Source organism: Gossypium arboreum, chromosome 12 (genome assembly GCF_025698485.1).
Source record: "Gossypium arboreum isolate Shixiya-1 chromosome 12, ASM2569848v2, whole genome shotgun sequence".
NCBI classification, from domain to species: Eukaryota; Viridiplantae; Streptophyta; class Magnoliopsida; order Malvales; family Malvaceae; genus Gossypium; species Gossypium arboreum.
The window spans coordinates 801,953-854,825 of record NC_069081.1 but is presented as its reverse complement, the minus strand read 5'-3'; the positions used below and the strand labels follow the sequence as shown (position 1 = coordinate 854,825).

The 52,873-nt window shown below is 34.0% G+C and overlaps 5 protein-coding genes and 1 long non-coding RNA gene across 10 annotated transcripts; 2 read left to right on the top strand and 4 right to left on the bottom strand.

The window, feature by feature from the left end:
• Nucleotides 1–6,942: 6,942 nt before the first annotated feature.
• LOC108476729 (LEC14B protein-like) lies at nucleotides 6,943–11,315 on the top strand. Of its 2 annotated transcripts, none has more exons than XM_017779019.2 (10): nucleotides 6,943–7,121; nucleotides 7,715–8,130; nucleotides 8,243–8,362; nucleotides 8,657–8,734; nucleotides 8,891–9,064; nucleotides 9,590–9,667; nucleotides 9,825–10,000; nucleotides 10,241–10,399; nucleotides 10,530–10,590; nucleotides 10,869–11,315. In XM_017779019.2, the coding sequence occupies exons 2-10, from the start codon at nucleotides 7,738–7,740 to the stop codon at nucleotides 11,058–11,060; spliced, it is 1,431 nt and encodes a 476-aa protein (XP_017634508.1). In that variant the 5' UTR covers nucleotides 6,943–7,121; nucleotides 7,715–7,737; the 3' UTR covers nucleotides 11,061–11,315. The 2 variants fall into 2 exon arrangements, with proteins under 2 accessions (XP_017634508.1, XP_017634507.1); XM_017779018.2 differs by having other exon boundaries at nucleotides 7,593–8,130.
• A 920-nt stretch (nucleotides 11,316–12,235) lies between these two features.
• LOC128285615 (uncharacterized) lies at nucleotides 12,236–23,780 on the top strand. Of its 2 annotated transcripts, XR_008276125.1 has the most exons (6): nucleotides 12,236–12,509; nucleotides 12,700–12,916; nucleotides 13,066–13,123; nucleotides 13,206–13,568; nucleotides 13,666–13,791; nucleotides 23,437–23,780. It is a non-coding gene; the product is annotated as an uncharacterized LOC128285615 (long non-coding RNA). The 2 variants fall into 2 exon arrangements; XR_008276126.1 differs by lacking the exon at nucleotides 13,066–13,123 and having other exon boundaries at nucleotides 13,169–13,568.
• Nucleotides 23,781–29,044: 5,264 nt separating this feature from the next.
• On the bottom strand, nucleotides 29,045–31,154 carry LOC108479329 (LRR receptor-like serine/threonine-protein kinase SIK1). Its single transcript, XM_017781867.2, has one exon. It carries the CDS (start codon nucleotides 30,459–30,461, stop codon nucleotides 29,283–29,285), a length of 1,179 nt encoding a protein of 392 aa, XP_017637356.1. The 5' UTR covers nucleotides 30,462–31,154; the 3' UTR covers nucleotides 29,045–29,282.
• A 947-nt stretch (nucleotides 31,155–32,101) lies between these two features.
• Nucleotides 32,102–33,515, bottom strand: LOC108479331 (histidine-containing phosphotransfer protein 5-like). Its single transcript, XM_017781868.2, has 6 exons — nucleotides 33,435–33,515; nucleotides 32,886–33,016; nucleotides 32,729–32,800; nucleotides 32,564–32,635; nucleotides 32,423–32,495; nucleotides 32,102–32,326 (listed from the first exon to the last, which is right to left on the bottom strand). Exons 1-6 carry the CDS (start codon nucleotides 33,495–33,497, stop codon nucleotides 32,276–32,278), a joined length of 462 nt encoding a protein of 153 aa, XP_017637357.1. The 5' UTR covers nucleotides 33,498–33,515; the 3' UTR covers nucleotides 32,102–32,275.
• Nucleotides 33,516–39,488: 5,973 nt separating this feature from the next.
• LOC108479328 (autophagy-related protein 18g-like) lies at nucleotides 39,489–46,979 on the bottom strand. The gene is made up of 9 exons (XM_017781866.2): nucleotides 46,308–46,979; nucleotides 44,579–45,043; nucleotides 43,736–44,173; nucleotides 42,872–43,117; nucleotides 41,921–42,757; nucleotides 41,686–41,843; nucleotides 40,740–40,873; nucleotides 40,064–40,642; nucleotides 39,489–39,932 (listed from the first exon to the last, which is right to left on the bottom strand). Exons 1-9 carry the CDS (start codon nucleotides 46,479–46,481, stop codon nucleotides 39,928–39,930), a joined length of 3,036 nt encoding a protein of 1,011 aa, XP_017637355.1. The 5' UTR covers nucleotides 46,482–46,979; the 3' UTR covers nucleotides 39,489–39,927.
• Nucleotides 46,980–49,838: 2,859 nt separating this feature from the next.
• LOC108478290 (receptor-like cytosolic serine/threonine-protein kinase RBK2) lies at nucleotides 49,839–52,562 on the bottom strand. Of its 3 annotated transcripts, none has more exons than XM_053022635.1 (7): nucleotides 51,735–52,562; nucleotides 51,398–51,649; nucleotides 51,150–51,304; nucleotides 50,998–51,077; nucleotides 50,769–50,904; nucleotides 50,500–50,653; nucleotides 49,839–50,385 (listed from the first exon to the last, which is right to left on the bottom strand). In XM_053022635.1, exons 1-7 carry the CDS (start codon nucleotides 52,072–52,074, stop codon nucleotides 50,303–50,305), a joined length of 1,200 nt encoding a protein of 399 aa, XP_052878595.1. In that variant the 5' UTR covers nucleotides 52,075–52,562; the 3' UTR covers nucleotides 49,839–50,302. The 3 variants fall into 3 exon arrangements, with proteins under 3 accessions (XP_052878595.1, XP_052878594.1, XP_052878593.1); XM_053022634.1 differs by having other exon boundaries at nucleotides 50,998–51,304; nucleotides 51,735–52,198; nucleotides 52,291–52,562; XM_053022633.1 differs by having other exon boundaries at nucleotides 50,998–51,304.
• Nucleotides 52,563–52,873: the final 311 nt, after the last annotated feature.

Below are 52,873 nucleotides of genomic sequence, written 5' to 3'. Positions count from 1 at the left end.
GAATTCATTTCATGAATTTACAAGGTTATACGAGTTGATTTTAGATTTAAGACTTGAATTCAAACTCAAATGTTCAAATTTAAAGTTATGTCTTAAGATAGGTCATAAATTATTTTAGAATTTTTGGCTTCAAAGTTAACATGTCTCGAGACATTACATGTTATGTATCGAGGCAAGGTCTTTTATGTCTCGAGACTAGGTCTCAAGACCAACCTTCATGTTGTCCTATTTTTGCTTTGATGTTTGAATGTCTCGAGACAAGTGCTTCATGTCTCAAGACCTAGAGCAGGGTAAATTTTGTTTAGTTTCAATATTCTTTTGTCTCGAGACAAAGGTCATTTGTCTCAAGACTATACAAGTCTGTTTCAAGACCTCAAACTATAGAATAAAAAGTTTAAGTGAAATTTGTTCTTCCTACTGACCAAATGGTCAAAATCCTGCATTTTTAAGTGTTCAAAACCTTAAACAATTGAACTCAAACACACCTAAAATGTACCACAAATCATATTCATCCAATTGACCTATCTAAACACATTCAAACAATACCAAATTTTAACCTTCAATACATCATAACTAAATCAACCAATTAACACATTCAAACTCACATAATTAAACCTAAGTAACTATTGATCAAAAGATGAAATTCAATTAAACTAATATTATAGGTCGACTACCAAAAGTGCCATAACTAAGTTAAGTTATAAGTCAACCAACTTAGGTACATGTCATATGATTTTAAAACATATAAATAAATGCAAAATAAGATTGCAATAACTTCCAAGTTGAGCTTGAGGCTTGGATGCTTGACCACAAGATTTCTTAAGCTTTATCCAAGATCTGCACATGAAAACAAACAAATTCGTATGATGAGTAAAGTATACTTAGTGATGCTAACATAACACGAATTCAATTATAAACATAACTAAGTTTAAATAACATAAATAGCATATTAACCCAAGCTAACCAACTAGCCATTTCACCCTAATATCAAAGATATGTATATATTAATGATTCATTTATCATTTCAACTAGTTCTCATCTATGCTTTACTCGATAATTCGATATAATTTCCAATGCACCCCAGGGTATTTGCATCTGATTTAACATAACAAGATCATGCTCATTAAAATCAATGTCTAGTATCAATTCAATACATATTCAAGATATCAATTTTACATTTTAACCCCTATTAATCAAATCAGATATAATAATGAATACTTGGATTAATCCACTATCATACCAAATATGCACTAAAGTGCTAATCGGGCATAAATACACTGATCCCACCAACCACACTAGAATGTGTTCATACCTTAGGGTATTTGAGCTGGTGATACATTCTCGACCCCTAGGGTATTAGAAAACTATCACAATATATATATGCGCATAGCGTTAAATCTCCCACCTATCAATATGGACCTTATGACATGCCAACTATACTCGTTACTCTATCGACAACGTTAATGGGGAAAATATCATCATTATTAATCGTATCGTATCATCAAACATACATACATATATATATCAAGTCTATACGTTAATATCGAACACATTTTTTTGATAATTAACCATTCTCGAACATATATCGGATCAAATATATATATTTAATTAATTATTGAGCTCTAGTTATGGAAGTACAAACCAAAATATTTATTTGTTGACGGCTTTGGATTTCCTTTTATCCTAGGATGGTCTTGTGTTGTCTTTAACTACGAAATTGAATCCGAATACAAAAAATTCATTAATCATACAACTCTATTACAATTCAATACATTATACATATGGATGCATTTTATTCGATTTAGTCCTTAAATTTAATATCTAGAACATTTTTTTTCTCACAATTTACCCTATAACACCTCTTGCCTGACCCGATCACTGAATTCGAGCTACAAAATGCTATAGTCGTTTCCAGAGCAACTACTATCAAATAGAAAGTACATAATTCATTCAATCATGCATTCATGTCATAAACACATTTACATTACGATAAACATTGTTCCGAGTCTCAATCGAGCTTACGAAAGCTCTTTTGTTGACTTGAATACAAAATATTACCAAATTGTAAAGTTTCAAAATTTCTGGTCGACGTAGTGACGTCACGTCCTCCATGCCGTGACATTGTAAAATAGTTTATCACGTCATGACCTCAGGTCACTCGACATTGTGATGTGACTCATTGTCTGCCGACGTTGCGATGAGGAAGATTGCTCATCGGGATATGAACTCTGTTTTTAGTAAAATTTGAGTTATTTGATACCCATTTCAAGACTGCCATATAACCTTCACATATTAAGCACAATTAACGAGTTTTCTTGAATTAAAAAATTCTATACACATAACTAAACAAGTACAGATAACCATATTCATCCTCACATCAACTAATAACATCTAAACAACCTTTAGACATTTCATTCATTTATCAAGGTATATATGTCAAACCATTAACTGAATAGCATATGCATATTTATCAATATCAATTCACATCCAAAAAATACCATTTCAAATACAATATATACAACTCATACCATTTACCAAAAGCATACCATCTCGACAAGCATTACCATTATGCAAAGTTATGCAAGTTATGTCATCATTCAAGGTTAACAGATACATACCACCTATATACATGCCACAAAACCGAACTTTTAAATGATTGAAAAACTACTAAATTAGAAACGAGATAGTGTGAGCTTCTTGTTGATCTACTTGACACGTTCAGCAAGTTGACAATCTATAAGAAAAGGGAGGTAACAGAGTAAGCATATTAAATGCTTACTTAACTTACCTTGACATTTCAACAAACTAACATTTAAAACACATTGGTATTTAACATGACATCATTTGACATATTTTGTAACATCATATGCAAACCATCATATACAACTAATGGTTTTCAATTTACATATTAAGAACTTATAACATAAATCATATAAAATAATTCAATTTGGTGCTAATTAATAATCTATTAAAAAGAATTAATAATCTATTAAAAGCATATATAGTTTAATTCATATTCAATCCATTTCAATAATTCTATTTCCACTAAGTTACATTTTCATCCGAAAGAACCTTAGTAAATCAAACTCGAATACACGGGACAATAGCGCTCACAGAAGCTGACAATGATCAGGGTTGCTCACACAAGCTGACATTTATGGATTTGCTTACACAAGCTGACATTGTATCGAGGTTACCAATCTAGACTAAATCAATGATACATATAAACTGAGAATCTAGAACAATTGTTGGGTCTCATATAACCATGTAAATTCCTAATCGATTCCATATTAGACTCTAATGTCATGTCATATGTATCCTAATCTTTTACTAAGTTCACACGAGCATTATTACGTAATCATATCATTTCAATCCTCTGTAACAACATATACATGTCATACCAATTTTGTAAAAATTCAATTTCCATTTTTGTACCTTGTACCTATTCATAAATATCACATTTTTCATACTTTATAATTTAGTCTAATTGATGCCAAAATCACCAAATTCACATTTATATAAACTAATAAGCAAAATAATTAAAATTCAATTATAACATGAACAAAAAAAAATAAGTTTCATATGATCTTACCTGGCAAAACAACAACAAACAAGTCTTTAAGGGCTAATCAACAATTTTATTTTTTCCCTGATTATCTTCGGTTTTGGTTTAATGCCCGATCTATACAATAATTTGGTTCAATTTATCAATTCCAAACCTTTTATAACACCGTATTATAAATCAATCCAATTTTATTTTTTGAAGGCCCCTAAAATTTTATATTTTATTCAATTTAGTCCCAAACTGAAATAACAATAATTTTCAATTTTGAGCTTCGATTTTGAAAGCAATCTCAATCACATCTTCCTATGGCCCTCTATTATCAATAGTTACAGAAATTTCACATCAATTTCAAAATTTATAGGTGCTCATGGGTTGGGTCAGGCCAGGCCCAACCAAAAGTTTAGACCTGTTCGTTAGGCCCAGCCAAAAAATGAGCCTAAAATTTTTTCCAAGTCTGACTCGGATAAAAACGCTAAAACTCGAGCCCAAGCTGGCTCGCTCGTATTAATTTTTTATATAATTTTTAAAATATATATAATTCATCAAAAATAGTAAAACTATAAAATAAATGTCTCCCAAAAATTTAAAATAAATTAAATAAATATGTATACTAAAATAACACTAAGATAAATGCAACTTAACAACCAAATGCCTCTACAATAGTAACAAAATTAATAATAAAACAAGAGTTATATAATAACAACAAAATAGTAGCAACATAATAGTGAAATGATAGCAAAATAGTAAAACAAAAAAAATAAGAAAATAACAATAAAACAGTAAAAAAATAGTAGTTTTTTTTTTTGCATATTCGGGTTAGATCGAGCCGAGCTCGAGCTAAAAAAGCCTTACTCGAGGCCCGACCTGTTTTCTAAACTGGCCTTATTTTTTTCCCAAGCCCATTTTTCGGACTTATATTTTTACTCAAACCCTCAAACTTTTTGGGCGGGCCAGCCCATGAGCAGGTCTATTTTGGACAAAACTAACAACTTAAACTTTACAATTTAGTCCTTTTTCACATCTAAGTTTAAAATCTATCAATTCAACATCAATTTCTTTAAGAAATAATCAATGGCAGCTTTCAAAAACTTTAATAGTTTTACAAATTGGTAATAGACTAATTAAATCAAACTTTCATGATTTCAAAAACATAAAATTTATAAGAAAAAGACTTAAAAACTTACTAATTTGAGGGACCGAATGTTTAAAGCTCAAAACGTTTTTCTTTTTCTTTGTTTTAAGCTCACCAACGGTGGACTTATGCCAATTCTCCACCATTTCATCTTTTATACCATAATTAATACCTTAATTACTTAATTAAATTAACTTAATCTTTCGTTAACAACTATAAGTGGATTCTATGGTCATATTCCACTATCTATTAAAAAGAATTGGTTTAATTACCAATTTGGTCCTTTATCCAATTAAAATCTATAATGATAAAATTTTTACAATTTAATCTATGTACATTAATTAATTAATTAAGGAGTTGACAAAATTACTAGACCAAACTTTAATAAACTTTTATACTAGCATTCATAAAGATTAAATCTCGAATTACAAAAACGAGATTTCAAAACTACTATTTTCGACACTACTAAAAATTAAGTTGTTACATACCGATCCGACTTAATAAATATAGTACAAGGACCTCCTACAATCATTATTTATTCTTAAACCTTATAATATTTATCATTTACAATTTAGTCCTTAACAATCAAATAATTCAAACTAAATTCTTTAATTCCTATTACATTTCTGACATATTTTTCCGTTCCTTAACTAAACTATATTGATGCATGAATTCAAGCTATTTCTATCAAGATTTGAAGACTTTCTAACAATGAAAACCTAACTCAAACTTATTAATTTCATAGATTTATGGCATGGGCTTCTAAAATTAATCAACAATTTTACAAAAATCAAAGAAAAGAACTCACCTATTCTCCTAATTGAAGCTACTGTAATGGAGGAATGAAAAGGATATTTTGTTTTCTTTCTTTCTTTCTTTGAGGAACGGTGAAAGAGATGAAGGATAACGATGCTTTACTTTTTAAATTCTCTCTCCCTCCACTTAAAATCATTATATATAGCATAATTAATTATCTAACCTAATCACTTCTTATATTTTAAGGTTAATTTAGTGGACAACGATGACAAAATTCACCACTTAAGCATTATCATCTATTTCAAATGGTTTAATTGCTAATATAACCTTAACTTAATTGCAATTTAAGGGACTTGCCATATTAAAAATCAGTTTCCTTTCATTTAAGTCATCACCAATCAATTTAGCCCATGTACTAGTTTTATTAACTGTTTTAATTCAATCACACTCACAGTCTGAAATTTAAGTTTACGACACTATTGAAAATCGGGTCGTTACAAAGAACTCATTATTTTTACCAAGTAACAAATATTAATACAATGGTATTTTTGTATTTTCAAGTTTTTTTAATCATTTCGACCAAAACCTCACTTGGTTTTAACATAAAAGCTTTATAAATATATTGTAGTTGATGAAATTTTTGGATCAATTAAAAAGCATCACATGTCAAGTCGAGATTATTGTGGATAAAGTCGGGTTATGGGTAAAATTGATAACATCATATCAATATCATAATTATATTTTTAATTAATTTAAATTAATTAAGAGATAAATATTAAAAGTTATATTAATACTAATTAAAAATAAAATAATTAAGTGATAATATTAAATGATTATTTTATCTCTAATGAATTGAATTAATAAGAGACAAATAATAAATAAAAGAGCTTAAATTCTTGTATAACAATGAAATGAAATAATTAAATTCTACTAAAACTTCTTTTATTCAAGTACCCAGAGTTATTCTACTCATAAAAAAGTTTAAGAATTTGAAAGATCTCTACAGAAATCTCTGAAGAAATTAAAGAATTTAAATAAATTCTAACAAACACTATACTCATTCTGAAGAAAAGTTGCATTCCAATCCAATTCAACTAAGAATAGGAAGGCAAAAGATGTTTATAAAAAAAATCGTCTTTCAATCCAATTCAACTGAAGAAAGGAGGTCCAAACCTGTTTAAAGAACAAATCACCACGATATCTGAAGCTTGAAACTCAATTAAAGAAAAGAATGAAATGAAAATTATTTTTGTATTCAAGAATCATCCATACTTGAAAAATACATTACTTGCTCTATAAAATATATGGTATAAGTAAGTGGGTAAGATGCAGATTTCGAAGGTCTAAATGAAAGGATTATGGCAGTTATTTTCACCCAAAAATTATACCATTCAACTAAAGTCAACTCTTACTAATTACAGTTGAGATGAAGAGGGGAATGACGTACAAAAGAACAAGTTTAAGTTCAACATATCAAAAGGACACGTGTCAGGAACTGAATCAATCAGGTCCATCTTATTGCACCCATTCCAATCATCAACAATCCCCATACTCAGTTCATACCCCCAGAAAAAACAAAATTATAGTTTTCCCCAAAAACAATTGTTGGCAAAGGGAAACTCCTAATCTGTCTGAATCTCAGCAGCAGCATCTAAAGAACCAAAATAGGTAAAGCTTCATTTGTGTCTTATCCACTTTTAAGCTCTTTAAGCCTTTTTTTCTTTTTAATCAGTATTCGGTTGTCTTGTTTGTTGTTGTGTTCAAGTAGGTTTGGGTTTTGTTTTTGTTTGATGATCGAATCTTTGTTTTTATAAATCTTGTGTCATGTGCAAACGGTTCGACTTTGTGGTAAAACTTCACACTTTGCCTTGTTTCAAGAGCTGGGTTTGGTTTAAATTTCATGGTGGTAGGCTATACAAGCATGTGAAATTTATTTAATTAAAGAGCAAAAAAACTTGTCATTTTTTTGGGGTTTCTTACACCTTTTCTGGGTATGGATGGAAGTGACCTTATATTTGGTCAGACTCTGACAAAAGTTCATTCTCTTGACCGTTGATCATGTGAATGTTTGTTTATTACAAATTCATTATCTTTTTAAAACTCTGCATATACCCAATTTGTATTTGGTTTTTTTTTCAGGTTTGACCTGTTAAGAACCCAAAAAATTGTACTTTGGCATGAACGGTTAGCAGATATGTGTGTGCATTAGTGATAAGAACATATTGGCAGTTGCTTTTATATTGAAAGAATGTTTGTTACAGCCAGTGGGGTTGACATTGATGAAATGGGGTACGCCATGAGTAGGCTAGAGATAGAATCTGAGCTGTTCGATGGCGGTAATACCGTCCATGAAGCCAGTAGCAGTACTAGGCCCGGAAAACCATTTCCTAAAGTAGATGACGAGATTTCCCAGCTTACAAACCTGAGATCAGGGCCTAATGATCGACTCCATCAACTTGTGCCCGGAAAGCAGCAATTACCTGTTTCGCCGGTGAGGATGTTGGCAGGTCGAGAAGGTAATTATTCAGGAAAGGGAAGGTTCTCGTCAGCGGATCGTTGTCACATGCTTAGCAGGTATTTGCCTGTAAATGGTCCTTGGCTTGTGGACCAGACGACCAGTCGGGCCTATGTTTCTCAATTTTCAGCTGATGGTTCTCTATTTGTTGCCGGGTTTCAGGTATTTTTGCTCGGTGTCTTATTTCCAAATGAAACTGACTTGATATTGAATTGATTGGATTATAGTAAGTAATGTGTTTCGATTTAATTTGATTGTAAATGTTTGGTTTCAGGGAAGCAATATTAGGATATACAATGTGGATAGAGGTTGGAAAGTTCAAAAGAACATTCTTGCTAAAAGTTTGCGTTGGACAGTTACCGACACGTCCCTTTCTCCGGATCAGCGCTACCTTGTGAGTTTGCACCGGATACTGTTACATTGAAATGCAACCATCATTATTTGAGCAAAATCATTTTGTAACAATTTATAAGATACGAAACTAAGGCATTAACTTGGATTAGTTTCTTTCCAACTCTAAATACAGAATGAATGTCTTAATACATGTTGGTTTTTCATTTTCTCATCACACTATATTGTCTCCATTTGATGAGTCGAAGATTTGTTTTTCGATAGCTTTAAATGTTTTTTTCTTTTTTTTTTTTTTTTTTGCAGATATCTAAATGAAATTTCTATTCCTTTATTTCAGGTTTATACCAGCATGTCGCCTGTAGTTCACATTGTTAATGTTGGGTCTTCTACCACGGAATCCTTGGCAAATATCACGGTAGAATGCTTGTAATTTTGGGGGTAGCATTTGTGGTTTAAAGTTGAACAACATGAAATATTTTGATTCGGGGATGTGTTTTTGTATTCATCCTAGCATTGTTTATGTCGACAATAACCTTTTCAGTTACACATTTGGAGTTCTAATGTTTTTCAGGAGATCCACGAAGGATTGGACTTTTCTTCTAATGATCGAAGGTATTCTTTTGGAATATTCTCCGTGAAATTTTCAACTGATGGACGAGAACTTGTGGCTGGAAGCAGTGATGACTCGATATATGTTTATGATCTGGAAGCAAACAAGCTTTCCCTTCGAATTATGGCACACACGGTTGGTTCACTGGCCCTGTATTCTCGATATGATAAACTTCTTGTTTTATGATCATTTTATTGCTTGGATATTGTTGATTTATCATAACTATCATTTTATCCCCCATCAGTTTTAAAGATTATATTTGCTGCTATGCTTATACTTTGTCTTTGTGACTGACAAACTCGAATGTGTGACTAGTAATAAAATGTGTGGAAGTTGCCTCTGCTGACTTGTGATTGTATTTAAGTTTATATGGACATGACTTAGAGTCTTAACTCTTGCCTTTGTAATATATGGGCATTGAAGCGCACAAGTGTTGCATGAACAAGAGAATTAAGGGAATGAGTATCCTCAGAACATATGTATTTTTTCAAGATCCATTCAATAAGTATAATGCTTTATTTTGGATTGTTTTCGTTTAATTTGCATTGGCATACTTCCCACTCTAATGTCGGAAGATTACATGTAATGCGGTGACCATTTTCCCTATTTGGATCTATAATTTCTGGGGACCTAAAAGTTGATTTGTGTTTTGTCTTGCAGGCTGATGTTAACACGGTAACCTTTGCCGATGAAAGCGGCAATTTGATATATTCTGGGAGTGATGATAATCTCTGCAAGGTACGTCTTCCAATCCATGGAACGCATAGATATTATTATCCTTTTCTCTTACGTACCAAAATTATATTCTGTTTATTATGCATTTCTCCGTATGTACAATATTTTTCCAAGGGCACTGCTAATCTTTCACTGACACTAATATTTTGATTTTGTTTAGGTGTGGGATAGGCGTTGCTTTGGAGCAAAAGATAAGCCGGCAGGAGTTTTGGTGGGACACTTGGAAGGTATTACATTCCTCGACAGTCGTGGGGATGGTCGTTACTTCATATCAAACGGTAAAGATCAGACTATCAAGCTTTGGGATATCCGGAAAATGTCCTCCGATACCTCTTGGTATGCTTCTTTTTTGGCTTCCGATATGCATGGTTTAGATTTTCTCCACGAGTATGTCCTGTTAATGCTCTACTAAAGAGAATTTATTTTTTTTATCGATTTGAATTCCAGCAATAGTTTGATCATAAAAATATTTCGGATTTTGAATTCAATTTACTAGATTACTTTCAGTTAAAGCAACATCCGGTTCATGCAACGGATTGAGTTTACGGGAGTCGACATTTTTATATGTTATTGCAGCAATTTAGGGTATCGGAATTTCGAATGGGATTACAGATGGATGGACTACCCTCCACAGGCTAGAGATTTGAAACACCCAAGTGACGGATCAGTGGCTACTTATAAAGGTCACTCGGTGTTGCGTACTCTTATTCGCTGTTATTTTTCACCTGAATACAGGTGAGTTCTTTTACTCTTCCTTTGCTCGATATTAGTCAAATTAACAATATAGTTTTCTTTATCTAGCCGTTGGTTCCAGATTACTGTATTGATTAACATTTCATCAATTTCTCGAAATTATTTATCGCAGCACGGGCCAAAAGTACATTTACACCGGATCTCACGATTCTCGGGTTTATATTTATGATGTGGTAAGTAACTACATGTGATATGCTTTTCCTATAGGGTGCCTTCAGAGTCGTCGCTGTTGCATACAGTATTGACATATTCTGTCGATATTAAGACTAGAATGCTCTTTGTCCGATTCGATTTGTTATCGGTTTCATATATTACGAAAAATGTCTATTGCCATCTGATATTAGATGCCATGCATGAGTGATTATGCTGACAAAATGACGGCAACATAATGTTACCATCCATGGCATGAATACCAAATACAAGAGAGTAATAACATGGTTATACCGTACAGGTCACCGGAGCCCAAGTTGCGGTACTGAAGCACCATACATCACCAGTAAGAGACTGTAGTTGGCACCCGCATTACCCTGTGTTGGTCAGCTCCTCTTGGGACGGGGACGTGGTTAAGTGGGAATTCCCTGGTAAAGGAGAAGCGCCGGTCCTTGCGAACGAGAGGAGAGTCAGGAGGCAATATCACGATTGAAGGCGGCGATCCGTAAGCTATAAGCATACTACGTATACGGTATTTGATAACTGTATCTACATGTTTTTTTAAGTAGCAGCTCCGGTATATCTTACATTATTTTATCCAATAAGGTGTAATCATTTAACGAAATGATTACACATCCATGTATAAAAATTTTAGCTGCATAGTGCATAAAATAAACCATACAACTCCCTTGTTTTGCTAAAGAATTTTGTAATATTTAAATTATCTTCATGGATAAATTATAAAATATTATATGGTTTTATAATACTAAATTGAAAAAATCATTGGTATTAGAATAATTAGTAAAATAACTAAAGAAATAAGGTGGAGTGGCAAATATTTCCTTACTAAAATTTGGGTTTAAATTTCTTTATAATTATTTAATTTTTTGGATTTTATATAAAAAATAAAATATCTTTAAATTAATATTTATTGCTTTGTTAAAATAATGGTATTTTTTGATAATTTAATGACCAAATGAGTTGGGACCTGATTACGATCTCTAATTCTACCTTGCTCTATTATCATTCGTACATCAAAATAGAGATAGCAACGGGCAGTGAGATGTTTTGCCCGCCCCGATCCTGGCTTGATATACCTCTAACATTAATTGATCTCAACTCGACTCAATTGAATATAATTTGTCTACTCTGATTCAATTCAATATGTCATAATTTTTAATTTTTAATGATACCATTAATTGTTCTCTTAATATAATTATGTTAGAAAAATATTAATATATATTTTATTATCATATATTTTAAATAAATATTTAATAATTATCTTTAGATAAAGTGGGTCTTCATTTAATTCAACCCGATCAAATTCGACTAACTCGAGAATTAGACATACCTGACCCAGTCAAATCTAAACTCGTTGGATCTGGACCATACCTATTTCAAGACAAACAATAACTGGTGGGTCGTGCATACCATGCACTCACCCCCTTAAGAATTTATTCCAGCTTCTAAGCCCATTTAAGTTTTGGATCATTTATTGTTTATTTTTTTTTTATCTCAAAATGGCTGGGTACTTTATTAGTAATCATAAAAAAGTAAAAAAACCAATAACAAACTGGGCTCAGACCAACTTACAGCAAAACTCAAAATAAAACCGGCCTCAATGTAGTCTATACTAATAGGCCTCCTAAATATTTAATAAAAGAAAAGCTAACTTGAAAAGTAAAGACAGTAAATGAATCTGCAATTTGAAAAACAAGAAACCTAACCCAGTCAAATCGAAGAACGGCTGGCACCCATTACTATTCAACGTTCCTTTATCACATCCCATCCGTTTCTGCCGATAGCACTTCCCAAGAAAAATAAGAAATCAATTGCTATCTATTTTGAACTTACTTTCTTCACCAGAGTTTTTTCAATCGGGCCATTGTCTCCATCGTCCCTCCGAGGCATTCTCTTAGTCTCTCCAATCTTCTCCCCTCAGGTACACAGTTTCTCTTTTCTCTAGCGTAGTCTTTGCAAGTCTGTGGGCTGTTGAGTTCTCTGATCTATGAATATGCTGGAAATGGATCTCATGAAAATATCTTTTCCTATTCTGGATATCTTTGATGATTGCTCCAATGACGGATTTGTCTGCTGTTGTTGTTTGAAACTTTTTTATTGTTGTTTTGGAGTCCCCCATAATGTTGACCCACTGCATGCCCATCGAGATGCCAAGATTTAAAGCTTCAAGGCATGCGAATGCCTCTGCTGCAAATGGTGTCGACACATTGTTGTGAATAGTCGATTTGGATACCAGTAGTTCTCCCCTCGAGCTTGGAGCCACCAGACCCGACGCTGACTGAAAACTTGTATTGTCGAATGCTGCATCGAACTGGATCTATAATCTCGGTATGTCTTCTTGATCCCTCTATGTCCTATTAGTGTATGATGGAGCTTGTACTGTTATGTCTACTTGATTCCACTGGTTCCTGTTAACGTTTGGTGGAGCTTTTACTGCTTGCACACCTTCATATTCTTCAATTTGTTTCTTCACTCAGCCACAGAGTGAAACAAAATAGACGACACTGTTTGTTAGATCCATTTGCGAACACCCAGGTTAGCCATTCCCAAGTGTTTTGAGCCATATCATTAATGACCCAGGAAAGCTGTAGATGTGACCAAACTTCCGTTGTTACAGTGCATTGACGAAATATATGCTAACTGTTTTCAACTCCGGAGTGGCAGCGGGGACATCTGTCATTTGAAAGGAGTCTTCTGTACCTAAGATTAGCGAGATGGGGGATAAAATCCCATGAAATTCTCCAAATAATGATTGTGATTTTTGCGGGTAGTCGTAAATTCCAAAGCTTTCTGTAAAATTTTTTAATTTCGGCATGTATTAAATGATTCCTAGGATCCATAGTAGCTTCTTGTAATAGTTTATAGGCACTACGTACTGAGTATTCGCCCGATTGTTCTCCTTTCCACACCTGAAAATCCTCATGTTCTGTCTCTGCAAGCGGAATTTGTAGGATTTTTTGAAGCAACATCTGCTTGAAAGGTATTCATGATCGTATATGTTCTCCATTTTCTGTTTGAGGAGTCAATAAGATCCGACACCATAACTAATTCATTATTTGAACTGTTCTGCCGTTCAGGTTTCTCAATTCCTGGGATTCAACTGTCATTCCAAATAGAAACCTTATCCCCTCTACCCACTCTCCAACAAAGTCCATTTTGAAGAAGACCCTTAGCTGCCCATATGCTTCTCCAGTTGAGTGAAGGTAAATTTCCCACCTTAGCATTTAAGAAACTTGTCTGCGGGTAATACTTTGCTTTTAAAACTCTAGCCAATAATGAATTTGGAAAATTAATGAGACGCTAACCCTGTTTGGCTAATAATGCAATATTAAATTGACCTAGATTTCGAAACCCTAAACCCCCATTTTCTTTTAACACACAAAGATTTTTCCAAGCACACCAGTGAATTCCCCTTTTCCCTTTATGTTTCTGCCACCAAAAATTCGCTATAATATTTTCGAATTCATCACATAAAGTTTTTGGTAATAGAAAGCAGGCCATCGTATAAGTAGGTATGACTTGTAATATGTCCTTTATAAATACTTCTTTTCCTCCCTGTGATAAGAATCTGTTGCTCCAATTGTCGATGCGTTTTTTAATTTTGTCCTTCAGATTCTGGAAAGACTCCTTCTTTTTCCTTCCAACCATATTCGGCAGCCCTAAATAACGCTCAGGTTCATTAGAACTACGGACTCCCAAAATATTAACTACCATTCTTCTGTCCTCTTCCTCTGTGTTTCTACTAAAAAATACTGTTGATTTTTCAAAATTTACCCTTTGGCCTGAACAAGATCTATATTCGCGTAAAATTTCTTTGAATAAATTAGCCCCCCTGCTTGTTGCTTCCCCAAATAATATGCAGTCATTCGCAAATAAGAGATGAGTTACCTGTGGACCTCTCCTGCTAATCTTGACTCTTTTGAAAAAACACACATTCAAAGCTAGTCTCAATAGGCTTGATAAACCCTCTCCACAAATAAGAAACAAAAATGGGCTTAATAGGTCACCTTGCCGAAGTCCTCTAATAGGTCTAAATTTCTCTCCGATATGGCTATTAATAACCACAGAATAAAAGACTGTAGATATACATTTTATGATTGCATCAGTCCACTTTTTGTTGAATCCCATTCTAAACATCACTTCCTTAAAAAAATCCCACTCCACCCTGTCGTATGCTTTGCTCATATCGAGTTTAACTGCCATAAACCTCTTTTTTTCCAAATCTCTTTTGCTTGAGCGCGTGTAGTATCTCATAGGCTAATAACACATTATCAGATATTAGTCTTCCCGGTACAAAATCACTCTGCGCGCAATCAATACATTTTTCAATTACTCCTCATAATCTGTTTGCCATCGTCTTCACCAATACTTTGTATATCATATTACATAGACTAATCGGTCTAAAGTGTGTCATATTTGAAGGACTAGCAATTTTTGGAATAAGCACTATATTTGTGGAATTTATAGAACTAACCTTCATGTCTCCATTCAAATGGGTTAAACAAAAGAAAATCATGTCTTCGCCAATAATGTGCCAGCAGTTTTGGTAGAATATTGCCGGAAAGCCATATTCTCCAGGTGCCTTTGTAGGCCCCATTTCAAAAAGTGCTTCTCGAATTTCCTCCCTACTGTAGGGCACTGTGAGTCTATGATTATCTTCATCAGTTATGAATCTATCGATCCCTGATAACAAATGGTCATAGTTCCCTCTCGTTCCTTTCGAAAATAATTTTTGAAAATACAAACGCGCAACCACCTCCATCTCCTGCAATTCTTCCATTTCTCTTCCATCTTCAGTTTTCAATTTATGAATGAAATTTGTCCTCCGTCTCTGCGACGCTTGACTATGAAAAAACTTTGTAATCTTATCTTCGTATTTCAGCCAATTAATCCTTGCCCTTTGCTCCCAATGTCACGGGTTGCGCATGGGAGCCCGCAACCATGACACATCTGTGCGATCCATCAAGAAGGAATGAGGTCATTTGGCCCAATCGGATTGACCCGTTGCTTGAAGAGATTGAAGGCCCATCTACAAGTTAGACAAATATGGAAACATGATCTTGAAAGATATGATTTTATAATCTTAGAGATCTTAGATATGATATGTAATCTTATAAGATATTATTTTATAAGATTACATATCTTAGATAAGATAGGTAATCTTAGAATATATGATTTTATATTCTTAGAGATTTGATTGTAGATACCCTTTAACTATAGCCGTTGATGTACTTGATTTTGTACCGTTGGATTTGGAGAGGCTCAACTATAAATAGAGGCCTCTTCCCTTATTGTAAAGCACTTGACTTTTGAGCAATAAGAATTCTTGAGAGCATTCACTCAAACTTTTCTCTCTCTTGTGTTCTTATTTTCCTTGGCTTGTTCTTGTCTCATTCTTCTTTCATCTTGTTGGCTTTGAGTTGTTTTCGCTTGAGTTGTGTTTTGGGAAGAATTCTGTTGAATCTTTCTTTTGTGGAAGTTAGGCTGACTTAGGCTTTTTTGGAGTAAGAAACTGCCTAAGACCGCACGGATTGTAAGGTAAGAATCCTAAGTCCGTGACAGTTGGTACCAGAGCGGGTTCGAAAGCACTTTTGAGATATGTCGAAAGAAGTTGTTGATCAGAATGAGCCAATGGAGACCCATGGGAGGGCTAGAAAGGCTAGTCAATCGATGGATATGCTGTCGAGCTCGAAAATTCGAGTGATTAATCTCGAGGAGTCCGTTGGTGACATGAAGGAGACACTCGAAGTGGTCCTGACCCGTATGGAGGAACTGAGGGAAGATAGCAAGGAGTTTGTGTTGGACTCCCCGGATCCACTTCGCATAAACCGGCGGGGAGGGACGAAGCTCTTAAGGCCTGGCCGATCGCTATGAAGGAATAGATTCTTCGAGCTTAAGGGGAGCTCGAATCTGTAAGGCGCGCCAGGAAGTGGGATGTTGGCTTCGGGACCGAAGCAACGTCATGTGGATGTTCCAAAACCCAAGAAGTTCAAGTGGATTAGGTCTGCAAGAGAAGTGGACAACTTCCTGTGGGGATTGGAGCAATATTTTCGAGCAATTGGCATTGAGGATGATGCCACCAAGGTAAACACCGCTTCAATTTACTTTTCTGATGTTGCTCTCTTGTGGTGGAGACGTAGGTCCACAGATGAGAAACGTGGAGGAACGACCATTGGAACTTGGGAGGAGTTCCAAAGAGAGTTGAAGAAGTAGTTTTATCCGCAACATGCTGAAAAGGAGGCTCGTGCTAAGTTGCGTCAGCTTACGCAACAAGGCACTGTTCGAGATTATGTTCGGGAATTCAGCGAGTTGATGCTTCAGATCTCAGACTTGAACGAGAAAGAAGCATTCTATTGGTTTGAGGATGGTTTAAAAATGTAGGCCAAGCAAGAGTTGCGTCGCCTAGATATCACCGAATTGACCGAAGCTATGGTCAAGGCAAAAAATTTCTATGATGTTGGGGGAAGAAAGTTTGATAATAATGATTCTTCCAAACCCAAGTCGAATCCCAAAGACAATGGTGGGGGAAACAAGGATCAAAGGGAAAAGAATGACGAAGGCCCAAAGTCTAGTCAAGGTAAGCCTTGGGATAGAAAAGGACCAATGAAGTGCTTTCTTTGCCAAGGCCCACATAGAATGAGTGTCTGTCCAAAGAAAGTCGCTTTTCATGCCATGGAGGCACGCGAGGAAGCCGAAGATGACACCAAAAGCCTCAATTCGATATTAGGAGGTGTCGAAGAGAAGTCAAGCAATGGGTTGATGTTTGTGGACATTATCGTAGCTGGCAGAAGATTGAATGCACTTGTTGATACTGGTGCGTCTGATTTATTCATGTCTAAAGAAATGGCAAATGAACTTGGCCTTAGAATTGAGAAAGATTCGGGACGAATCAAAATGGTGAACTCAGAAAGCATTCTTATAACGAGTGTGGCAAAAGGGGTGAAACTCAAACTTGGCGAGTGGACGGGCAAAGCGACCATTAAGGTAATCCCACTTGATGATTACAATTTTGTAGTTGGATTAAGTTTACTTGACAGGCTTAATGTGGATATTCACCCTTCCGAGAATTACATGACAATCTCCGATGCAAATCAACGATATATGGTGAGAATGAAAAGGAAGGGAAGCATGGAGGGAAAAACCTTGTCGGCAATTCAATTTGCCAAAAGAGTCCGTCGAAATGAAGTATCCTACCTAGCTACCTTGAGAGACAATATGGATGATAAATTCGAGGGGGAAATTCCAAAGGAAGTGGAACGGATGCTAAAGTCATTTCAAGATGTAATGCCCATGGAGTTGCCCAAAAGATTGCCACCTAAGAGGGAGGTAGACCACAAGATTGAACTGTTGCTCAATGCTGAACCACCAGCAAGAGCACCATATCGGATGGGTCCACCGGAATTAGAGGAATTGCAGAAGCAGTTGATAGAGCTTTTAGATGCCGGGTTCATTAGACCATCTAAAGCCCCGTTCGGTGCACCTGTGTTATTTCAAAAGAAGCATGATGGATCTTTGAGAATGTGCATGGACTACAGGGCCTTAAACAAAATCACTATAAAAAATAGGTATCCCATTCCTCATATTGCAGATTTGTTCGATCAGCTTGGTAGCGCGAGATGGTTTACTAAGTTGGATTTGCGATCGGGGAACCACCAAGTGAGAATAGCCGAAGGGGATGAGCCCAAGACAGCCTGTGTAACTAGGTATGGGTCCTTTGAGTTCTTGGTGATGCCATTCGGGTTGACAAATGCTCCGGCCACATTTTGTTCCCTAATGAATGAGGTATTACAACCTTTCTTGGATCGTTTTATGGTTGTTTATCTTGACGATATTGTGGTGTATAGTAAGACGCTCGAAGAGCATGTGGGACACTTGGGGGAGGTGTTCCAAACTCTACGAGAAAATGAGCTATATGTCAAAAAGGAGAAATGCTCATTTACTTAACGAGAAGTGCCATTTCTAGGCCATATTGTGGGAGGTGGCACGATTCGAATGGATGAAAGTAAAGTTCGAGCAATTGCCGATTGGGAATCACCAACCAAGGTGACGGAGTTGCGGTCTTTCCTTGGATTAGCAAATTACTACCGTCGCTTCATTGAAGGCTAGTCCAAGATCACTGCACCCTTGACGGACCTGTTGAAAAAGGGTAAAGTGTGGGATTGGGACCTTCAGTGTGAGGAAGCCTTCAACCAAGTGAAACAAGCGATGACAAGCGAACCTGTACTCGCATTGCCAAATTTTTCAAAGGCGTATGAGGTATGCACAGATGCTTCAGAGTATGCGATTGGAGGGGTGTTGATGCAAGATGGGCATCCGATTGCTTTCGAGAGTCGAAAACTTAATGAGACGGAACGGAGATACACGGTCCAAGAAAAATAGATGATGGCAGTGGTGCATTTTTTGTGCACATGGAAACACTATTTGCTGGGTTCCAGGTTTGTGGTATTCATTGATAATGTTGTAAATAGCTATTTCTTAACCCAGAAAAAGTTGTCCCCCAAGCAGGCTCGTTGGCAGGTCTAGTAGAGTTTCATTTTAGCATGGAATACAAGCCGGGGAGTGCCAACATTGTGGCCGATGCACTTAGCCGAAAAATAAAATTTGCAACGATAAGCCAACCTGAGAGTCCCTTATTAGAGCGCATTCAAGAAAGACTGTCCCATGATCCCACGGCCAAAAATCTAATGGAGCTTGTTAGAGATGGAAAGATGAGGCGATTTTGGCTCGAGGGAGAATTGCTATACACTCATGGGCAACGTCTATATGTGCCTCAACATAGGGATTTACGAAGGGAAATCATGAAGGAATGTCATGATTCAAAATGGGCTGGCCATCCAGGAATACACCGTACCTTGGCTCTATTGGAGGATCGATTTTATTAGCCTCACATGGGTGATGATGTGGAGGCCTATGTGAAAACTTGTTTAATATGCCAACAAGATAAGGTTGAGTTGAAAGCCCCTGCTGGTTTGTTACAATCGTTGCCCATTCCGGAGCGCCCATGGGAGAGCTTGTCCATGGACTTTATCACAGGCTTGCCTAAATCTGATGGATTTGCAAGTATTTTTGTTGTGGTTGACAGGTTTTCGAAGTATGCAACTTTCATCCCCGCAACCAAGGAGTGTCCCGCTGAGGAGGCAGCTCGCTTATTCCTTAAGCATGTGGTGAAGTATTGGGGAGTACCACAGTCTATTATCAGTGATCGAGATGGGTGATTTACGGGTCGGTTTTGGACAGAGTTGTTCAAGTTAATGGGTTCAGACTTAAACTTTTCCACTAGCATGCATCCCCAAACTGATGGGCAAACCGAACGAGTGAATGCATTGCTGGAGACGTATCTTCGGTACTATGTAAGTACGACACAAAAGGATTGGCCAAAGTTGTTAGACGTGGCCCAGTTTTCGTACAACTTACAACGAAGTGGGGCAACGAACCAGAGTCCGTTTGAGATAGTGACGGGGCAATAGCCGCTTACACCCAATGTGGTTGCAACTCGTTATGCGGGACCGAATCCAGCAGCTTATCGATTTGCGAGGGATTGGCAAGAGCAAAACGATCTAGCTAGAGCTTGTCTACATAAGGCAAGTAAGCGCAACAAGAAGTGGGCGGATCGAAATCGAAGGGACGTGCAATTTCAGGTTGGTGACCCAGTTCTTGCCAAACTACACCTAATTTTGAGACATGATAGGTTACACAAAGGACTCGTTCGGCGGTATGAGGGGCTATTTCGAATTGTGAAAAAGGTAGGCAAGGTGGCCTACAAGCTTGAGTTGCCTGAGAAGCTCAAATTTCATCCAGTATTCCATGTGAGTATGCTTAAGCCATTCCATAAAGATGGAGAAGACCCAAATCGGAGCAAGTCTGAACGAGCACCAATGGGGGTAAAAGTCGCCTATGATCGAGAGGTCGAGAACACTGAAGCTGATCGTGTGGTCGACGTAAGTACTACCGACCATGGCGTGAATACTTGGTCCGATGGAAGGATTCCGGATAGTGAGATGAGTTGGGAACTCTTTGAAGCCTTGTGGCAATTCCAAGACAAGATAGATCGATACCATGCGGAGGACGCGACGAGGCGTCGCTAGATTCGGTGGGGGAGAATGTCATGGGTTGCGCATGGGAGCCCGCAACCAGACACATCTGTGCGATCCATCAAGAAGGAAGGAGGTCATTTGGCCCAATCGGACTAACCCGTTGCTTGAAGAGATTGAAGGCCCATCTACAAGTTAGACAAATATGAAAACATGATCTTGAAAGGTATGATTTTATAATCTTAGAGATCTTAGATATGATATGTAATCTTATAAGATATTATTTTATAAGATTACATATCTTAGATAAGATAGGTAATCTTAGAAGATATGATTTTATATTCTTAGAGATTTGATTGTAGATACCCTTTAATCATAGCCGTTGATGTACTTGATTTTGTACCGTTGGATTTGGAGAGGCTCAACTATAAATAGAGGCCTCTTCCCTCATTGTAAAGCACTTGAGTTTTGAGCAATAAGATTTCTTGAGAGCATTCACTCAAACTTTTCTCTCTCTTGTATTCTTATTTTCCTTGGCTTGTTCTTGTCTCATTCTTCTTTCATCTTGTTGGCTTTGAGTTGTTTTCGCTTGAGTTGTATTTTGGGAAGAATTCTGTTGAATCCTTTTTTTGTGGAAGTTAGGCTGACTTAGGCGTTTTTGGAGTAAGAAACTGCCTAAGGCCGCATGGATTGTGAGGCAAGAATCCTAAGTCCGTGACAGTAACATTTATCTTTTTCAATCTCAAAGTTAAAATCAATTTTTGTATCAATAAACTCGACTAAGTTTTCATCATCTCTTTCTGCTTCAGACAGCAACGATAGTTTTTCCATTAGAAGCTTTTTCTTTTTCTTCCTATTTATTTGGATCTGCCTTGCCCATTTTTCCAATCCTATTTTTAAACTTTCCAACTTTTACAATAGTCCCCCACCTGTAACCACCAAGCCTCAAATTTGAAAGAATTATTCTGTAATTTCCCTTCACTTGTTTTTGTGTTAATTAGAAGAGGGCAATGGTCCGAAAAAGAATGAACTAGATGTTGGACTTTCACCCCTTGGAATATATCTATCCAATCTGAATTTGTAACCCTCCTGTCCAAGCGTTCTTGTATGTTTGTCTCTGGGAGATTGCCCCTCTCCCAAGTAAACCAGTTTCCTATGTATCCTACATCATTCAGTGCGCACTCTTCCAAAGATCTTCGAAAAAGCTCCATTCTCCATTCTTCTCTTGGCAGACCTCCCCTCTTTTCACAACCATATAAAATTTCATTAAAGTCTCCACAAACAAACCAAGGAAGGTTTGTATCAGATTTTAAACCTTTCAAAGCTGCCCATGAATCATTCCTGTCTTGTGCATAAGGGGAACCGTAAAAACCCATTAACCTCCATTCGTATCCTGCCTCAGAATCGACAATTACCACATCGATATGTCGTACGGAATAGCTTTGAAGTACAATATTAACATCCTGTTTCTAAGCCAAACACAACCGTCCTCTTGAACCTTCAGAATTAACCTCAATACCGTTCATGAATCCACAACATCTCGGAACTAGTTCCATCTGTCTTTTTTGAAGTTTTGTCTCTATGAAGAAGACTACTTGGGGATGGTAAATCTTCAGCGTGTGCCGAAGTCTTCGCCTCGCCCGTGGGCTCCCCAGCCCACGGACTTTCCAACTTATGATTTTCATTGTGCACGATCGGCTTGCCACTTGGCAGCCGCCGATACTAAAGAGGTAGAATCTACCAATCTCCTGCTTCTTACCATCCCATTACCACTCTCACCGTTCTCATTTGAATTTTCCATCACCCCTCATTGCCTTTTTTTCCCTTCCTCACCTTCTAAGATACCATCCTCCGAATCATGATCCATAGCAGTTTGCATCTGATTCTTCCAAAACCCATCCCTTTTTTGACGAACGGAAGATGTTCCCCCTTCTAAATTCAATCCCAACGTTGTATCCCAACCCTTTCCAATTTGTCCCATGTTCTCCCCTCCCCAAGATCTAACCCCCAGGCCTCGAGACTCCTTACCATAGCTTTCCTCTTTACCTTCCCTTTCTTCGCGCAACCAAATACTCTTCATTGCTAAAGCTTTTCGAGATTGCGCTCGCAACGACAAATCCCAGCCCATCTCAGCAATATCTGCTCCAAGCATCATTCTTGCTTCACAAAAAGAGTCACTATGCCCTGGCCGTCCACAATAAAAACAAAAAAGTGATAGACGTTCATATTTGAATTTAACTTATGAACACCGTCTATAGACCATGATCTGTTTTTTCCTCTTCAATGGGCGCCTGACATCGACCTGAACTCGCAGTCTCATGAAATTTTGATTTTCTTTTCCCAGATTTGATCCATCATATTCCAGGAAAGTCCCTATAAAATTACCCAACTGAATTGCTAAATTTTCAGAAAACATACCAATTGGAACGTCATGGATTTGCACCCAAAAAGGGGAAAATATTAGTGGGACCTCTAATGGGTTTTCCCCCCTTTTCAAATTATAGAGCAGTAAAAAATGATTATTAAATGTCCATGGTGAACCCTTTAAGACTCTCTCCATATCCATAGCATGAAAAAACTAAAAAAGATACCTCTTCGTCCCCAGATCTCGGATCTGAACCCCATAAACCAGATGCCACAAATTTGCCATCGTACTTTTTATGACTGGAAAATGAATAACACTAGCTGTTAAAAAACATCCCACTACTAGATATTCCTCCCCTTCCCTTTCCATCCCTAGATCTATCTGTAATTGCAAAATCTCCTTTTCTTCTTCATTAAGGGTTAACCGTGCTAATTCAGTGTCCATGACTGCAGATTTGAGAAACTGGTGGCAGCAGAACGGTAGGTAACCAGCAACCGTGAGGATACAATTTGGCTTTTGAAAGCAGACTACAGAAGAAAACTAAAGAAAGAAAAACAAGAAACACAAAAGACAAACGACTTAAAAAAGCGAACTTAGAAACCCATGCCAGCGGCGGTAGACAGAAAACTTGCTAGGGAAGCAGACCTAAATCATCATTTATTAGATTTTCATATTTTATAGTATTTATAAGTTTTTTTATAATTTTTATAATTTTATATATATTATAATATTTTTGTTTTTTTATATTTTATATTTTTAATTATTTTTATGGAAAAATATTATATTAAATCATAAATGGTCATGTGCCACCATCTGATTGGCCCATCAATTTATTTTAACGATCAACATTGTTAATGATGGAAACTATTAACAGGGGGGCTTAAAATTTTTTTTGTTAACGGTAGGGACTTAATTAAGTGCGAATTTAATACATGGGCTTAATTGATTTTTTCGCATTTTGTTAAGGGCTTTTTGACATATAAGCCTAAATAAAATATTTTCTTTTTTCTTTTGATATGGGTAAAAGTGCCACAAAACCCGTGTACTATACCCTGAATTGCATTTTGGCCCTTCTACTAAAAAAAAGGGACAAATTAGACCTTGTATGTTGGATGAGTAAGCAAAACAACCCTTACATTAAAAATGGCCAAATTAGACCTTGTATAGGCAAATTTTGTGTTTATATATAAGGTATAATAACAAATTTAGCTCTCAATTTTTACAAATTTATTCAATTTAACCCCTACTCTTTTATTGGAAGTAAAATAGAAAATTTTAAAACTAATAAAACTAAAGGGTCAAAAAGATCTTAATAACAAATTAAAAATAATTAAGCCATTTTAAAATTTAAAAGTAATAACAAAAAAGGTTATAAAATTTTAAAATTATAAAATTTTTATTAAAAATAACAATAGCAACCCAACAAAAGAGCAATGATCAATTTTTTTTAATATTTAAAATTTAAAAGTGCTTAATTAATTTTTTAAAAAAATTGCTACTAAGGTCTTTTGACCCTTATTAGTTTCAAAAAAAAATAATTTATTTCCAATAAAAGAGTAAGGGTCAATTTGAATAAATTTATAAAAGTTGAGAGCTAAATTTATTATTTTCTGTATAAACACCAAATTTTAACGGATGAACTATTTTACTCACTCATCTAAGTTGTAAAAATTAATTTGTTTATCTTTTCAATAGAGAAACTAAAATGAGAGGAAATTTGGTTTGATATGAAAGAATGAAAGTCATTCATTAGCAAATATGATACTTTTTACCATTTACAGAGTTTAGTTGCAGAGAGAATACATAAGAGTTTTACACAAATAAAGACACACTAACATTGTACCCAAAAAACACACAAAAGAAAAAGGCATGCTAAAGTTGATACCAAGTCTTTATTCTCTGCTCCTTTGCTATACAATGGAGTACATTTTTGGGTGCCATAAAAATTAAAAAGTAAATAAAAATAAGGGTTAATCTTGTTTGCAAGAATCCAGAATTAGTTGTGCGTATAGGAAACGCAATAAAAACCTAACCTTGGACGGTGGAGCAAACCAAGTGCCATTGTTTTAACCTACAAGTCAAACTTCATCTTCGAGTCCTTTTTCTTTTTTCTTTTTTTCTTTTTTTTTTAAATTAAATTATAAAGATGAACAATACAATTATTTAAAAGAAATTATGGTTCCGTTTGTTTCACTGAAAATGACTTCCGGAAAATGATTTCTAGAAAATGATTTACTTTATAGAAAAGCTAATATTTTCTGTTGTTTGGTAGATTTCTTAAAAATATTTCATAAAAATTGTTTTTAATTAAACAAACATACATTTGAGTTTTTCTTATTTTTTCATTGTTTAATTGAATTTATTTTTATCTATAACTTTATATTTTACGTTGTTTTGTATATATTAAAAATATTATGTTAAATTCAGATTCATTACAACGTCATTTTTAATTAAATGACTACTAAGTGAGTATTTTTATTTAAAATGTGACATCAATAAAATTGACTAAAAAAATAACGATGTCAACAATTGGACTTGATTTTTAAATTTGAAAAGTAAATGGACTAAATTCTTGAAAATAAAAGTACAATGACTAAATTACAAATCTTTGAAGTGTACATAGACTTATGACATATTTTAACCTTTATACTACAAAACATTTATTATAAATATATTTATAATTGTAATAAAATTTTATTATTAAAATATTAATATTGAATATTTTCAATAATATGTGAATAATATTATTTAAAATTATTATTTTTAAAATTTATTATTAAAATAAAATTAAAATATTAAATAATTTATTAAAATAACAATTTATATTTATTATTTTAATAATTTATTATATGACTAAATATAAATAATTAAATATGTATGTTTAATAATATTAAAAATATAATAATTTAAATATTTTAAAAATAAAAATAAAATTTATTATCAATATAATAATGTCATTTTATAGGAAAAATGATTTATTTTATCTTGACACGTAAGTCATTTTCCGTTAACCAAACCATTTTATATGAAACAAACACAAGAAAATACAGAAAATATTTTCCGTAAAACCTTTTATATGTAAACAACCCGACTCTATAATCAAAATTAAACATGGAAAAAGAAACATAAATGCTTTCATTCTAGCAACATAGTTTATTTATTGGACATAATGTAAAGTCAGCCATCCCCAATGGAATAAGACATACTATACTAGAATAAAGCAATACCCACTATGCATCATGCAAGTCAAAATTAAGGAAAGCTCACTCTTTCATTTTTTATTTTAGTTTTAGTTACTTCCAACAAAATATTCTGCTTAAGTAGTTTGTGCTATTAGGCTTCATTTTCAGCCTGGTGACTGACTAACCATTTTAGCATTGAAAAAACTTGTTTATTGTGAATGTATATGTTTTAGAGCATTGGGTATTGAACATTGGTTATCATAAGCAAAATAATATTGAGAAAGTTTATTCCGTCTAAAATTTCAACCCAGTTCGACTTTAAATTTAAATAAAATTTAATATATGTTTTTAAACGGTTGAATTTATTTTATAGGTCTTTTTATCATAGGAATTTGATCAAATTACTCCTTCTATTATTAAATCGATCAATTTAATCCTTGTATTCAAAAAAATTTAAATAAGACTAAATTGAAATGGAATTAATATTTATTGTTTGAAAAATATCATTTACAATTTAACAGAGTTAATATTTATAAAATTTTTATAATTTTGTAAATGAAATATTTTAAAAGAAAAAAGAGGGCAATATATAGACTAGATAAAGCTTAATCACAATTGACAATACCAACAACTCCCACAGTCCATACCCAAAAATTTCAGGCACTTTGCCTAATATGTCATTTTCTATGATTTTTTTTTTATCAGATTTGTTTCATGGGTAAATGTGATGGTCCATCATCTACCTAATACTATAATCTTTTACAGTGTTATTTCCATGTCTCTTTATTTATGTTCATATCACTGTGCATATATTATAACACCTAAGAGGCAAATTTACAGTAATTTTATTAGGTCTTGTTTAGCCAAAGCTATGAGAAATTTTTATAACAGAAAAGTATGCAGTCCAAAGGGGAAAATTTTGACAAGAAAACGATAAGATTTGGTGGTATAGTATATGCACCATGGTCCACGAAATATGTGTCACAAAATACATTAATTAATTACATATATAAAAATGTAAATGTTAAAATTTTATACTGATTAGTATAAGTCGATATATATTAATATAGGTCGTCATTGGTTAATTATTTTATACTAAATTAATATTGAAGTGATACATACTGATGGATAGTATTTTTCCATGTGCCTAGGAACTGATATATATTATTATAATGTTATCTTCAGTCTCCATCAGACCTGATCCTAGTGGTTTATTCATTTGGTGCATTGCCAAAGGAGACTAAGCGAATAAAAATGGTGAGAAAGAGCTACTTTTTTTTTGGTTTTTTGGTTCTCGTTATGAAGAAGACAAATGTGTAGGTAACGTATTAGGACCACTTCTATTAATATATTAATAAAATATTTTTTTAGTCGAAAATACATTTAAATATTCAGAAATCACAAATTTTATTTAAGAAATATCGAACTATTTATCACTAAAGTTGAGGACGTAAAAATATAAGGAATTATGAGGTGTTGAGAAAAGGAGAGCTGCAAAAATAATAGAAGTAAGTTGATTGGTGAAGCTAAGCTGGCCCCAACTTCATTGTCGATGCCAATGATGAATCTATGTTTCATCTATGTTTGGGTATGATTTAGATGATTGTTCCATTTTTTTTTTTTTTTTGCCCAACCTCGTGCATTTGGAAAGCTGCTCAACTCTCAAACAAGCCCCAAGTTTTACTTTATTTTACCCCCCACTCACGTCCCTTCAAAACAAGAATACAAATATAAGAAATTCCTTTTTTTTTCTTTTTATTTGTATCGATATAGATATTCTTTAAAGAAATAAACGAAATCAAGAAATATGTTTTATTTTTATGAATGAGAATTGAATTTAAAAATATTATATATATTATATATAATATTATCTAATACTTAATAATTATATTGAATTTCAACTAAATTTAAATTGAGCTAACCAAAATTTAAAAAAAATCTTTTCTAAAATTATATTTCAAGTCCATAAAACTCAAAACTTTACTTACAAAACACTTATTTTGAGGTCCACAAAACTCAAAACTTGATACTTATTGGCAGTGATGACACTAGCGGGGTTGGTAGGGGACCCGATCCTTCTAACATAAAATTTTTTTCATATGGCTTCTTTAAAATTTTTAAAATTTTAAATTAGTAAAGGTAAAATTACAATTTGGCTCCCCTTAAAAATATAAAATATTGATTTAATCCTTTAAAAATGATAAAAATATAGTTTATTAAAATAATAAAATTACATTTTTATGTAAAAATTATAATTTAATTTCGACTCCCTCTAAAAGAATTTTTTGGTTTCACGCATGCTTACTGGTGGGACTCAAAAACATGTTAACTAACAATGAAATGATAATTGTTAGTAGGGATGAGCAAAATCCGATTCGATTCGAAAAACTCGATAAAAAATCAAATTTTGAATTAAATAGTTCGAGTTATTTGAGTTAATCAAGTTATTCAGATCAACTCGAATAAAAAATTAAGTTTTTTGGTTTAACTCGAATATGAATTACACAATTCGAGTTATCCGAAAATTCGATTAAGAAAAGACAAAACTACATCGTTTTGATAAATGTTTACCCATTAAGTTAAAAGGCAAAATCATTATATTGTTCAAGCAATTAAATAATCTTGTATTTCGTCTGCTAGTTAAATAATCGGTCCATCTAAACGCAACATTAAGTATAAATAATAAGATTCGTTAACTCAACTCGAGTTGAATCTATTCGATTCGAAAAAAATTCAAATTGAGTTCGGTTGCTAAAATAGGATTTGTTAATTCGAGTAACTCGAAAATTTTTTACTCGACTCGATCAAATACCCACCCTTAGTTGTTAGTAGGGAATGTGAACTAACCAATAATATTCACATGAAAGAAACACAAGCCTTGTCCCCAAAATTCATACTAGTATTAATGAAGTTTAGTTTAATATAAATAAGGGTGATTAAGTACATAATAAACTACAAAATATTGCATATCACAAAATTATAGTTTCTAAATTCTCATATACCAACCTCACTTATTGTCACCTTTTACCCACAAAATCAATAAAATTCTATCCTAATTGTTTCTTTTTTTTTTTTTTCCAAAAGTACCCTCCACAAGATTGTTCAAATGACCAATTCTATCCTTTACATTGAAAAGCAGGCCTAGTCTTCATTTTACCGGCTTTCAACGGGCACGCTGTCTGAACCGGCGGCACCATGCAATTATACTGTAAACATAGCGAGCTCCTCAGAGGAATCTCCGCCGTCGGACTGATCTCGATTCCGGTCAAATAGTTATGCTGCAAATAGAGTATTCTTATGCTGGCGGATAATAACCGGTCCACGAAGCTGGCCGGGACTTGACCGGTGAAGTAGTTGTTGTTCAAGTAGAGATTCTGTACGGTCGAGAACATTGGTGATATGTGACCCGACAATCTGTTGTGGCTCAGATCGATGGTCGGTATCGTCACTGGTTCAGTCGGTTGGACTGGGCCGGAAAACGAGTTTCTTTCCAGCTGAAGGTTGGTGATTGGGAATGAGAACAAACGGCCCGGGATGGGACCGGTGAATTGGTTCAAGCTTAAGTCTAGGTAGTTCAAGTGGTTGAGCCGTGATAGAAGCTTATCGACCGGTCCGGTAAGCCGGTTCCAGGAGAGGGAGAGGGACTGCAAAGAAGGAGGGAGGGAGTAAGGAGCGAGCGAACCGGAGAGAGCATTGTGTTTGAGGTCCAACCGGGTTAGGCCATGAGAGAGAAACGGAGGAACCGAACCGGAGAGATGGTTATGACAAAGAATAACATTGGTGAGCTCCGGCAAGGTTCCGATGGAACGCGGGATTCCACCGGTGAGTTGATTATAACTGAGATCAACCGTTTTAAGCCTCCTCAGTCGACCGAGAGTCACTGGAATATTCCCGGAGATAAAATTCCGGCTGATCGCAAGAAAACGAAGGCCCTTCAATTGCGAGATTGACTCCGGCAACGACCCATAGATTCGACCCGGAACAATAGACAACTCAGCGAGAGCAGATAGTTTACCAATAGCCGAGTCTATCCTTCCGGTTAAACCCGGCGAACCAGCACGAGGATCACCAAGATTAAGAGCAACTACTTTATCGGACGCACAGTAAACGCCGGCAAAGTTACAAGGATCGGAAGTAAAATCCCAGGAAGCCAAATAATTAGAGCCAGGCAAATCATGGAGAGACTTTCTAATAGATTGTAAAGCCAAAAAATCAATTGGGTCTAAAATTGCAAAAGCCAAGAATCTACATTGAAACAGAGCAACTAAAAACAGAGCATAAGAAACCACATGCATCCTCCTCCCTCGTTTAAGAAGACCCGAGTTTATCTGAGTGAAGCAAAGAGGTGAGGCAATTGAAATGTGGTTTATATAAGAAGAAAAAGCCAAAAGGGAAGGCTTTCGGGTTGGCAAATGTAGGTTTTACGTGAGAGAAGAGTACCGGTTTCTCGTTGGGGATACAAACGTGAAAGCTTTTAATGGCGAAAAACTATCAGCATCAAAAAGATTATATATAACTTAATGAAGTAAAACAAAGATTGGCTTCAAACAGAAGCAAAAGACCAAAACTTTTATCTCATTCTTTAGTTTTTTTTTAGTGGCTTCTTAGACAAGATGCATAGCACAACGGTGACGGCGTATTTTTAACACCGATGAAGGAAACAAGAAATGTTTGTTTTACTTTTCTTTATTGTTGTTTAATGTTTTGTTTTTGCTGTTCTTAGTTATTAGGGGGTAAAGGGTTTGCTCAAGCCTACATGGAAGGCAGAGGGATAGGTTCGGGAGACAAGTCAGCAGGTAGGGTCGGTTGACGGTGGTTGATCCAGGGACTCAGGGATCACGTGACTGATGAGAGTGGACTGGACACAGGGTGGCAATGTCCAGCTAGGATAGTAACGTCGTCAATAAGTGAAGCGGTACCATTGAAACCTATCATAACTATATATATAACATGTATATAAAATTGTGAATTAGTTTTTTATAGAAATATCTGATTGAAATAAGGAGTTAGATTGATTGACTTATAAATTAGTTGATTAATTTAAATATTGATCTAATTCCGAAAAGGATAGCACTAAGGACTAAGGAAGCTTTAATAATATTTTGAAGAAAAAAACACAGACCTCCCACAGACAAGAGCAGAGCCCAAAATTCATGTTTCTTTGTCTGCTTAATGCACCAAAATGACGTAGGACGTTGATGTTAATTGTGCGTTCCATTTTCCATTAACGGAGGAGTTATATAATAAACGTGTAAACAAGAAAAAGGATGTTTGCATTTGGACAGCATGCAGTTGCAGGCAAAGGGCTATGCCTTAGCCACTGTTTGCAGCAGTTGCAGTCTTCCCTCATTAACTCCCAGTGTCGTTTCTGTCAACCCAGGCTCGGCAATTCACTTTTCACTACTTTGCTATCCCATTTTGGGTCAATTTATTATATTAAACAAAAATTGTTTTAGGTCAAATTATGATTATGACTTTAATCTATGTTTAAATATTAAATTAATCCCAATTGTTTAAAGCTTAAAAGATTGGACTGATGACATGACAAAAAATTCTAATACAGTTTGGATTTGGTTAAGTATGAGAATAAAAACCAGTATCTATTGACCTTGACCTTCCAGCTGAATGTAATAAATGTTCCAATAACAGATTCAGACCCACACAACATTTATTTTTGTCTTTGATTTTCAAAAAACATGTTTGATGATGTCCCTCTCAGCTTTTCTTTTCTTTTTCCAGAGACAAAAATCGTAGGAAACCTTTGCTTAAAGCAAAAGTAATAGTTTTTGATGTATCAATCTATAGATAGACAAGTCAAATGCTAGTGTGAAAACAACTCTGATGTTGTTTAGTTTTTGATGCATCAGTCTATCGATAGATAAGTCAAATGTTAGTGTGTGAACAACTCTGCTGTTTTAACCAGAGGTTTAATCAGTTTTATCATCGATACGAACTGACCCGATTTCAAATCGAATTTAACACGAAAAAGTTTGATGAAATTCTCAAACATTGAACAACTTATGCAGGAAAATGCTGGACATGTTTTATTCACAACTCTATGCAATGTTTCTCCCTTTTATTCTATCAAGAAGACGATACGAAATGTGATTTAATGCACTCTTGGAATCGATCCACCAGCTGCAACTATTTGTTGCTCCAGCTGAAACACCAAAACATCAGAGAACGGTTCCGCATGCTCATTTTCCCGGCCAACCATCAATAGGCATACATACAAGTAACGGGAAGCAACACTTACCAGGAATAAGGTTTGAAGCTTGTTCTTCAGTAGGGAGTATTCATGAGAGAGCTGTTGCAGACATCTCAAACACCTGTTCCATTCATCATCAAGCAATTAGGTGCATAAAAAAGCATTGCATACAGGTAAAGCAAGACTCACCCTTCGCGGTTTTGAGCGTCGCTGAAACTCCGAAAGGCGATACATGCATTTTTAACCCTCATTGCACCTATGCTATTACCATAGAGACAAAACACTTGATTTTCAAAGGCATCCATATAATATGATCAAATTAGGTCCTTGAAAATGCTTTTGAGATTGAATTACCTGGAACTGCTACCCTTTAGTTGATGGATACATTCATCTATTTGCTTGAAATCAACACCTTGTTTTTGTTCACTTTAAAAGAAAAAAATGGCACAGGAATAAAAAAAAAAGCGAAGAAAGAAACAAGACAAATGATGAGGACAAAAGCAGAACTTACAGTGCTATGGCCATATTGTTAATAAGTTTCTCACAATCTTCAAAGAAAAGTGAGGCAACCTCCATGACAAAATGTGGGCTGTTTTCATCTTCCAGTTTTCGGAGCTGAGTGAACTGATCATCCACAATTCCCTGTTCATAACCAATAACAGCCAATCATCAAAACAGAGGCAAATAATGGGACAAAAAATAAGATTTGGTATGATATGCAACCCGAAACCTGGGTGTTCGCAAGCACAGGGTACAAAGCCAAACGAGTAAACTAACGAACACATGTCAATTTCATATACAGTAACCATACCACATAAATACCCGATTCTCCTAACCAAGAGGACACACTATAAAAACACTAACACCAATAAAAATCCAACTTTTCCGAAGGATTTTTGCGAATCTGTAAGACCCCACAAGATTTGGTTTTTGTAACAAATACATTTCCTTAGAAACAAACGATTTCCCATAAATATTTCATTGGAAAAAATCAAATCTTTTAGAGTAAAATCTAATGAAGGAAGCACAAATAAAACGTAAAGGAAACATGCATTTTTACCTCACGATGGAGTGATGAAGAGTAGTCAATGAACTTTCTTTGCAACTGATTGACAAAATCCATGGTCGCCTCTTGTTTTTGTTTCTTGAAAAAGGAAAAGCAGTTAAAAACAGATACTTTGAAAAACTTTTTTTTGGAGGAGATTAAGGAAAGTAATTATTTGACTTATCAATTAATACTAATTTATTTCCTTTTATTATTTTTACTTTCACCTTTAACTACATTAATTATTTAAATTTTGAATATTAATTATATTTTTATTTAAAATTGAAAATGAAATATAGTTAAAAATGTATTATATATTTGATTTATATAGAAAAATATTTTTAATTAATTAAATTATAACTTTTAACATTAATTTAAACTTAAAAGATTAAAGTTTAAATACAATTGTCAAAGACTGTAAAGTATTATATAATAAATTTAAATATTTAAACTAAATATAAAAAATTCAATATTTTTAAAATAATTTAATTATTTTTAAGGTGGAATAGTTTTTTTAAATTAAATAATTTTAATAGTTAATTATCATCTTAAAAAATGTTTTAAATCAAGTTGTTATTTATAAGAGTATTTTTATTATTTTTAAAATACAAATCTTTGTTAATAGATTTTAAATTTAAATTTCTCAAAACATGCTATTATCGAAATAAATTTTTAAAAAATAAACGTGGCCTGACCCGAGACATGAAGAGCACTGTCTCGATAATGTTAAAACCTGAAAATTAGTTTAAATCCGAATCCAAATTTCCAAATTGGTTTAGTATTATTTCATAACTCGATGAATTAAATAAATACATTTTATAATATACGATTGTGCATAAATGGATGATCATTTTAAAATAAATGATATTGTTTGCTATAATGATATGATTAAAAAAATAAACTAACCCGAGTTGCATTGCATATTCGAATTCGATGACCGAATAAGTACGAGGTGTTACAATTTGAACATATATGAAAATACAAAACTCAAGTAAAAAATTATCTATTTGTTACACTCTTATGCAACCTATACATACCCTTATGCATAACCATTTCAATACTTCTCCAAGTTATAAAAAATTGTAATCAGATAGTCGCTTTCGTTCCGACTCTTGGAACCTTCTCCGCACCCTTTCTCAACCCTGCAGCCGCTGGTTGGTCGATTACGGGACGAGAACCGAATGATGGCATTCAGACAAGTATTGGGATGACTGTGGTTTGGTGGATATTGCATATTCTGGAAGCTGGTTCACGTGGGAATGAGGCAGATTGTCGGCCACTAATATCCGAGAAAGGCTTGATAGTGGGCTTGCTAATGCTGAATAGAAGGATGAGTTTCCTAATCATTCTTTGCAACACCTTCCGCACGGTTTTTTCTGATTACTGCCATTGATAACAACCCACCCGCCTTATATAGGGCGCTCTTGGAGGTTCCGTTTCAAAATTGGTTGGGTTTTGGAAGAGTCTTGTGAAAGTGTCGTAAAAGATAGTTGGGCTAATTCAGCTAGTAACGTGGTTGCCAAATTGAAACAAATGGATGTTGATTAGGGTAACTAGAGTAAGGGCATTAAAGCTTATAGGTCTCATCGTACTACAATGCTTAAGCAGCGGTTAGCTAAGTTGAATGAAGATGACCCTGATCGAGATGCATTGGGGGAAATCATAGATGGGAAATTGGCTTTGAATTTGGAAGCTGATAAATATGAGATGTACTAGGAACAACGAGCACAAGCAAACTGGATAAGGTATGAAGACAGAAATACTTGTTTTTTTTCCCATAAATTCACCTTAGCTCGACGACATAGAAATCATATTACTGGACTGATTACTGATTCTGGTGAGAAAGTTTTGACGAAATCCGGTTTGGCACAATTGGCTAAAGATTATCTCACAGAGCTGTTTACTTCGCAAGGACTAGTTGAGCTGGATAGGATTTTATTACGAGTGGAAAGAAGTATATTTGATGAACTGTATTCGACATGATTACAACCGTTTCAACCTGACTAGATTAATGTTGCACTGAAGAGTATGACGCCTTCGAAGGCTTCAGCGGTGGATGGTATGCCCGCTTTCTTTTTCCAAAAATTTTGGCATATTGTGGATCCTGATGTGACTGAATTTTTGTTTATCTATCTTAAAATATAATGTTCTTGTCTCCAGTATAAATGTGAAAAATATCATTTTTATTCCTAAAATTAATACTCGTTGTATGTGGAATTGTCAGGGCTATTGCTAACAGGTTCCGGCATGTGTTGGACTTTTGTATCGATGAAGCTCAAAACATTTCTGTGCCAGGTTGATTGATCTCCAAGAATGTGATTTTGGCTTACGAGATTTTGCATTCGTTTTAAGGTCTCATTTAGAAAGAAAAGGATCGTTTGCCTTAAAATTGACACGAGCAAAACATATGACCCAGTGGAGTGGTCTTTTCTTTAAAATATGGTGTTGGGTATGAGATTACATCATAATTGAGTGGCTTCTTTTATGATGAAATGTATCTCAATAGTCTCTTATTCGATCGTGGTGAATGGAAAAGGAGCACCTTTCCAGCCATCCCACGGCTTACAGTAGGGATGTTTGTTAAGCTTCTTTCTTTTTCTTAGCTGTAGTGAATGATTTTCGACACTAACGAAGATGGCAAGAAATGTATTCATTGGTGCTTACGAGTAACCATTTCTGATAGTAAACAAATTGGGGGTTTTGGGTTCCAAGACTTGGCTAAGTTTAATGTCGCTGTGTTAGCAAAGCACGGATGGAGAATTCTTTCAAAGGCCTGATTCTTTGGTTGCGCCATGTATGAAAGCTAAATATTTTCCATCTACAAATTTCTTATCATCAAAATTGGGTAATCACCCCTCATATTTGGACAAGCATATGGAGTGCAAAGGACCTATTAAATTCTAGCATTTGATGGAAGGTTGGAGATGGTACCTCGATTTCAATATGGAACGATACTTGGCTCATTGGCTTTGGATCCTCCTCGATTCGAGTCACACTTGTGCAGACAGATTTAGTTTGGGTGTCTGATCTAATGGTACCAAATAGGCGAGAATGGAACAAATGACTTACAACGAACCTTTTCGGGGCAAGTGAAGCTTGTCGCATCCCTTAGCAATAGTTCCTTAAGCCGATGTTATAAAATATTCGGTAAGAAGTATTATGAAATGCTACGTCTTAGTCTTAGTTATTTACGTTATCATTTTATTACAAAGTAATCAATCTATCGTTAAGTTCCATTATTTTCCTAACGAAAATCATACATGGTAGTCTAAATGAATTTTAAATGTCAACTTAAATGTTCAACTGAAATAAGAATAGTCTTTTCAATCAAAATAGAAAAGAAAACTAAAAGAAAAAAAGAGACTAACGGATTTTCTTTTTCAGTTCAAGATGTAATTAATTTAAAATCTACAATTAATTAAATTTAATTAATTAAAACTCTACTCTCGTACCAGTTGAACATCCAAGTTGGCATTTAAAACACATTTGAACTGTCACATAGGATTGTCGTTAGGAAGATAACGGAGCTTAATGGCAGAGTGACCACTTCGTAACAAAACGATAACGTAAATAACTAAAACATATATCAAGCATAAGTGACTAAAATGTAATTTGAGTCAAATAAAAGTGACTATTTTTATAATTTACCCTAAATTAAATTATCAATTTTTGTTCCATTTCACTTGAAAAAATACATGTAATATGTCACATTTTCATTGGTTGGTATAATTTTAAGATTTAATTATGACAATTAATAACTTAACTTCACATCAAAATATTTTAAAAACAACACATAATGTCAAATTTAGTCCTTTATATATTTTGCCAATTTAACATTTATTTGTTTTAGTTAAATTCTCCTCTTAGTGTTATAATTTGACCATCAACATTCGAAAAAGAATCAAATTGATATTCTTTTAACGAGAATACTAACTAAAAATTTTATTCTTTACACACAATAGACTATATAACAATCCATGCATACTCCATGCTAATTTTTTGAATTTGTATGAACTTTTTATATTTTTAATTTTATTTTTTATTTTTATAAATTTTGAATTATTTGTTAATGTAACATATAAGACTATGTTAACAAGATATCCACATGAACTGTCATGCGAGTTACCAAGCCAATAACATACAAATTAATGTTTTAGTTAGTATATCCGTTAAAAAAAAAAGAGAGAGAGCAAATTGAATTTTTTTAAAAGATTAAGAGTCGAATTTAGCTCCAAAAATATAAATATTAAATTTACAAAAAAATATAAATATTAAAGACTAATTTTACTATTATAACAAAAAAAATCTAAATTTTCAGGAAATATTTAGATAGCAATTTATTAATAACGTCCTAGACAAGGTCCTCTGTTTACTAAAATTAGAAGCTAATGCTCTTTTGCACATTGAAAAAAAACATTCTCTTAGAGGGAAATAGGGGCGTGCAAAATTCAGGTAAAACTGAAAAAATTCGATTAACAGACCAAATTCAGTTAATCGGTCGGTTAACCGAATTAATTCGGTCGGGGTCGGTTAATAATTTTTTGAGTTTTCGATTAACGGTTAATTCGGTTTAAAACCGGTCAGTTAACCTTATATTTTCGGCTTAACCGAAAATATTAATAAATAAATTTATAATATATAAATAGCCCACTATTTATTCAAACCCAATTCAACATAAACCCAAATACCCAATCTAATATATATTAACCCAAGTACCCAACCCAACCCAATCATAAAAATTACAAATAATTTAATAAATAAAATAAAATAAAAATAAAAATATAATTTTATACAAATAATTCAGTTAATTCGTTAATTAGGGTAATTCGTTAATTCGGTTAATTTTATATGTATTTTAACAAAAATAAAAATATATATAATTTTCAATTAATTCGTTAACCGATTGAATTAACCGAAAAAATCTCGATTTAATTAATTTTTAAAAAATTCGATTCGGTTAATGATTAAAAATTTTGAAGTGTTGGTTAACCTATTGACACCCTTAGGGGAAACCTTCAATTGTCAAAAAAAAAAAAGTTGAAAAGAAATAGACTAAATAGTTTTAAATTATTAAGAAACAAATAAATGTACCATTTTTAATTTCTTTCCTTTGATTGTATATTATTATTTCTTTGTGTTTAGGAACAAAACTTACTCATTTCAGATAAATTTATACTAAATAAAATGACTTAAGTTTTAAATAATATCATATTTCAAATTTAAAATTAAATTTTTTCTTCTAATAAAGCTACTCATTTCAAGGATTTTAAAATTTTAAAGTAATTATTTTCGTAAGAGTATTTTATATTAATTATTATATAATGATAATAACTAAATAAAAATTACAAATTAGAAGAGGAAGATGATAACAACTAAGTTTAAATCTTACTGTTTAAAAGTAAAAAAGAAAAAGAAAAAGATAAAGTTAGCATTACTTCCATGTATCTTGTGGGAATATTTTAAATCATCTACGATTTTTCTAGTTACGACACAATAGTTAATGATTGTAAGAAGAAGAAAAAAACTTCCAAAGAGAAAAGGAAAACCAATATTTGTAACAAACTTTTTAAAACATATACACTCTCTCTGTACATTTATTTTAATTAATATTTAATATACTGACAAAATATATTTTTTTGAACTCCACAAGTTATGCATTTACCATGTACTCATCAAGGGATGAAGTGAAGAATCGCGATACCTATTAATTCAGCAGTTCCTTTTTCTTCTTACCGAGGTACTCCTAATTCCTATCTGTCAAAGAAATTAATTCAGATCGAATATGATTTTCTTTTTCACTTTTTTTTTTTTTGTTCAGCGTGAAAAAAATATATGTTCGAACATATTTTATAAAATTTAGGTAGAAAACAAATAAACGAGATTAAAACTTTGAAAATCGTAACTACTTTCCTAAATTTTTCGTGTTTAAATTCTTTTCAAAAATTTATATAAAAACATAAAAGATAAAAATATATATATATTATTGATGAATTTTAATCATTTCTCTACTAATGTATGAAAATATATAAACAAAAAACAAAAACGTCTCCAGAGAATGAGAGAGAAGAATTTATGAATACATTACAGTCATTTCATTTGCTTTTTCTTCCTTTTTTTTTCATCACCAGACAAACAATATTGTTAATACAGATTGAGACCAACAACTTCACACAGTTTTCTGTACATACAAACAAATTCAATATCATCAACACTAAGGAACTTCAACCCAAATCTAAGTACCAGAATGACTTTTGATTCGAGTTAAATCCCCTTCTCCTAAGCTCAATACTCTCATCCATTTTTACGTATTGCCAGCTAAATAACATGTACAAAAGAGAGGATGGGAACGATGAAGCGTCGTTCTTGCTACACTTTAAGCATACAACACAACCACCATTGCCCTCCCCCACCCTTTATTTACAGGGTGCAATGCATTTTGAATCCAAAAACATACCTTTGCTAAGCTTTCCATGGTGGTCGAACTAATACCGTGACTGATGAATCTGGTTCAACCTGTTAAAAGAATCCCAACCGTGAAAGGCCAAGTCAATTTAATTTTAGACAAAGGTGGATAAACAACATTATTAACGAGGAAAGTAAATGGTGTTTGAGGAAATGCTGCCCCATTACTTGAAGTTTTCTACCTTCTTCAGAGAACAGAAATACGCCACCTAGCATTTCATCATTTTCCCCATCTTCTTCCGGTTTTTCCTTTCCGCAGTGGTTGCTGCTGATGCTGTCGGTATCATCATTTGCATGTACAGACAACTTGCCACTTCCATTCTCCTGTATGATTTCATAGTGCCCTTCACGGAAATGCACAAAATCAACCGCAATCTGTTGTGCAGAAAATGATGACTCATCTGCCAGAATGTTTTTAGGTGCATCATAGTTGTCTACATGCAACATTGAGGCAGCACCGATCCCTACAGCGTTGAAAGAAGGCATTCCTTCAGCCTTACTTCTTGATGGAGGCAACTCCCTCTCCAGAGAGGAAAAATCACTTCTCTCAGAATGACTGGTATCATTATATATATTCTCTGAGTGCTGAAATGGAGAAGATTGGACAGTCAAAGACTCCTGATTCAACACCAATGGCTCAATGAAGCCATTCCCCATTTTACCATGGCAAGTTTCATTCAGACCCTGGTAAATGGGTGGATAAGGCTTTTCGCTGTTAATCTGATCGAAATCAAGTATATTATCCAGTCTCCTTGATGAACCTGACAGGAATTGCAATCATCAAATGATGCAATTTTAAAGGCAAGGACATTTCAATAGCAAAACCAAAATTCCTCACAAGCAATCACATAGGCTTACCTCCTTCAGAACTTTCAGTGGAGCTAAGTGACGCTGGTTTTGAATGACAAATAATAATCTCTTGTGAGGCTTTATATTCACCTTGATGAAGATCAGGAGACAAGGACAGAGGATATTTCCCAACAGAAAAACACCTATATGGAACAACCAAGATAGCTACTTTATAGATTTTAAACACAAACCATAGTCAACAAACATGCACATGAACACACATTTGCGTTGCATGGACTTGCTGCATCTAAAGTTTGTGGGAAGCATTGAATTCCCAAAAGTATGGAACTTCAATCCTTAAAAATGAAGGAAAATTTTACCAGAAATCCTTTTTTTGGCAATCAAATACATATTTATGTCCAAAACTTTGTACAATAAAATATTCCATAATATTAGTAGATCCCATATTCATCTAACAAACTACCCTTCTTAACCAAAGCCAAAACACACTTTCCCTCCTGAGAATCTTATGCGAGCACATTTTAACTGAGGGTGAAAGAGGTCATATTTTCTTGCATCTTCCGTATACTGGAGGAAACAGTAAAAATCAATACCAAACAATAATTACAGAACTCTGCTGTATGTTTAAAGACCTCAGGCACACATTGAAACACTAACTTAAATTTGTGGCAAAATGCTAAAAGACAATCTTATTATATCCTTGGTTATACTTTAAGGCTACACTATAAACAACATCAGCAATAATACGGACAATAGATGTTAGATGTAAACACATTCTTAGTGCAAACTAAGTATGAGAAACTTCCAGATAAATCAGCAACATCAACCCATTTCAGTGAGATTTTCCTTGAATCATCGGCCAGAATAAAACATTTCACTAGATTGGAATCAATAATAACCAGAAACTTCAGGCAAGGATGGATATCAACATTAAATTCAGAGTTCAAAATGTGGCTAGAGCAGCCAAAAAGAATATGCATGAAAGGGAACTCACCTGTCATTCCAGCTTGATTTGATACGATGGAAGCGATCAAAAACGGGTAATAATTCCTTGCTTTTGATTTCAACTTCATGAACTGGGACCTCCTCAATTTCAAACTCACCACCATTATGACTATTGGCTCTTGAAGAATCCATCATATAGAAGGAAATCTGTAAAAATGAAAAAACTAAATCAACCAAGTTATTGCACCTATTATGAGTAATAGAAAATTAAAAACATGAACTACCTTAGACTTTTGCCATGTTGGTAACCTCCAGGAATTTACTTGCACCTCTGCATTAGAGAGGTACCAGTGGAAGCTCTCATGGGGCTTTGTGGGAAAAGGTGTTGAAGTCTTCTCTCCACGGACATTATCGTTAATTTCCAGAGAATTAATGCTGTATTCCTCACAAACTGATTTAATTTGAACAACTTCAGCTAAATCTTGTCTCTCAAGGGTAGCCTTAGAAATACTTTCCTCTCTTTCTGGCCAATCAGACCTCCTACATACATCCCACCACTGAACAGGTTCAACCTTCACCCTCAAGTCATCCTCTTGTACGTGTGTATATGAAGCTGTCTGGAATCTTAAATTACTTGCACCTGAATCTGCCCCAATTGACGGGAGAAGCTCATGTTGAACTACATGACCTGATGGAGTATAAACTAAAAGATGTTCCAAAGAATTAGTTCTTGAAACAACATGCTGAGGAGCGAGCAATATAGAATTATGAAAAACAGCAGCAACAGCACCAGATGGCACAAAAACCTTTCCTGTCGCAGAATTCGCAGCATTGCTTACTGTATTAAGCCATCCAAAACTACTATATTTTATCCTGCTGACAACAGAAAGGGCAACGGGTAGTGGGGGTGGGAAAGATTGCTGATTAGTGACACAAGATGAGGTAGACCACCATGGCAGGGATATAACTGGAAAAAGGGAGGGTTCTTCACCCTGAGAACTAAGCGTTTGAAATCCTGTATCACCTCCAAATGGGGACAAGACAAAAATATGGCAAGTTCCCTTGGATGAAACAATCGCAACCCACTGACTATAGTGACTAAAGCAAATATCTTGAATCATCTGTTAAATTATAACATAAAAAAAGGAACAAAAACAAAAAATATATATTAAAATGCAATCTGCAAGGGGAAGGTAGAAAACTAAGATATATCTTGAAACTAAAATTATACTAACAGCTGATGTCATTCCCCGATGTAGCTTGTAAAGATGCACATGAGAAGAGCTCCAGTCAGAACTTTGAACACCGGATCCAGAGCGCACATACGATGGCATGATCCTGAAGATGTTTATATTATTTCCATATACTGATGCAGTAACCAGAAGGGTCCCACTAGGGTCAAAACTTAGTGCAGAGATTGGGCTTGTATGAGCTTTAAATTGAGATATAACATCTCGAGAAACAAAATCCTTTATGACAACCTACAAAATCAACCATTTGAATCATAAGAAGTGTCAGTAATTGGATGTTCTAAATCTCATCTATCATGTAAAATATACTCTCTTAATGGAGAATAAATAAGACGGCACAGTCACTAATGCCTCCTCCTAAAGCTATTTATGATATAACTGCATTCATTTTGTTCTTCCCGTTTAGCCTTGCAACTTCCATAGACAAAAGGAAACATGAGGCCCAATTTGTTCCATTTGGAGATAAAATTGGAAAAACGAAAACAATCATCTCATTCTCTTTGCAGACTCCATACCTTTAATAAATTAAATTAAATTCTATTTTGCAGAGATAAAAATATTCTCTATGATTGAAATCATATTATGTATCCTGCTAGACTTCTTATAAGTAGAAGCATAGCAAGACATCCTAGAGGAATCCAACTGGAATATTTAAATTAGTTTTGGAGTCATCAGGCAGTAACCTCAATGCATTATTTTGCTGCAAACATGAACTATTCAGAAATGCCATCCAAAAATAACAAGTTTAACCTCAAATTTTAAAGCATGCGTACTTTCATCCTGAAATATAGAGAAAAGAAAGATCTTATTAAAATAGAAATGTAATCTAAGTAAAAGCATAAGACTAACCATTCCTGCATTGTCCATATCACTTCCTGCAAGTCTTCCAACTTTCCAAACTGAATTCTGTGACACGGGGGAATGTGAGCCATCAGGAAGTAGCTCTTGACAACACTTGGATAAAGTCCTGTATCCCATATCTCCCAGGTTGATTAGCCCAGTTGCCAAATGCTTACTAGATTCCATTGCATAACGAGCAACCAGACTACTGCCACCAGGAGATGTTGATGGACTGACACCAGGAGAAGGGGTAAGGTTTTGTGGGCTTAACCGTCCAGTGTTAGACAACAGTGGATTATTGGAAGCATATGCTAACCACCTTGGACCCACAGCCATTGGACCCAAGCCGACATTAACCCCAACAGCCCCTTGTCCTGCCAACTGGGGAACAGGATAGGTGAGGACACTAAACTTATTCTCGAGAGTGAGGGCATCAAAACAATATATCTGCAACCATACAAGAAGAGTTGATTATGATATCTGCAGCACCAGAAATAAACTAGAAAAAGAGGAGTGCATAATCTTCATAAAATTGCTTTGCCTTTGATTGGTATATATATCTCAGCTTACTGCCTTTGGACTGACCGGTCACTTGCAGCACTAGTTAAAGCAATACAAGAAACTAAGACAACCTACAGACTGAGATCACTAATAACCATGACTACAACAAAACTTGGAACAAAGGGAGATACAGGTTATAAGGAAAAAACTATGCTGCTGATAAATTTTTATCATAGAATAAAGTAGCAACAATGCCGAGTAATTTAATCTGCACTTCAAAACCCAAAACATGCAAAATGAAATTTCAAACTCTCTTAAATTAATATACCATTTATATCAGCCAGCACTTACCTGTGTTGCAAGACCTACCGCTACAATCCTGGAACTGCATCTAATCATGCAAACTGATGATCGAAATCTCAGCACATGCACATAAGAGTGAGACTGGAGAGAGTAAAATCGAACTGTTGTAGGTGAGTTGACAGTGTTTCCTGACTGTGGCTCCATACGGCAATCTTGGGCCACCCCAACTGAATGGCCAGTGTTCTGAGCCAATCTTGAACTATTGGTGTCATAACCAGCAACGACCAATAGCATAGGATGAGATGACTTGAATCCTTCTTGTCCATCTGAACTCAGGGGGCAAGGCTGCATCTGTAAGAAGGAAACTGGACCATCACGCTTTGAAACTAGTTCACTATAGTTAGAGGCATCCTCCACATCAAGGACTTGAAATCCATTCTGGTAACCAAGTAAGAGGACACGCTTGAAGTGAGACGGATCAAGTTCCAACCTGTCAAAGCCAGCCCATGTTACCTGTTCATGGAACAAATAATGGAAACACACCTAAGCAAACGTTGATTTCAAAATAGGAAGAAAGGAGAAGCATTCTGAGACAGCCCAAAAAAATCCAACAGAATTATGAAATTTAATTCGAATGTGCCAATTCACACCAAGGCAGAGAGAGCAGATAAAAAAATCATTGTGTAAAAATTTGTTTGTTGATAATTTAAAGCTAAGCCTCGCCATTCCATGAGAAACCACATTCCAAGTCTAGTGCAGCTTAAAAAGAGATTCTTAACAAATATTAATGCTTCACAAAGCACAACAGTCCAGATATGAGACATTATGAAAAAAACAGTCATGCACACACTAGTTCTATTATATCAATTCTCCACTGTAAAAAATCATAACAATCTAAATAAATTTAATTCACAAGATAGTGCATCGGTGACTTAACTCTTTAAGATTTTCCAAACAAACACCCCACGAAAATTGTGCAGACAAAAAGCAGCATGAAATAATCAATGCTTTAAAGGATATCAAAGATATAAGGTTTGAGTTAACATAGTTAGAGCAGGTTAGCTAGACTCCATATCCAAATTGTTTAATATTAGCAGAGCCAAAACTAGTTTTGTTAAGGTGTGCGTTTGGGAACTGTGCCTACATAGGTGTTGTTAGACAAGGTGCTTTTGATGAGGCAAGCACACTTTTGTAAGGAGGCAGACACCAGAAATATATATATATTTGAAGTTCTCTTTAATTTCTTTCATTTTTTTCATTAATTGCAACTTTAGTAGTTTTTTTAAAGGACAAATTCAAGCTCTCTACTTCTAATGTTTGAGTATTCAACAATCTATGGACCATAAAAAGATCATGCATATTGGCCAACAAAAGAAAAGGAAAATTGTGCATGTTTTATAAGATGGACCGCTCTTTAGAGTTTATAATCAAAATTATATATCTTAAGTGTGTGCATATATGCATACACGTACACAAATACACATACTGCGCCTTACTTAAGTAAGCGACTTCTTGGGCAATATAATAGCTGAAGCATCTAAAGCTCACAGTGCGCCCTAGAAGTAGACAACACTAAGCCAAATGGTTCTCGACAAGTAATACCGAGTAGTGAAAGCAATTAAGCTTTAAATCACCATTAACTCTATGCAGACACTAGACAACTCTACAAAGTAAGCTAAAAGCTTTCAACTACCAAGCAAGCTAAGAGTTCAAAAGCTAAAAAGAAAGAAACCAGAAAAACAAATGTAAACGATTGAGCCTAAAATGGAAAGTAAACCTGATCTTTATGATCTTCAGAAGAAGTAGAAATGGAAGCAGCGACGGAAGCACCAGCGGAGCGAACCGAGGATGCGACGTTACTAGCATTCGAGGAAACAGTCTTCAAACAAGACGATATTATCCTCAAAGAATTCGGCAACAAGCCATTGTTCCTTCCTTTCCCTTTCCTCATCCTCCAACTATAAAAACACTCCTACTCGTACTACTCTCTCGAGCAAAACCGCCACTGACTCTTCTCCTTCTTCTCCTCCTCCTCTGTCACTGTCACCACCAGCATCACAACGGCCTAACTCCGCCTTCACCACCGTGACCACCGGCGAGTAGCATCTCCGATCGCTGACGATCGGATTTAACATCCGATTCTCCTGATCGCCACTCGAAAATCCTCACAACAAACAAACAAAAACAACTTTTTTCTTTTTTGCAGCTTAGCCTGAGATTACTTTAAGGCTTGCTTAATGTTTGACTTCAAAGGAAATATCATCAGCAGTATCCTCTTTATACTTATCCAAAATCCAATTTTACTCTTCTACATAAGGGTTTTTATTTATTTTTTTATTTATTTTCAAATTTTGTCTCTCAGAAGTTTCTCTTTTCTTTCGCTTTCTCTCTCAAATCAATCTACCTGTGTTTTGGGATGTAAGCAAAAGAAAAGGAGCGCTACCTCTTTATTAATTTATTTTTGAAAGAATTTTATTTATAAAAATTAAATAATTTATTAAAACTATAAAACTCGAAATAAATTTTAGTTAAGATAATAAATTTAAATGTAGTGTACTAGAAATAAACTTATTATATGTGAAATTTTATTAATTTTATATAAAAATATTTTTTTGTATAATTTTAATTTTATTTCATGAAGGTAACTAAAAGTCATAATTTGATTTTTTATATAAAAATATTTTTATAATAATATAATTTTATAATTTTATACTCATTTTTAATTGAATTTAATAAAATATTAAATATAATATAAACTATTTATGAAAATTTTAAAAACAAAATATTAATAATACATCCATTTATAAATATCTTTGTTTGTATTTTTAATGTTTATAGAACGGCTGAGATTGAAGGGATGAAATAAGAAGTGAAATTTTGGTTTGAGGGGAGATGTGGACCGAGCGGTGTAGCTTGGACTTTGGATCACAACACGCAAAAGCCTGAAAAAGATGTTTACAATTTTTCTTAAAAATATATTAAATAAGAGAAAATTTTAATAATAATAATAATAATAATAAAGAATTATTACTAACAGTGCAACTTTTGTCTCGTGCCGTGTGATGTCAGTTGTCAGGCTGTTATTAATTTTTCTGTTGATTCATTAGTGAATTTTGTCTTCGCATTGGGCTTCCTGCAGTGGATTGGCATGGGCTGGCCAACTTAAGACTTGTTTGGTTTGGATTGGACATGAATTTTATTAGTGACTAATGTATTATATTTTATCAAAATTAGGGTTTAATTTCTAATGAAAATTTTTATTTCTTTATTTTATTTTAATTTCACAAGCTTTTTATTTTATATTATTATTTAATTTAAATTAATAACATAATTAACATAATGGCATAGATTTTTTTTAAATAATTTTTAGAATTGGATAAAAATTCACATATCATTTAATGGTAACAACTAATATTTTTATTAAATTCGACTTACTAATGATATTATAAAAGAAACCAAAATATTATATCAAATAAAATTAAAGGGATATTAACTAGGAGGAGTTCGAGCATGTTTTAATGTATTTTTCTTTTAGTTAACTGGTGGGAGAGGTTATAGGTAGAAGTATTGTATAAAAAAAGGTTTAATGATAAATTTCACCACAAACGTTTACATATTTTGTCAAATAGCTCTAATTGTATTTTTTAGCTATTTTTAGCCATCAACCTTTGTTCTTTTTTTTTTCAAATTGCTTTTTATAATCGATTTGATGAAAATTTTGTTAAAAAAGTTAACGGATGATGTGGAAGGTGTAGTTTATTACTTAAGTAACCTAATAAGATAATTATATGTGAAAAATAATAAAATAATAAATTATACATGAAATTAAAAAAATAACTCTTAATTTAAAAAAACTTAATTGTCTAAAAAAGTATCGAAATGAGTGTATACATTTGTTTCTTGAGAGGTTTTAAAAGATAATTAATAAATCAAATAAAAATATTAAATGTGTGCATTCATTTCAAAACCATTTTTAGATAATTAGTTTATTTTCTTTTTTTTAGAGTTATTTTTTCAAGTGTTATTATTTTATTCGGTTATCTAAGTAATAAATTATATCTCATTAAAATTTTTCACATATGAAATTCCATATCATCTCGTTAGCTTTTTTAACGGTACTTTCATCGAATCCATTAAAAAAAAACAATTTAAAAAAAGGAATAAAGGTTGATGATAAAAAAAATTAAAAAATACAATTAGTGGCCAAAGTTGTCATTAAGCCTATAAAAAATTGTTGAAAAATATAGATTTATAAGCTAAGTTCTCAAGGGAAAATTTAGTGGCGAGAGTTCTAATCTTTAAAGGTACAAGAGTGTATGATAAATTTAAGTTCCCTAGTTGTAATTGTTTAAAGATAATGAACACTCCCTACTGAGTTAGGTTCCGCAAATATAAAGAAAACAAATTGCGTAAGCAAACTTGATTGTCACTTGTTTATTTTGTGTCTTCATAATGCGTGGATAAGTTAAAACTTCCGCAATCACATGTCCTTATAGTTTTCATTAAATTAAAAAATAAAATTATTAATAGATTTTTTTATGGAAAAAGAAGTTAATAATAAATGGAAAAACTAAAGAAAGAAATTAGGGTGAAATGATAAGATGATGAGAAGATAAGAAAGAAGGTAGGCGGATTACGGTGGGTGTAATGGAGTTACGTGCCGCCTAGGTTGGGTCAATTATAAATAAACGAATCATCATCATCATAATTCAATTGGCTAAACACCTTGAGAAAAAAAAAGAAAAAGAAAGAGATGATCCCACCAATTGGCTCACGATAGAAATATATAATTAATTTATATTTTTTATTTATTTTAGTTTTAGATTTTATATAATTTTTAAAAATTTTAGACGACGATATAGTAAATACTAAAATGTCACGTCATTATATTATAATAAAAATAAGATTCACATATTAAATCAAAAACTGTCAAATTTGAAGATTAATGTGAAAAAAACATTGATTAAGTTGAGAGAAATACAAATTCTAATCTACTAATTTAAATATTAGATACGAGATTATTGAAACATATAATTACTTAATTATAACTTTGTATGAAAGCATGTTTTTCTATCAATATATCTTTGTGTTGTCTAAAATTATCTATAGTCCCTTAAAATAAAAATATAATATGTTTCAACGCACTCAAATTTACGTCCTCCCGTATTAACAATAATACCAATACTAATTAAACTAAAAGAAAATCTACTCTAAGGTATTTTTGACACATTATGAATATGCCAAAAATTAATAGTTATTGGTTGTGATTTGAGAAAGAAGTAAATTGGAAAAGTCCAACAACATAGAATTGAAGGAATAAATTAAAGATGACGTGGAATAATAACATAGCAAATAAATATCTTATTTAAAAAATAAAAACAAAATAGCCTTCTTTTGGGAATTAAAAAACAACTCCTTTAATCATAGTTTGCTTTAAAGTTAAAATAAATTAGAAAAAAAAAAAAAAAAGAATGACAATGGCTGGTTCTCCTCTTTAATCTATTTGTCCGACAAAAATTGACTGAAGCATAGGATATTCTCTCTACTTCTGTTCCCCTATGATTCTCTTATGTACATGTCTTCTATGTCCCAAACACACTGCCATTCTTCACTTTCCTTTTTGCCCTCCTCGGAATTCTACCCAAACCCTAATCCTGTTCTGTTCCTTTTTAAAAATCCCATTTTTTTTAATGTACGTGAAACAAAGTCAATCTTTTCAATTTGGTCCCCCTTTTCAACTTCATCTCTTTGCATGCACCATTTCAAATCTCTTCATTGAAAGCTTTTTTGAAAAAACGGGACCCGACATTTCTTAATGCTCTTTAAGCTGTTGGGATTACCATTAAGTAGCTGCACTACCTGCATGACATTTTAACAACCAACTGTTAACATATATATATACGTATATGTATATGTAATATGTATTTATGCATGAAAGTTATCAAAGCTTTGATGTGGAACTTGTCCACGTGCCTGACTCATTTGCGGACGCCGTATCGACGACCGGTGTATGCACAGCGAAGCGGCTAGGAGGACAAGGCTCATTTCTCGAGCACTGTAATCGTTGCCAAGATTGGGATCGATCAGCTCTCGGATTTCGTTCTTCTTTAGCAAAGGTTTAGCCTAGGTGGGGAGGAAAACAAATTCAAGGCATAAATAAAATACATGTGCATATGCATATAAGCGAGTACTTGAGTATATGGTGATGTTGTGTGTGTGTTTTAGTGGCGTTACGTACCCACAATACAAGGCTTTGCTGAGAGTAATCCAGAGCTCTACGGCCGGTAACGAGTTCCAACAACAGTACACCAAAGGCAAACACATCGGTTTTTTCGTCGACTATGCCGTGCATCAAGTACTCAGGAGCTAGGTAGCTGCAAAAAGAATGCAATAAAGGAGATCGATTTAATTATTGGAATCGATAACCGATAACTGCAATGAAAAGTTTAGTGTTTAGGTATACGAACCCGAAAGTGCCTTCGAACTTGGAAACGTTGTGGTGAGTCCAGTTTTCGGGTAGCCATTTCGCGAGTCCGAAGTCACAAATCTGTTGCTTTCTTGTGTTACTATATAACAATGTAAGAAATGGAACGTTTAAGGATTTGGTTTTGGAGGGTACCTGAGGGTCGAAGTCCTTTGTAAGCAAAATATTTGCAGCCTTGATATCTCTATGTATGATTCTCCTCTTGCAACCTTCATGAAGATACCTTAAACCTTCAGCTGTTCCTAAAGCAATCTTAAACCTAATACCCCATGTCAGTTTTTCCTTTGAACCTGTAAGAAAAAACAATACATAAAAAAAAGGTCAATTCAGACTGGGATCCATCCCTTCAATGTTCATAATTTCATGAAAACGATGAAACTAACCATAAAGAAGAGAAGCTAAGCTCCCATTTGGAGACAACTCAAGGACAAGATGCATTCCACCTTCAATTCCATAACCAATTAACTTAGCAGAGTTGGGATGGTTCACATGAGCCATAATCCCAAGCTCAGACAAGAAATCCCCTATAATCTCATCGGCTGTGCCTTTTGTTAGTCGTTTTATTGCAACAAGCTGTCCGTTTCGTAAACTCCCTTTATAGACTTCAGCATAACCACCTTTTCCGACAAGATTCTCTGCACACACACACACCAAAAAAATAAAATAAAATAAAAAATCATCCAATAATCAAATTCCAAGCAGAGTACAAAGTATACTAACCAGTGCTGAAGTTTTTTGTGGCAGCTTGAAGCTCTGAAAGGGTAAAAATTTTCCTATGATTATATGAACCGGAAAGAAAATCTGGTGCAACAGCAAAGTTTCCTCTCATGCTATTACTCCTTAACGACAGCCTAAATGACCCGAAATTCTGCAAATTCGCTAAAGATTTCTTCGATTTACTTCGGAATAATTGTGCCAATCCTCGCCATTTAGAACCACCTTGCTTTGAGCTTTGATCATTTGTTGGTTCTTTACAAGAGTTAGTCCTTTCGAATTCTTCACTCCTAAAGAAATCCTCCAGAACACCAGTTGGAGAACATGTATCCACCTTCTTCTCCATTTTTTTAAACTTTCATGTTGCAGACGATAAGAGGCAAAACAGGGGAGACACAGATACAGAGTACTCTGTTTTCTTTTTCTTGTCTTCCCCCACCAGTTTAACTTGCAAAATTGTTTTGATTTCCCTGCAAATATAATGGATAAGCAACACAACAAAGAGAAGTAAAAACCCAGAAAGAAAAAAAAAAAAAAAGAAGCAAAGAGAATGAGTGAATACCATTTGAGGATGAAGGTTTTAAGTTGTTCAGAAATATACAGATATTATACTTGTGAGACAAAGAAGCAAACAACATAAAAAACAACAGAAGATATGGAAGATATTAAACAAAAACAAAAGAGGGGACGATTAAAGAAGAGGTGCACATAAATTTGCGGTTACTCTAAGCTTTTTATCATCACTTGCTTCTCCATCAATATTGTTTTCAATGATTTCTTTCTTTCTTAAAAAAAAATGTTTATTATTTGTTTCTGAAGTGGATATTACTTCTTCTGCTTAACTAATTTATTTATTTTTAATTAATATTACTAAATAGAAAAAAAATGGTATATTATATATATATATATAGCTTCGGTTGGTCAAAGACGGCTTAGTCCATTGAGTTGCGGCACGTGACTTAGTTAGACACGTGGGTTTTTATTGTTGTCCCTGCCGTTACAAGTAAGAACTTTCCGGCTTGGTTCAATGACGGGACGTAAATATGGATCACACAAATATATATATATATATATATATAATATATTAACGTTTTATTTAAGGTAAAAAAAAAATATCTGTATTATCTCTATCTAAAGAAAAAAAG

Coding starts and splice junctions, on each gene's coding strand:
- LOC108476729 (XM_017779018.2), top strand. CDS start 7,702: ATGTTTGTTACAGCCAGTGGGGTTGACATTGATGAAATGGGGTACGCC. Junction 10,400..10,529: donor TATTTTTCACCTGAATACAG/GTGAGTTCTTTT, acceptor TATTTATCGCAG/CACGGGCCAAAAGTACATTT. Junction 10,591..10,868: donor GGGTTTATATTTATGATGTG/GTAAGTAACTAC, acceptor TATACCGTACAG/GTCACCGGAGCCCAAGTTGC.
- LOC108479329 (XM_017781867.2), bottom strand. CDS start 30,461: ATGCATGTGGTTTCTTATGCTCTGTTTTTAGTTGCTCTGTTTCAATGT.
- LOC108479331 (XM_017781868.2), bottom strand. CDS start 33,497: ATGGATTTTGTCAATCAGTTGCAAAGAAAGTTCATTGACTACTCTTCA. Junction 33,017..33,434: donor CTTCATCACTCCATCGTGAG/GTAAAAATGCAT, acceptor GGTTATGAACAG/GGAATTGTGGATGATCAGTT. Junction 32,801..32,885: donor AACAATATGGCCATAGCACT/GTAAGTTCTGCT, acceptor TTTCTTTTAAAG/TGAACAAAAACAAGGTGTTG.
- LOC108479328 (XM_017781866.2), bottom strand. CDS start 46,481: ATGAGGAAAGGGAAAGGAAGGAACAATGGCTTGTTGCCGAATTCTTTG. Junction 45,044..46,307: donor CTGAAGATCATAAAGATCAG/GTTTACTTTCCA, acceptor TTCCATGAACAG/GTAACATGGGCTGGCTTTGA. Junction 41,844..41,920: donor CAACATGGCAAAAGTCTAAG/GTAGTTCATGTT, acceptor TCATTTTTACAG/ATTTCCTTCTATATGATGGA.
- LOC108478290 (XM_053022633.1), bottom strand. CDS start 52,074: ATGGAGAAGAAGGTGGATACATGTTCTCCAACTGGTGTTCTGGAGGAT. Junction 50,905..50,997: donor AAGTTCGAAGGCACTTTCGG/GTTCGTATACCT, acceptor TTCTTTTTGCAG/CTACCTAGCTCCTGAGTACT. Junction 50,654..50,768: donor AGCAAAGCCTTGTATTGTGG/GTACGTAACGCC, acceptor CTCCCCACCTAG/GCTAAACCTTTGCTAAAGAA.